Source organism: Pongo pygmaeus, chromosome 21 (assembly GCF_028885625.2).
Source record: "Pongo pygmaeus isolate AG05252 chromosome 21, NHGRI_mPonPyg2-v2.0_pri, whole genome shotgun sequence".
NCBI classification, from domain to species: domain Eukaryota; kingdom Metazoa; phylum Chordata; class Mammalia; order Primates; family Hominidae; genus Pongo; species Pongo pygmaeus.
Window position 1 is genome coordinate 2517861 of NC_072394.2, and position 72089 is coordinate 2589949.

At 37.1% G+C, this 72089-nt stretch overlaps 1 protein-coding gene and 1 long non-coding RNA gene across 2 annotated transcripts; one reads left to right on the forward strand and one right to left on the reverse strand.

The window, feature by feature from the left end:
• Positions 1-3731: 3731 nt before the first annotated feature.
• On the reverse strand, positions 3732-42028 carry TMX4 (thioredoxin related transmembrane protein 4). The gene is made up of 8 exons (XM_054468235.2): positions 41614-42028; positions 32516-32631; positions 23824-23869; positions 22051-22179; positions 18329-18374; positions 9585-9686; positions 6114-6177; positions 3732-4941 (listed from the first exon to the last, which is right to left on the reverse strand). The coding sequence occupies exons 1-8, from the start codon at positions 41787-41789 to the stop codon at positions 4571-4573; spliced, it is 1050 nt and encodes a 349-aa protein (XP_054324210.1). The 5' UTR covers positions 41790-42028; the 3' UTR covers positions 3732-4570.
• Positions 42029-42082: 54 nt separating this feature from the next.
• Positions 42083-49870, forward strand: LOC129022096 (uncharacterized). The gene is made up of 3 exons (XR_008496223.1): positions 42083-42281; positions 45166-45384; positions 49757-49870. It is a non-coding gene; the product is annotated as an uncharacterized LOC129022096 (long non-coding RNA).
• Positions 49871-72089: the final 22219 nt, after the last annotated feature.

Sequence of the window (72089 nt, forward strand, 5' to 3'; positions counted from 1 at the left end):
TTGCAAATAAGCATTGTTTTTAGTATAAAAATTGCATTTCCATGAAGAAGCTAATAACAAATACGATTAAACTACTTCAGAAACACGTCAAAGTTGTATGAGTCACACATATACAGTGTCACAGTCTACATAAAGCTTTACTGAGAATAAGCCATCTGAAGGGCATGTCCCGGGCTGAAGCGATCAAAGGGCTTTTCAACTGAAGTTCTTGCTTCCAGAAAGCTGTTCAAAAAGCTGCCCCATCAGGTTCAGCAGTCTTGATGACTCCAAATTTGGCTTTTTAAGACAAGCTAAAATCTCCTCCAGAGAATCAAAATGTAGGACTGAGGTAAAGAGATACTAAACAAGAAGGAACTTTTCTGTTGGCATAAGAGATCTGAATGAATTCTTTCGAAAATGTTGGTACATTTGACAGGATGGGTCAACCACATATTCATAATACTGACAGAAATAACACTGCAACACCAAGATGAGGGACACAGATAGCCTATTGATATGAGCAACAGAACCAGCCTCCCTCTTCTTTCTCTCACTTCATACTAAAGATTTTATGCTGAAATCTCAGGTTTACCCTATCTTTTCCACCTTTTTTTAAAATTTATTTTTCTCTGGACTGCTAATGTTTCCATCCTGTGAAACAACACACCAGCTCCACTACTGATGCATTTGGTAATAAAAAGTCACATGGTAAGTATTTGCCTTAAAAATGACTTTTATCATCTACCCCAAAGGTGTTTTTACAGGATGCAGGTTCTGTAGACTGACATATTCCCAAATCATATCAGAACATCACAGCTGTCAACAAGGAATTTTGGCCATAAAAAGTCAAATTTTGTTTTTTTCCACTATCAAAAGCCAACTCAGCTGAAGCTTATCTATTTTCTACTACAGTGGTTATTTTGAATGTATAGAGTTAAAGAGGCCTGTGGCTAACAGACAGGGATTCCATGCACAAGAGCTTTTAAATATGTGCCCATGCAGTGCAAGGCCCTGTGAACCCAACAGGCCCTGTCCCTCATCCCATCCAATGACTATACTGCAAAGGGAAAGAAAGATGTGGACTGCCTGTATGTTGCTTCAATATGAGATCTCTGAGCAAGCTGGGTTGGTTTAGCAGATCTAGCAAGAGATAAATAATAAGAGAAACCAACATAAAGGTAATCAGAAGTTTCAAACTTTCCTTCTAATTGATGAAAAGGTACCCTGCTCCAACTCCCCAAACATAAAGCACTGCACATTCCCATTCCAAAACCAGTTACCTGCATTGCATTCACCTAATTTTAATTTACATAAAATATCATTCTGTGACTAAATAACTGATATTGCAATAGAGGGAAGCATGATTTTAATTTTTTTTTTTAGATTTTAAAAATCAAAATCATGTTTCCATGCACTTGAGTTCTGGATCAAATATATTATCTACAGAAAAAATCCACAAACTCTTACTGAAATGTTCATATAAAGTTTAAATTATTTTAGGTTGGCTTTTCTCCTTTAGTTTTATATTTATTAAGTACTGAAAACAAACCTAAAATCTTCAAGTGGAAAGACATTAAATTAAATTCTGTTGGGAAAAAACCCATCTTTGCCATGATGTTAAAAAAGGGAAAATCAGGAAAAATGGTTCCCACAGATATTTAAAGTTTTAATGGGTCCTCTTCTCCAATATATTTTTCTCCTCATCCTTCAATTTTTTTAAACAAGTATTGCTGAGAAAGAAAGTACATTTTCTGCCAGGTGCGGTGGCTCACACCTGTAATCCCAGCACTTTGGGAGGCTGAGGCAGGCGGATCACCTGAGGTCAGGAGTTCAAGACCAGTCTGACCAACATGGCGAAACCCCGTCTCTACTAAAAATACAAAATTATCCAGGCATGGTGGCACATGCCTGTAATCCCAGCTACCTGGGAGGCTGAAGCAAGAGAATCCCTTGAACTAGGGAGGCAGAGGTTGCAGTAAGTCAAGATTGTGCCATTGCAGCCTGGGCAACAACAAGAGTGAAACTCCATCTGAAAAAAAAAAAAAAAGAAAGAAAATACATTTTTCTTATTATATAATTAGATATAGGTCAAATATCCCTTATCCAAAATGTGTGGGACCAGAAATGTTTCAAATCCAAAGTTTTTGGATTTGGGGATTTTTCTATATATATAATGAGGTATCTTGGGAGTAGACCCAAGTCTAAACACAAAATTCATGTTTTATATACACCTTATATAACATAGCTTGAAGGTAATTTTATCCAATATTTTTAATAATCTTGGGCATGGAACAAAGTTTTGATTGCGTTGTAACTGCCACCTGTCAAATGAGGTCAGGTGTAAAATTTTCCACTTCTGACGGAATGCTGGAACTCAAAGTTTAAGATTTTGGAGCATTTGGGGTTTTGGATTGTTGGAACAGGAATGTTCAACCTGTACTATTTGGGGTCTTGGATTGTTGGAACAGGAATGTTCAACCTGTACTATTTGGGGTCTGGTTGGAAATTGGCTTTACATTTTTAAAAGCCAGTGTAGACTGTATTTCTGCCTTACCTTCCCTCTAGTCAAATACTCCACTAAAAAAATGAATATTTCAGTTTGAGAGGGAGGCATTATATAGGAAAGCCAAACTATAAAACCATTCTTATTCCATAATACCTCTGAACCTGAGTTTACTGTTCTTTGAAAACTCTGTTTCAGCTGATTATAAGAGAAAGAAATCCAGTGACACGAGGGCAGGCAGGCCCCGCTCTGCTCTGATCCAGAAAAGCTTCCTGATGTCAGGGAGATGGAACTGCCACCATCAGAACCATGGCACTTTGGGTGCAGGTGTGTCAGCGACCAAGGGGGCAGGAAATGGGCAGTGACTAAGGGGGCAGGAAATAGGCAGGCACATGGCAAGGTTCTCCCAGCCCATCAGCCCAGTGATGGCCTCAATCTTAAAGCTCCACTACTGTTTGAAAAGCACAATTACTGGTGACTCTTAACAAACCTCAGCATACTGGGGAAGGAGACTGTCAAGTAACTGAATTGGAAAGATGAAAAAGAACCATCTCTAAAAGTTGATGCTGTCCTTTGTGCAAGTCTTGCAACATCTTCATTCAACCACAGGAGGGCAGAGAGCTTCAGAACCTCCCCCACCAGTGAGCTCCATGCTCACAATTAATACAAGGAAAGGGTTATCTAAACAGCCAGATAGAAATATACTGCATGCTCCTTTTTAAAGACGACAGAAAATTTTAGAATTTCATAAACCTGTATTCATTATTCTGTCTGGATCCAAGGGGCATAGAATCAACTTTAGGCATCTTTTGTATGCTTGGAATCTAATTTCATGAATTTATTCTAACACATAAATCAGGTAAGAGAGAAGTAAACGGAGAGATTTTTTTTTTTTTTAAAGAAATTAGCCTCCCTGGGTACTTACAGTAGATTGAGTATTGAGAGATTTACAAAGATATAATTCTTTGGAAGATTACAGAAGATGGAAACAAAATCAAATCTTTCACTTTCAGGTACTGGAGTTCATTAATTCTTTCACCAAAAGCACACCACCGAAGGAAAATCAGAAGTGGTTTTTTAGTTATTATTAAAGTAGTTCAAGACCCAGGGAACCCCTTGAGATGAAAACAAAACAAAACAGTATTCAACTTTTCTTCACAAGACTACCTTGTACTGGCAAGACTTAGAGGACTTCTGGCTTGAAAAATATTGCTAAGAAAACTTAAAAAAAAAATCAACAACAACTATATTTTGGACAAAACAATTTTTTTAATCTGTCTTGTAAAATCCTTACTTCCTTTTGAGTCTCTGATGGCTACAACATTTCATTTGAGATGTTTGGCAGTCACAGCTTCAGGGGTTATGGTTACTGATTATCTAAACCCCTTAGGTCAGAATAAACAAACACAGTTCATGTAAACCTGGCTGCTACTGGAGTCCTCTGACCAAGAGATAATAGTGAAGAGTGTGGAGAGCCTGAATGCCCATGGTGGAAATGCTGGAAAAATTAAAGGTAAGAAATAAAACATAACACAGGAGATTCAGAGGGCTGGGATGACTTCTGAGCTGCTCTCTATACCCAAGGCCCTTTCAATTTCTAGCTGTGAAAGATTTTTCATGCACTGTGGTGCCTGATGTTTCCTGCAATTTGACAAAAATAAATACTTTACACAAGAAAAGGAAGAAAGGCTTCTATGTTACACTTTGAGGATGCTCAGGAGCCAAGGCTCCTGCTTGGCTTTCATTTCACAGGGCCTGCAGCCTTGTCTCTGGAAGGTGCTGATTAGGACTGGGAATGGCCTCCTCTGGTCAAGACTCTCTGACCCCTAAGTAAATGAACTTGTTCCCATCCCAGTCTCCAAACAGATCCCAACACTACGTTTGTTTTTCTATATCCTGATTGTCACACCTGAAAGACTCTCCTTAGTATATGTGAGGCTTGCTGCCATGAGACCAAATGACTAGAGAGCATCTTTTAAGAGAGAAGCTTGCTCATTCAGGAAAAATTAAGGATTTGGTACAAACTGCAGGCCAAAGGGAAGCCGACATATTGTTTTGGTGTGTATTCTTGAAAACACATCATTAAATCTACGGTCCCTTGTCAGCATGCTGACTTTTACGCTGCCTCAAGGAGTCTTCCACCACCTCTGTGTCAGCTGGGCAGGGTTGCTCAGAGATGCCTTCTTCAGCCTCCTCAGGCTCTACTTCCTCCCGGGTCACACTGTCCTCTCCTGGGGGCCCCTGGTCATTGGCCTCACTTCTCTCCTCATCCACACCAGCAGCCAGGTTGTCCTCCTCCTCTTCTTCCTCTGCTTCATCCTCATCGCCAAGATCTTCTTTCTCTTCTTCATCATCTACAAGGCTGTCTTTGTTTTCTTCTTCATTTGAATCATCTTTTTCCTCCTCTGCATCCTGCAACTGTTCAGCTCTATGAGCCTCCTCTGATCTCCGATTCTGCTCTATAGAGGGAAGAAAGAGGAATATCCTCTGAATAAACAATGGTAATTCAGTAATCAATTGAGTGTGTTTAGCTGTGAAATAAAAATAGAGGGTAAGTGACAGTTTTTTCTATCTTGAAACTATGGTCACACAGGACAGATTCTCTGGTTGGCATCCTAGCCCAATTTAGGGCTTCTCCATCTGTCTCTGGAGATTTCATGGACCATAATGACTTCAGTAGGGCATGTGGGCAGCAAGGGCAAAGTTTCCTTTATGCTCTGTATTTTGTGTCTTGTAGAAAGCTCAGTGACCCTATTGGTCATGGTGATTGGTTCAGAAATGTGACAAGCTAAGCCACTCAAAGTACTCCACAGAGGTTCTGGGCCAGAGTCAGGAGAAAAAGCCTCTTTTTCTTCAGGGATTTTTAAACAGAGAAAATGCGCAAGGACTATCAACAGCTCTTATGAATAAGCTACACAGAAAGAGAAACCTAACATCACTCGGGCCGTGCTTGAAGCTAGAATGTCCCTGGGCTTTTCAGTTATGTGAGCTAATAAATTTTCATTTGTTCTCCTAAAATGCTTGATATTGGGTTTCTATTACTTTTAAGAATTCTAAGAATCATATTTTCAAATTATAAATGGAAGTCTCAAAGCCTCAAAAACTTCAAGAACTAAAAAGAAATATGAGCTTATTTAAACTCCCACATAAAATTCAACAATTAGAAAGTCTCATGAACATCTTTATGCAGTCTCAAAAATAGTCTGGAATAAAGACATGCAAATCTAGGGGCACCTGGTCCCAGAAGAAGTGTGGAGCAGTGCAAGGATTTGGGAAGACTGCTTTTAAAGGACTTAGAAGAGTTACTAGCACACAGCAGACGCAATATATATTGAGTTTTCCTTCTTCCCTTCTACTTCTAGTTAGAATAAAGTAAAATATGACACTGATTAATGAAGAGCACACACTTAAAAAGAAAAAGCAATTGCCAAAATGAAATATTTCCTAATTTACGAAAGGGAGAAAAATAATTTTGTTCAAATCTACCTAGAAAACATATTTTAAGAAATTTGGTAGTGATGATTTGGTCACCTAGTAAATCACAGAGAAAACCCACTATCTATATGAGCACAAAAAGGCACATCACAGAATTCCAAAAACACTCTAGAACACAGGAGCTTATCGTACTTACCAGAACGCTCAGATAAATGCCTTGGAAGTGGCACATAGAAACATTCTGATATTACCACCAAGACCTGGAAGGAAAAAAGTGATTTTACAGTGAATAGATAGGACATTTATTACCAAAGGACCTCAAAATTAGGCCTTGCTTCTATAATCAGATATTCTTAGACTAATAATTAGCAGCTAGTCAAAAGTCTTCACAAGAGACAAGGATATAATTAAGAATTTCCTACTTTTCAAATGTGACATAATACAGGAAAATATTAATTTGGAAAGTGGTCACAAAGCCAAAAGAACCCACTATAAATAGATGAACCAAGCAGGTATAAGAAGATAGACACTATGAACCAAGTCTTTTTAAATACACTATTCTGGACAACCAAACCACTCTGTATATAGGCTGCCCCTCATCAATGAGTAACCCCTGATTGAATGGAAGAACATTTCACAAATGTTACAGCCAGCTGTGGGTGGGGAAGGATGGAGGATGACTTTGAAGGAGGAGGCATTTAATGCCCTGGGCAGTCAGGAGAGAACAGCAGCACCACTTGGCTGCTCTAAGCTAAACTAAGTTGGATCTCCATGGGGGTCTTGGATCCAGAGATAGCCCTGAATGTCAAACTGAGGAGACCCAGGAGGTGGGGAAATGAGTTGCAGGAAGGCTTGGTGGGTTGGGGAACAATAAGCTCTAAGCCATTAAATCAATTTGAACAACAAAGAGAAAAAAACATTCCATCTGAAATGATTCAGGTTTGAAAACCTTACCTTTTAATGTGATAGTTATACGTTTACTGGCTATTCTAGGACATAATGTTTTTTTCTGACTTTTCTTTTTTATTTATAATTGACACACAGTAACTATATATACTGATGGGGTACAATGTGATGTTTCAATGCATGTATATACAGTATAATGATCAAATCAGCGTAATTACCATATCCATCACCTTAATTTATCCTACTCTTCTATTCTGGAAAATTGTACACTCAACAATTTTATCTCAGGTTTAGTCTTTCTAACTTACTCATTTAATTTTGACTCAGTTGGTGGGGTTACAAAAAAAAAAATTTAGATCCTAGCTTCCCAACAGACATGTCATCCTTCAAGGAGTCTGGGCCATTCAGAGCCAGCCTCAGGCAGCTTTGTCCCTCAGTATTCCTTTACCCTGGCATGCTACATAAATATTCTCTATGTGGCTAAGATATGAAAACAATTGAGAAACACTTTTCTATCATCCTAGAAGTTAACAAAAATGTCATTCTGGAATAGATGATTTAAATTGGGATAAGAATGCAGCTGTTTCAAATTGTATAACTCTCACAAAACAGAAGTTGAAAGTACATAAGAAATTAAAGGTTACTAAAGGCAAAAATTCTAGCAGTTGTGTGTTTACTTTAATATACTTAACAGTTATAGAAAAGGCATTCTGTGTGTGTGTGTGTGTGTGTGTATATATATACATATATATATTTTTTTGAGACAGGGTCTAGCTCTGTCCCCCAGGCTGGAGTACAGCAGCAAGATTATGGCTCACAGCAGCCTCGAACTCCTGGTCTCAAGTGATCCTCCCACCTCAGACTCCCGAGTAGCTGGGACTACAGGTGTGTGCCACCATGCCAGGCTAATTTTTGTATTTTTTGTAGAGACAGGGTTTTACCATGTTGCCAAGGCTGGTCTCAAACTCCTGGGCTCAAATGATCTACCTGCCTCAGCCTCCCAGAGTGCCAGGATTACAGGCCTGAGCCACTGTGCCCAGCCTAAAACAGGCACTTTGAACACAGATGTGTGTTTGTTATTTTTTGGAAACTTATTAACAATAAATGTATGAATCTTTTTAAATTTATGATTCATATGCTTTGAAATTATTATTTCATTAATAAAGTTAATAATATTTTGTTAAATAAAGTTATTTTCTTATTAAGGAAGGGTAGTCTATCTCACTTAATCACTTGAACAGGCTAGAATCACTCCTTCCTTTCTTCAGGCCAAGCCTCCAATAACCTTTCTGCACTGATTATCTGAATCTAGGTTTCCAAAGGAATCTAAGGCATAGGCAGGCAGCCCTGACTCAATTTCATGGACTTAAAGTCAACATCAAAAATAATATTCTAAAACTCTAAGCATTTTCACTAGTCTTCCAACAGGTTCACACACAACCTACATTCCCTATAACTCCATCACTGACTCACCTGGGACCTCATACTGTTCCCCTCTACAAGAACCTCACACTATGGTAGCCCCAAAATAACACTGCTAGAAAAATCTAGCACCAGACAACAGATGGGAGAAGCACAGACAATCACATTCTATTTATATCTGGTGTCAAATCCCTTTAGAGGAGAGCAATGGGGACATGTTAATTAGCAAAAAGATTAATGCAACAGAACAGAACATACCCAGGACCTAATGAAGGACATATACAGATATCTAAGTAAGTACCATTCCTATCCCTGAAGTTAACATCAGGAGCCAAGTTTCAAAGATAAGCCATGATATGTATTAAGCATGTTCATGGAAAAGTCAAATCGAGCCTCCTTGGCCTCTTGGGGTTATGACTTAACTATAAGTCAATTGTTAACATTTTTAAAAAGAACTTGCTAAAGAGCCAAAATTCATTATAAAATATAAGGATACACTTTAAGATAATCTTACCTTAAAGTCTGTTCTTTGACATAAAGTTTTAGTAATCATCAATTATTCCCATTATAGTGTTTAGGAACTATGTGTTTAGTATACAATATAAAGGTTTTTAAAAACTTTTTGGTTTAATTAGGGTTTAAACTGCAATCAAACTAATCAAGATTAGGTTAAGAGAAATAAAAAATAACAAAAAGTACAACATGCTGAACATTTATAGTTGCCTATGTAGTTAGATAAATAAATTTATTATTCAACTCTTGCCTGAAATACCTGGGGAGAAAATACACAGATATATACTGTATACTGATTTTCATACCCAAAGAATAATTGTGTTGTTTTAACTACATTATCCATCTCAGGAAAACCAGAGTGTATGCATAAGCAGCTAGTCAGGATTAGTTTAACTGGAGGATAAGAACAACAACAACAAAAATCTTGCATCTACCCAAGGAACAAATTCAAAACATTGGCCTTATCACTACAGTGTTTCTAATCAAGCAGGCAATGTGTGAAATCACAGCTGACTCAGTTGTCTTACAAACTATCAATTCTAGTAAGGTCTCTTTTTTTTTTTTTTTTTTTTTTTTTTACTGTCTATAGGCAGTACACATCTTCAAAATACTTAAGGGATAGGATTAGGGGATAAGAATTTAATAAATTTTCTATTATATCTCACATTACCATTGAAAGCAGTCTCAAACAAGCAAATGCTATTTAACTACTTAGATTGCACAAAATACTATTTTTTATGTGCTTTTTCTTTCTTGGCTGCCTTTTAGTTGTACATGAAATTCATTTTGCCTTAAAGATAGAAAAAGGTTTGGTATTATCTCTTACCAGACCCATAAAAAGGCCAAAAACCAAGGTGGCTACGACGAAAAAGACATAAGAACACCAAGCAGGAATTCCAAGAGTCACTGTGAAATAGTTGTGAAGATGCTGGAATCAGAAGAAAAAAAATAAAATATTAATTTTTAAGAGAACCAAAAATATTTCAATCTCCCTCTCTAGCTGTTGTTTCTACATACATAGGTTCCCACAAAGGTTTATGTATCTAAATGATTCTTAAAGAACAAGTCAATTTTATAATATTGGGAAACTGAGAGTAGTAATTAAGGTCATTACTAAAAAAAAAGTTATACTTGCTTAGAGTTCATAATCTGGATAGAATTCTGGTAGAATCGTTTTGATAGTCCTTTCTTCGATCATGATGGATGCTTTTGGCCCTCCTCCCCTAATAATTATATACATCTCAATGTTTACTTATAATAGGGCATTCATTAAAAAATTAAACTTTTTGGGCCTCTGACTTTTTAGTAAAACTAAATTACGACTTACAGAACGTCAACCATTTAAAATGTCTCCATACCTCTTTTTTCTAATTAGACTCTCATTGCTCTACACCTATTCATCCTTAGTAAATTTAAACATGAAATGTAACAGTAGACAGAAGAAACAGTTTTTCTGATTAATTTATTATGAGCAAATGAGATTCCAGCAGTCTTTGAATAGAGTGTATATCCCTTCATGCTTACTGTTCCCTAAGACTCTATTTGATGACAAACACTCTAAAAATGAGTGAAGGGACATAATCACAGCTAGAAAGTATTTACATGCTAAATCATAAAGAAATTAACAGATATGAACTTGCTATCTCAAAGTCAAAACCTACTTAGATGTAGAGTTGCAGGAGCCATGCTTCCTCACAATGACTTAGTCATTTGTTTAAGACCCTGACAGCTTCAAAAATGGCCATTAAAATTCAAGCAACTACTGGACACAGGATGATATAGCTCCAAATATCATCAGCAAGTGAGGTAATGACAATGACTTCCCTAGAACCAGTAAGGCTGATGAAAATGAGTCCAAGTTTCTATTTTAATTTCCTATTTCTCAAAATCTAAATCACTCCCATTGGTTTTTTAGTTTATGTCAATGCAATTAAATAACATATTTTATTCTGGCTTAATTTGGAATGATAAAGAAAAAAGCTTGTAAACTGATTTAGCAAAATCTAAAATATCTCTCTACAATTTCTTATTCAGCAGAAGAGATAGAGCTAAAGATGCAGCAAGTATTTTAAACACTGACACATGGAATCAAAGTGTTCAATCAGTATTTGTTGAATAAGGAAAAGATGCATCAAATGCCTGAGCTATTTATTCATACGAAAGGCAAACACACTCTCAAACTATAAAGCTGGCCATCTGTCCTCTGTTGATGGCACTGGTCATCAGTGTGTGTTTAGCCAGGACAACTGTTTATTAAGAGTAACTTGGCTGGACGCGGTGACTCATGCCTGTAATCCCAGCACTTTGGGAGGCCGAGGCGGGCGGATCACGAGGTCAGGAGTTCGAGACCAGCCTGACCAACATGGTGAAACCCTGTCTCTACTAAAAATACAAAAATCAGCTGGGCGTAGTGGCAATCGCCTGTAATCCTAGCTACTCAGGGGACTGAGGCAGGAGAATTGCTTGAACCCGGGAGGCGGAGGGAGTGGGCTGAGATTGCGCCACTGCACTCCAGACTGGGCGACCGAACAAGACTCCGTCTCAAGAAAGAAAAAAAAAAAAAAAAAAGTAACTTAGCATTTTACAACTCAGCAAGCAAAAGGCATATTTGAGATATCAAAACACCATTTCATTCAAACTCTTTTCAAAGGAAGTTTTAAAATTTACTGTATAGTTTCCTACTTAAGAAAATACTGTGTATTAAACTTATGCTTTTCTCGGAGGACTCAGTATCATCAAGATTAAACCCTGAAATGTGCCAAAGAATTAGAAGATGGTCAAAGTCAATCTCCCTCTGTGCCAACCCATGAATGTATTCTAGAACTTGCTTTATAAGTATCTGCTCATTTATCTTACTCGTATGGTTAGGAAAAATAATGTGCAGTTTTAAGTCCTTCTATACAGTATCTCATGCCCTTTCTGCAAAATAAATGATTAATGCAACTCTCAAGAAACTTTCTAAATTATTTTTTAATTTCATTAAATCATTTGCTTTTGAAGCACTGCATTCTGACTCAAACACTTAGTACTTTCAAAACATCCTCTTATTTTAATAAGCTGCACTTCAATTTTCTTGTATCAATTTCCTCTTTAAAGGAATTTGAGTTTCTTGGAGAAACTCTGCCATCTTCTGGTCTTTTAGGTCATTATTAGTAACTATTCATTAATCAGGTTGTACTTTCACAACTACAGATATAAATATTTATCTGTTTACTTTGTCTGAGTCTACAATGGCTTTAAAGCCCCTTATGAGTGTTAGGATTAGTGGTACCATGTCCTTGAAGTTTTGCTTTATATATGTTTCCAAAGGAATAGCTTATTAAATAAAATCCAATTCAGTTTTAGATCATTGTGTTTCTGTTTCTTTAACTACCAGGCAAAGTGACAGTTTTCACTTGTGGAAAATACTGATCCTTATTCAATATTACATGTGCTTACCACAAGGAAATATCCCATGCTGTTCACTGAAAATGCACAAAAATGTAACCTGATGGGCATGATACCTTATACTATTGTACTAGACGAATAAGAAAGTATCTTACTCAGGCTGGGCGCGGTGGCTCACGCCTGTAATCCCAGCACTTTGGAAGGCCGAGGCGGGTGAATCACGAGGTCAGGAGTTCGAGACCAGCCTGGCCAATATGGTGAAACCCTGTCTCTAACAAAAATACAAAAATTAGTGGGGCTTGGTGGCGGGCGCCTATAGTCCCAGCTGTTTGGGAGGCTGGGGCAGGAGAATTGCTTGAACCCGAGAGGCAGAGGTTGCAGTGAGCTGAGATTGCCCCACTGCACTCCAGCCTAGGTGACACAGCGAGACTCTGTCTCAAAAAAAAAAAAAAAAAAAAGTATCTTAGTCTGTTCACTGAAAATGCACTAAAATGTCATCTGATGGGTGTGATACCTTATACTATCATAGTACATGATTAAGTTAGAGCTAACTTTTGGCTACATACATATTTGAGTGAGAAGATGAAATTAAAACATCATTACAACAGAATAAATGAGAAGAGCATTCTAATCAGTGGTCAGATAGACTTAAGGAAGACAGCCAAGCCAAGGCCTCCATGCATCTGAGGTAGAGCCTTCCCTCCCCAGAAAGGCAAGCACTCCCTCTGGAAGTCTAAACTACTGCAGGTTGGATTAAATACTGCTTAGTCACACCCACTTGTCCAGCCCAGTGTTGCAGAGTCTCGTTCAAACCTAGACTGGCCCTGAAGGACAGAGAGCCTTTGGATTTAGAGTTCACCTGTGTCATAGGATATACTCTCTGAGGAGTTCTGGAACAAGCCCTTTATCTCTTTCAGACACAGATCAGAATCCCCAAAATATCTTCCCTGCAAGGAAACAGCTAGAAAAGACTCTTCAATGATGGCCAAGGGTTCACCTCTTCCATGCTTTAGTTCTCAGCACTTGTAACAAAACATAACCTTGCCGCCTCTTGTAGGATCTGTGAAAGGTACCTTACAGATGTGCACCACTGTCTCACTATAACATTCTACAAAACATTCTAAATATTTTTATATGAAAAAAACATTGAGAAGAGACATGCTATGTAAACCACAGAAGAATGTTTTCAAGTTTTAAAATACACTTTGTTCTTCTCTAGTCTAAATGTTCATGGCTTTTAATTCTCATCATCAGATATTTTAAATAAAGGCTTAAGTTTTCTGTCACGTCATTCTAATAAAAAGGGAAGGTAGCATCCATCACACAGATTGTCCTCCCAAGGATGTAGCACATCTTATTTTAGCTAAAATCTGCCATATGCCTACATCCTCTCAAAACAACAGTAACATTTAGGAAAGGGAAGTTACATCCTATATTATCAGTGAGCAGCAGAGATTCACCAAATCCAATACAAAATGCTTTAAAGACATTTAAATGCTAAACTTAGTTCGCAAAAGCATATACAGGTTGAGTATCCCTTATTCCAAATGCTTGGGACCAGACATGCTTCAGATTTCTGATTTTTTCAGATTTTTGCATTACACTTACCAGGTGAGCATCACAAATCCAAAAATCGGAAATTCAAAATGCTCCAGTGAGCACTTCCTTTAAGTGTCATGTTGGTACTCAAACAGTTTCAGAATATGGAGCATTATGGATTTTGGATTTTTGGATTTGGGGATGCTCAACCTATATGCTGAGCGACTGCCATGGAACCCTATTTTAAGCCTGCTATCAGCATTGGCTAAAAAAATTAACAAAAGTTAAAGTATTCCATGTTGGCTATAAAGAGAAGGGAAAAGTAAAATAATGAAGACAATAATGATTAATACATATAACTAACGAAAAGCAATTATCAAGCACATTAACTAGGTACCAGATTCTGCACTAGGCACTCAAAGGGTTCTAGGAACAAGTCTATGGCAGAAAAAAAAAAAAATAGGATTCAGGGGCCTACACACAAGGTGTGAAACAATGATGTGTTTCTGGAAGAGAAGGATAGTGCCACTCTGTAGCACTGTAGCCAACTGTGAAAAGGGGGAAGACAGAAGACTGGACAGTCTCTCTCCACACATGTGCCACGCACAAAACCCAAGGACTTGTAATCCTAACTATGCCACCAGACTTGGCAGTGATGCTTCCTGAAGTTCAATCTTCTACATGTTGCTTTTATGATATTCACCTCACCTTGTACCATCCATTAGAGTATTAACATTTTTCATTTAGTCACTTTAAGTTGCATACAATTTTAAAGAAATGGATATTGCTACTATAATATAAAATAAAAATCAATTTTGTCCTTTGAAGATGTCAACTCTCTGAGAAACTCCTCTAACTGTCCCATCTCCTAGGCCTCAGTGACTCCATCTGTGAGATGGGTAAAATGTTGAGACTATCTGTGAGGATAGATATTACCAGCTAATGAGGTAATTACTTCTGTGAGTTTATATAAAAATTAAAATATACAGGTGAGCGCCATCATGAGTGAATTGGAAACAACATTTAAATTTAGTGATGGAAAGAACACTGGAGAACATCTACTCTTGTCCATACTGCGGTATGAATGACATATTGAGGATCCCTGGGATTCAGGGTAACAGCAGGAAGCTGACAGGAACTGCCTCATAAGACTATTCAAGGGACTTTCTCACCTCAAGGGTTTACTCAAGCAAGAACATAGGGGAGGTTGGTATGAAGTTAAGAAGGCCAAATGCAAACCAAACCAACTCCTGAGTTGATAGGAATTTGGCCATGTAAGTGTCTCATCACCAGGGGATCCTAGAATCTTGAGGACCAGCTTTTATCTCCAGAATGTGCAACCTAGCAAGTTGGCTTCACTTCTAAGCCAGAAAGAAACTCAAGCCCCTTAAGGAATCACTAATTCAGTAGGCTCTGATCTTCTGGATATATCTCTGATCTTCTAGATATCTTCTAGATAATTACTAGTTCAATAGGCTCTGATCTAAATATATTGTTTTCATTTTTTCATTACAGAAAAAAATAGAAGTTATAGAAAAAACGTTTTTAAAAATCACCCATATCAGAGAAAACTACTGTTGATCTCTAAGCATTTTCCTATATACACACAAAAACACCATATAAACATCCATTATACTGTTTTGTTACCTTCCCTGCAGATATACTTTCATCTAACCAGCTACCTATCCAGGGAAGACTGTTGCTGAGGAAAGACTGATTTCTATCTGTACATGTATCCAGATATTTCAGTAAGATAAAGAGACTATGGATAGGCATAAACAATCTTGTCTCACTGGCATTAGCCATTCTACATCTTTCCTTCTTCCATCTTTATAATCTTCTTTCTCTGAGACTTTACACTTTTTTGGTTCCACCTTCCATCCCTAGTCTATTTCCGTCTCACCATGTACAGTTGTTTCTTCTGTTCATTATTAATATATTTGCATTGTAGTTTCATATGATCTAGACATGAGTTAAAAAACAAATAAGTTTGCCACAATTATACATTCAACATTGATTTGAGGAACTCTGACTAAAGGAAGAGTCAGCTAAATGAGCTAACTGAGCAGGTAGGGCAGTCAGCTGGAAGGATTGGCTGAGTAAGTGGCTCTATAAAGACAGGAAGGCAAGACCATAACTAAAGGTGGAAGTGGGAACCAGAGACCTGATGGGTAGCCAAGGACTGGGTCTCTTTAGGTCAGAGATTATATACCTTATAAATAAGAGGACAAGAGCCAAATTCTAGAAATACAGGTGGCAAGAGACCTACCTACAGATTTGATGAAAGGATGGGGACTTATTTCTAAGAATAAATCACAGAAGTTGGCAAGAGGCTTGGGGAGGCTACATGCTGATACGGAGGGCGGTATCAGATTTCACAAAATTGTTAAGGTAATGCGCGCGCACACACACACACGGTGATCAAAATAACACTGTATCATTTGCGTTCTTTTATGTGCAACTCTCTTCCATTCCCCTACATACACACACCCTACAATCAGGACAAATGTTTTAGTGATCCCAATAAATATAAATGGATTAAATTCATCAGTTAAAAGAATTATATCTTGCTATATACTTTTTATAAGATTTATTTAAAACATAATAAAAAGGTTGACAATAGGAAAATTATTCCATGCAAATGCTTATAAAAAAGAAAACACATGGTATTAATACTAGATAAAACTATTTTACAATTATACATTTGTATAATTGTACATTTTACATTCTACATTTTACAATTATAAAATGTAATTACTTGTGTGCCAAATTTTAGTTTATCTTATAAAATGATCATTTTTGGTTCCTTTTGGAAATATCTGGAAAGAAATTATAAATATACATTTATATAACATTCTACTTCTCGATCATTAAGAAAAACATATTCATTAGTTATTCAGACATGGATCACATTCTGTTCTCCAAACAGCTCTTTCTCTCCAGTTTAATGCATCCACACAGAATACATCTGTGTTGCCCATAGCTGGGCACTGTGTGTACAAAGATAAAACACCCACTCCTGGCCTTGACACACTCTAAATGTTACACATTGTAATCATCTGCATGACATAATGAAAAACGGTAACTCCTTATTTAAACTTGTTTGTCTAAGCTCCAAATTACAAGCTATATGAGGTCAGAGCCATTATGTATCTTCCCTGCTATCGTCTTTGAAAGTAAAACTTCTCTTTTACAGTCAATGAAGGCCATAATCAGCTTCCATCTAAGCTCTTCTTAACCTGCAGAACAAATTCTATTGCACTTATCATAGGTTTGGTGCAAAAATTTCACAGTCAATGCTGCCTGACAACCATCTATTACAATTTTTCTGTTGAATTAGACAGTATAATGCTACACGGCTCAAACAGCCAGCAGGCTACATGATTTTGTCAATCTTTAATATCGACATACTGCAAAAGGCAGAATCTCTTTTCAATTCCCAGTTTGCAATTCATAATTCTTAGCCCTTGATTAAAGCTCTCACCAATGTTAAGAAAGCAGCAGAAGGAAACCACATGAAACTCAAACTATCTGGAGAGGGGGAAATATTAGTTATTGTTTATTGTGATAGACAAATGCCAAAAAAAGTTAAATTTTAATCTGAAAGACTGAAACCAAGTCTTCAGTTAGCCTCTGTTGTAAACAATAAACAACCAAAAAACCTTGTGGTAGGTATTCTATCTCACAAGGCAGAATATAAATGGAACTGAGAAAGTGGAATACAAAAGGTCTTTCTTAAATGTCTTTCAACATATATGAATGTGTATGAGAAACAGAAAAAGAGTCTTCATAAACTCTTTGAATATTATGTTCCAAACATGACACCATAACCTACAATCATAGCATAGAAAAGACATATATACGGAGACTCGCTTCTAAGACTTTTTGAAATATTTTGAGCTATATTTAATTCCAGAGCAATTTTGTTCCATCTAGTTGGATTTAATCCTCCCCTACAGAGAAGAGAAATAAAAGGTTATGGGAAATACTCAACATTATATAATGGTTCAAAAATTCAACCTGAATAGCAGTTCTAACCCACTGAAATGACTCAGAGAAATTATACGATCACATATAGCATGGGTCTACTACTTAAAGGCCAGATTGTAAATATTACAGGCTTGTGAGCCACAATTCTCTGTGTCTGTCACAACTATTCAACTGTACCATTGTAGCATGAAAGCAGTCATAGACAATAGGTAATGAATAAATGTAGCTGTGTTCCGATAAAATTTTATTTACAAAAACAGGTAGCCCATCCACAGGCTAGAGTTTGTTAATCCCTGACATATAGAACTACTTTCAGTCTTAGACAATCTTTCCTTTGTAGGGAGATATGCCTACAAAGAAATACATAAGATAAAGTAAAATCACATAAGCCCTTTTGCTTGGATGAAAGACTCCATCACTGATTTAAGAAAATAAGACTTCGACACAGTAGTTACAGGTTCCTGTTCAGATTATGCCCTTCTACATGAAGACATTACCACTGGAAACCCCACATCAGAGTAGCTGCATGGCTTAAGAAAAAAACTGAAATTATAAATGTACTTATAAATGTTTGTTTTCCTATTGCTTAAAAGCTGTATTTTTATTCTTAACAACCTCTCTGCAAATATAAACATTTTATTTAAGATTACTTACCCATATCTTGCCAGAGATGCTAAAAAGACCAGCCATTCCAGACATCCTTAAAAAAAATAAAGAGAAGAAACAGTGATCATATATACTATAAAAAAAAAAAAAATGAAAATCACGTCAGGAGGACTGGTCTATTTCCCTCCACTTCTTGCTAAATATTGCCCCCTCTTCCAGATTCATATCTGTTCTTACAGAGCTTAGATTCAGTGGCTATCATTTGAATCACTCTGCTGCAAATCTATTCCAACTCCTTGGCCCTTTCTCCTTTCATGTGCCTACCCGGCAAAAATCTCAACCCTGAGCAGCTGAATGTCTCCAGGGAAAAAACATCACATAACCAGATGACAGTTCTTTCTGCTTCATAGTCCCAAACCTAAGTGGACACTTAATACTGTCCAGCACTTTCTAAGCTCTAACTAAGAAAATAGCTCATTTCCTTTTCCTTCTCTTCAAAACTTACACATCTTCCCATCCCCATGTACCCTCAGCTAACAAGCACTCCTCATATGTCACTGTGAAATCAGAAGCCACCATGTGCTCTCTCTCATCTTCCCACTACCAAATCTGAGCCTGGTGTCCACCTGCATCCACCTTCTCTTGTTATGACAGGAAAAGTCTAACTCTCCTATTACAGTCCAATTCCTCCACTTGTGCCTTGGATCCTACCCATTTTGTCTTATTAGGACTTGGTTCTTCTCTCATCCTCCCTTCCTGCACGAGCAACTTCTCTCTCTCTCCTAGAACAGTCTCACTGGCATATAAACATGCTCTACTCTCTTTTACCCTTTAAAAAGAGTATCCCTGGACCTCACATGACCCTCCACCTTCACAGATAAATTTCTCCAGATGACTCTACACATGCTGTTTCTTCTCTACTGTACCTTTAATCGATTAAAATCTGGCTTCTGCCCTCACCACTACAGGAACAGATTGTCAAGGCCATGATGACCTCACCATGCTTCATTCAATGTCCATGTCTCAGACTTGATCTCCCTTCGCCTCTTAGTAACATGGGATACAAGAGACTACGCCCTTCTTCTTGAACACTCTCATTTGGCTTCTGGAAAATGGCAGACCCTGGTTTTTCATGTTGCCTCTCTGGTACTCATTTTCAGTTTCCTTTGGCTGACTTCTCAACACAGGTTCTTAATTTGGGGGTGGCCCATGACTCATCCCCAAGTACTCTTCTCTTTTTCCTTCTTTCTAGGTGTTCCCCTCACCTCAACATTGTCTGTAGGTTTTTTGTGTTCCTGAATTCTTCATGGGGACCCATTTCCATGCATCTGATATGCTTTGAATCTGTATCCCCACCTAAATCGTATGTTCAATTTGTGAAATATGATAAGGTTTCTCTTCCAATAGCCTAATCAATCTTTTAATTCAGAGTTAACCACCCCCTCTCTTTTTTTCTTTTTTCCTTTCTGCCTTTGTTAAATGCCCAGGCATGCCACAGTACCAGGCGTTATCAGTACCAACTCACATTCCTTTCCTTATTTAAAAAAAAAAAAAAACTTTCTGACTCACTACAGACACCCTTTCCCCTTTCCTCTTTCTTCTACATGCCCACCTTATCTAAAAAAACTCAAATGTTTAGCCAACTAAAATTAGTTTAGATTACACTCCTGACCCCAGCCAATAAAAAAAGGATACAGGGGCAAGACTTGCATCAAAAATAAAGGCTGTCATACCCCTTTGTTCAAGTGTGCTCTCATGGCGACTGGCCAAAAAGGTACCCCTCTGTGCAAAAATAAAATTGCTTTGATAAATATCCTTTGTTCAAGTGTTCAATTTCCTTAAAATTGTAAGCATTATACCTAACAAATTGTAATCTCTAATGCTGGAGGTGGGGTCTGGTGGAAAGAGATTGGATCACGGGGGCGGATTCTCATGAATAGTTCAGCACTATCCACTTGGTGCTATTCTCTTGATAGTGAGTGAGCTCTCAGGAGATTTGGTTGTTTAACAGTGTGTGGCGCCTCCATCCTTCTCTCTTGCTCCTACTCTGGCCGTGTGATGTTATGTGCTTCCCCTTCACCTTCCACCATGATTATAAGTTTCCTGAAGCCTCCCCAGAAGCCAAGCAGATGCCAGCATCATCCTTCCTGTACAGCCTGTAGAACCATGAGCCAATTAAATATCTTTTCTTTATAAATTACCCAGTCTCAAGTATTCCTTTATAGCAATGCAAGAATGGACTAATACAGCATCCACCGTGACAGTTCTACAAAGTCTGCATCTCAAACCCAACAAGTTTTATACAGAATCCTTAATTTTCTCTTGCCCAAGGCAATAACAAGTACCAAGATCCATCATGTACTCAAACCAGAAACTTGTAAGTTTTTATTAATGAATCCTTCTTCTCCTTCACCTTGGCCAAGCCTACCTTCATAACATATTTTAAATCCAATCAGCCTCTCCATCCCCACATCCCCACTGCCGCCACCTGACACAAGCTACCACTCTAAGGCTCGACTCACTTCATCCATTCTTGCCCTCTCCAATCTCCTCTCCTAAGGGTCACCTTCTCCTTGTGTGTGCTGATAACTTCCAACTTCTTTCCTGTGGCCACAGGCCCTGCATGATCTGGCTTCAGCCTGCCCCTCTTACTCAGCTCATCCTACATTCCTTTTCACTATGCTTGACCCTGGTCACCATTCTGCTCCTTAAGTACACCAAGCTCCTTTCCAAACTGGGGCTTATGCATATGCCATACCCATTCCTGGGAATAATCTTCCCTCTGCTCTTTGCCTAAGCTAGTTCCTTCTATCATTCAGATCTCACCTAGAGGCGTCCCTTCAGAGAAATGTCTCCTACTCCCTCCATCTAGAAGAGCAGGTCCATAACCCCAGAGCTATCCCCTGTCTTTGTAAAATATGTTGTTGTGTTTTTTATCCACCCTTATCCCAACTATGATTCTCTGTACCTGAGGTGAATGCCTGTCTTGTTCAGTGTTGAATACCTAGCACCTAGAAAAGTACTGGCTAAATCTGTGCTCAAATGGTTGTAGAATGAAATGTGAGAGTTGTTTTTAGAGTAAGCTATGTGTTTCCTTAATATTAATATAGACGCCACTAGATGATTTACTCCTGAAATATTACTTGATTTGCTCCTTTTTCAGTAGGGAAATTTCTTACGTGTATATACTAATATAAAATTATCTATATATATGACAATCCATTCAAAATTAAAACCAACTGTGGAAAAAGTTGTTATGGTTTGGCCTAATCTACCTCACCAAGTATTACACAGTTTGCCATCAAGGCCAAAACTATACCCTGTGGTATTTTGCTAGGCAGCCAAAGACTCCACAGATTTTATTTTCCACATAATATATAATAGCAATTCCTTCATAAACTATAATTCAATGAAGAGTTATTCCTCTGTCTCATCAACAACTTAAAAGGAAGAAAGAATGGTAAATGATGTTCAATACCATATTTTGTAAAGAGAAAAATAGTCATTGTGGCTTAGTGTAAAAGCTGGAAAAGAGGTGTTCTGTAACCCACTCAAATCTGGCTACTTAATTCCCAGTATACTAAAAACCAGCTGAAACATATGTAGGTCACAAAATCAGAAATACTGCATGGGCTAAGCATGGCCATGAGTAATCTGGGTAATTGGAAGTAAATGTGAAGAAAAACATAGGCTTTTTTGAGACCCACAGGCTATTAACTTAAAACCTCCTGTTTTATTAATAACACCTTGTCATTAAAAAATTAAGTTACGTTAGAGAAGCCGGGGATTTCCAGCCAGTCAGAGGCTCAACTGATTGCCATTTCTTCTCTAAGATATAATTCTGCAGGTCTTCGAAGATTCCTGGGCCACGATAACGGCGGAATATCCCATCCTTTGCACTATAAATTATGAAAATAAGTAGAAAGCAAATGCATTAAAATAACAGATGTTACAGATAATAAAAATTAAAATAGCTATTGGTGATACATCTGAACACCACTTGAATTTTAAATTGACTCAATTGAAAAATATACATAGACATAAATCAGAAAGCATTAATAAGCTTTATTACAAGTGAGAAATCCAAACCTAAAAGTGTTAACATTCTATGTTATCACCGTACAAAGTGTGACTAAAAGCAGAGTTCTTCGCAGTGTTTAATATGCCAAGTTACTTTTTATTATTTTTGCTACCAATTACTTTAATTTTTCTCTTACAATAGCAAAACAGCCATTGTTATCAAGTTTAAAACATTGTATCCACATTTTCAAATTTATGTCATTCAAGACCCTCTCCTCAAACATTAACAAAAAACCTCATACCCACCTTCAACCTGGCCTCCCTCTCACCTACTTGCAGCAATCAGGGCCCCCAGGAAGAGTCTAGGCTTGCTGTTTTCTCCTCTTTATGTCTCATTCACTACTTGGTGCAACTGGGGGTTCTGCTCCCAGGACTCCCTTGAAACCACTCATATTGGGGGTCTCCAATGACCCCTAAGTGCCGTATCCATTTCTGTTTCCTTCACCTGTTACTGGCATTGTTCATTCACTGCTGAATACCACTTCTTTCTTCCTTTTGCTTGGCTTTTATGACAGGAGCTCTCTGGACTTCTTCCTACTGCTCTGAGCATTCCTTCTCCATTTCCTTCACTCACTGTCTTCCTTGCAGATGTCCTAATGTTGGCCAATCCCAGGTTCCATCCTTGACCTGCTTCCCTTCCCCACCACACATGTTCTCTCTAGATATATTTCAACTGTTATTTACCTCAATGCTGAGGAATTCTCAGTATGTATCTCCAGTCTAGATCTTTCTTCTGAACTCTGGATCCTGACATCAAACTGTACCTAGACTTCTCCATTTGGAACTGGGAAGGGCAAGTCACACTTATCTTTTGGATTTTTGTCTCTATCTTCCAAACCTCCTCTTATTTTAATGGCTCCTAATCTTGAAGGCAGGCAATAGCTTTTACTAGTTAGTTACACATGGCCTGTTGGTAGTCATCATAGACTCTTCCTTCCCATGGCTAATCAGTCACCAAGTCCCACTGATCCTACCTCCTAAGTATCTCTGAAATCCACTACTTTCTTTGTCTTTCCCCTGCCTGTACCTGAGTCTTTCTGGCCTCATCACTCAGCATGATCCAGCTATACCTGTGGTCCAGCCATAAAGAACTAGTTCAAAGTTCTCAAAAGGTAGCTCATTCTCTCTTGGGCTTTTTTATGCTATCTCCTTTAACTGGAAAGACTTTCTCTACCTTGTTGGCTTAATGCATTCCTACTTAGATATTAGGAATTACCCCACCTCTGATATCACCAGAGAAATCTCTGACTTCTCCTGCCCACCTACCCCTGACATTAGGACCTCTGTCTCTGCAGCACTCCAGGAAAGCTTCTCTTGTCACAGCTCTCACTCAGAGCACACCAGCCTTGTTTCCCTCACATGTTAAGCTGAATGAGTGGCAGTCATGGAAGACAACTTAGAATTCCTGGTACACATCTATTGATTTCTAATATTTGCAAGATTAGAAGATTATTTAAACTTACTGAAAAAATGCTGGGAGAGTGGTGACAAAGAAGCGGCCACTCAAACCTACAAGAAGCATAAACAGAACAAAAGTTACACTTAAGTCCTCCAAAAAAAGCATTCTTGAGCTTACTTTCATAATCACATTATTAAAATCATTGCAATTATTGACTCACATTTACCATTTTTTTTGACTTACAGAAATTTCATTTCTACCTATTTTTATTATCTAACACTTTCTAGTAACTGACATACAACTTGCATCACTTGGATTGTAAGGAGGCTGAAAGGATGGGATTTAGAGTCATGCAAACTAGGGTTTTGCAAAGTTAAATACCGACTTACCAATTACTAACTTTGTAACTTTAGATTATTTAACCTTTCTTAGTCTCAGTCACCTTTTTTCTATAAAATGGGTATATAAAAGCCTAACTTAATGGTTCTAAAGTTAGATTAGGGCAAGTATTATTAGGCTTAACATGGTGCTGGGTACATAGTGAAGGACTCAACAAACTATAGATATGATTACATCAGTTATCAGTTTAAAAAGAATAAGTAATATGAAATGCTTAAGATCATGTATAATGTTTGTACATTTATAAAATCTGTAAGTACTGTAAAGGGAATATATGTATGTGAAAAATATTTTTTCCAATTTGTTTTAGCAAACCTTTACTGAACACTAAGTACATATCAAATGCTACGCTACGTGCATGTAAAGACAAAGATAAATAAAACCCTTAGTACCTCAACAAATATTTACCAAGCACCTTCTTTGTTCCAGAGACTGTGGTTACCGCTCAAGACACATGGATGAATAAAAACATGTACAACCTTTATTCTCACAGAGATTATAGTCTAGTAGCAGAAGGAAATAACTTATTCAAATAATCACAATCACAACCACAAACGGAGAATGATAATATCAAAAAAAAGAGTAGGTCCGCAAAAAAATGCTGAATGAGACTAGGAGTAAAGAACAGATCCTTGCCCTTTAAAGGTTACAAATAAATAATATTTGCATGGGCACCAAGAATGAGTAAATAGAATGAAAGCTTAAGGATCCTCCTGGCCAACATGGAAAAATGACAGAGGCATCATTTTAACATTTTCCATCACAGCTGCCTTTCCCACTGTAGAACAATGTAGACAAAATCAAACATCTGTTCAAATTAAGTTGCTCAAATCATACATCCCTGTGGTAACTTGCAATTCAAAACACTGAAGCTCTACTTTTAATAACATGGGAAATTTACTTTCACCCATTTTATAAATTAAATCCAAATTCAACATAATTTAGTAACAAATGATGCGTCTTCTCAAAGAATTCTGTATTTTATTTCATTTCAGACCAAGTGGATTCCAAAACATCTCAATTGTATTTAAAAGGAAACTCAGTACTCTGGATTAGTAAAAGTCAATGTCACAAAAAGAAACATTTACTACAAAAATTTGTCATTGTACATTGGAAAAAAAAGTTTTGTCACCAGTAACATAAACGCAAGTGACCCAAAAATAGGTCAACTGAGGATTGTAACAAGCACTTCTAAGCGCATTTTCATCTCTCACATTGCTCAGGATTTCACCCTGGAGGGGAACAAGGGTATCCTACAGTATACTTCCAATTCTAAATTGCCAGGGGAAAAAGTACTGTTATTCCTAAATACTTAAAAATCTAGTATATGCCTTTGGTTTAAGATAATTATTATGAACAGCTTCATACATTACTTCTTACCTAGCTATAGTTCCTTACGACCAGCCAAAAATTTTATCTAAAGACAGTTATGGTATTAAGAATGTATATTTTATTTGTATGGTTTTTTAAAATGGAATGAAGAAATTAAATAGTATCTCATCACCTCTTAAAGTTTTTTACTTAGATTTTATTTTTATCAGAATAAAGAGACAAGATTTCTATTAAATGTTAGGTATCACAAAGTGATTTTCTAACTTGCTCTTTTGTATGTTCTTAGTCATCACTGGCTATGACAATAAATAAATAAGTAGAAAACTATTTCATAAAACACATTTAATTATGCAATATATAAAACATTTCCAGATTCAGGAGGCTTTAGTCTTAAGTCTTTTAGAAATTGCACCTTATTTCAGAAAACATAAATTATCTTTACAAATAAATGTACTCATGAAAATCAGTGAATACCAAGAAAAAGTATCAAAGTCACGGATGGTCTCTGAGGTTTTTCTGCATCTTTCTGGTTCTGGCTAAAAGGAATAACAGGAGAGTTGTTCTCAAAATTGCTAGATTAAAGGGTATAATAACTTTATGTCTCCTGATATGAATTGCTATGTTGTTTCAGTGACTACTGTACCAATTTACAAGGCCATCAATTAAGGTTTATTAAAATAAAGACCAATAAATCATATCACCTCAAGATTACTTTCATTTATGTTTGTTAATATTTCTTCAAATGACAATCTATATGGAATATTAACAACAAGGCTGCAGCATCCAACTCAGACACGAGTTCAGTTTGCTATCTGGAATAATATTCTGTCATGTAATGATATATTCAGTAAAATCAACAACAACAAGATCCAGAACAGTTGAAGTCCTCCTTGGATGATGACACACTACTAAATCCTTGTAGATCCAATACCATAAGAAATTCATCTCAAAAACAAAAAAAAGTAACTTCTGGGAGGCTAAAAGACATCCGAAAACTCTGGGTCTCAGCTCAGCACTCCAAAAATGTCTTCTAACCTTTAACACTGATTCTATGACGTGTCAAGGGAAATTTTCATTACCTGAAAATTAAAACATGACCACTTGGAACACAGAAGCACCATCTGAGGTTGTGGCTTCAGGGTTTAATAACATTAAGTTAAATGTGGATCTTGACAAAGAATTTGAACATCATAACAGCAGCATGTTTCAGGATAATAATTCACTGCAATAACTTCAGTAAGCTTAGAAGAAACAAGTATACTCCTAAGCTTTTCAGTAAAAAAGATAAAGTTAGGCCACAAAGCCTTCCAAAATTTCTACATGCCTTTTTTACTTTAAGGGTAACTTCCACTTTAAAATGAAGACTGTGATGCAACATAAAGTAGGCACAAATGGAGAATGCAGGATAGATTTTAACACTGTATCAGAAACCTTATCTTAAACACATGCAGCAAAAGAAAGAAAAATTAAAAGCTTAAAGAAAGAAAAAAATTATGGAAGAGAATTACATTTTGATAAGCCAAAACGCAACAGAAATTATTTAGGTTCAGTATTAAGAAAACAGAGATAGCTAATAGCTATCTATTAGCCATTGTTGTACTATTTATTAGCATGTTATCTTTGTCATGTTACTAAACCTATCCTAGCCTCAGTTTTCTGAGTAAGACAGAGATAAACAGTTTGTTCTTCACAGGGTTGTTATGAAGCTAAAATGCATGTAAGTGTATAGCACAATTACAGGCTGAAGTAAATGCTTACTAAATGTTGCTATTATCACCAAAGAGGATAGCAGAAGGAAAACACAATGAAAAAAAGGAGAACTAATGAAAAAAAGGAGAATTAACCTTACCTTTGAGATTGAAATAAGGTTGTCAACATAATAGAAAACAAGATAAAATTTACAATTATAAAATTTAAAATATAACACTAAAGCACAGTAAACTAAATTGGCTTCTGCATTAATCAGTAGTTTTAAAGACAATGCTTACACTTGGCTGTGGCAGGAGACTGGCTGACCTCTAATCTAGTGAAATAGCCATCACTCACGGGGGATCTATGAGCAGCTGCTGTTTTCCTGACCTTGACAACTAAGCTCATCTGCATGGAACAGAAGGTTCAAGTATATACTGATTAAATTTAATTTTCCAAAGTCAACTCAACTGAAACATCACCTGATCTATGCAGTATTAAACAGGCAATGTAATGTAACCTAATCTAAGGGCTGCCCTTTCCTCGGCGTCTACATCTCAGCCATAAAAATGCAACATGATAATAGTCTCTAGTCTTGATGATATGGGAGACGGGCAGGGAAGTGCTGGGAGGGGAAAGACCGGCCCCTGGAGAGGGCTCCACCCTCGGGGCTGTGCCCATGGACCTAGGCAAGGACAGGCATTTCAGTTTTTGTGCCCAAATGTTGCATTTCCCAGGACCACCCTGGCCCGCCACGCCCCCATCCTGTGCATATATAAACCCTGAGTCTCTAGCAGGCACACAAACAAGCAGCTGGGAGTCAAGAGGAAGACATCGGCAGAAGAACATACAGCCGCTGGACATCGAGAGGACATTGAGAGGAGCACGCCAGCAGAAGAACACAGCAGCAGAAACTGGCAAGTCGACCCGCAGAACAACGGAAAGTTTGGCCAGGGTAGCTGGAGGACAGCCCAGCCGCTGGGTGGCCCAACTCCAGGGGAAAACCACCACCTTCCCACTCCATCCCCGTTCTGGCCTCCCCATCCACCTCGCTGAGAGCTGCTTCCACTCAATAAAACCTTGCACTCATTCTCCAAGCCCACATGTGATCCGATTCTTCTGGTACACCAAGGCAAGAAGCCCTCTGTCCTTGTGATAAGGCAGGGGGGTCTAATTGAGCTGACGAACACAAGCCACCTATGGATGGCTAAACTGAAAGAGCACACGGTAACACACGCCCACTGGGGCTTCAGCTGTAAACATTCACCCCTTTATGCTGCCGTGGGATCGGAGCCCCACAGCCTGCCCGTCTGCATGTTCCCCCTAGAGGTTTGAGCAGCGGGCACTAAAGAAGCAAGCCACACCCCCATTGCACACCCTGTGAGGGGAGAAGGGAACTTTTCCCGTTTCATTGATAAATCTGAAATCTTACCTTGTTTAAAATACTTAAAAGAATATTTTAATAGATATACTGATGGAAGAGTGATAAGAATAACTAAAGAGTATGCATGACACTTCAAAATTATTGTTTCCCCTCTTTAAATTTTACTTACAGGGAAAGAATTGAAATTATTCCTTACTAGCACTTCTGTGGCAAGGCAAGAATATACTAATGAAGATCTGCAACCAAATAGAAATTTGTATACAGAAATACACAGTAAAGTGCTCAACTGTGGGGAAAAATAATATCATTTCAATGAGTTTTTACTGTTCATTCAAGACGTTAGTGTTTGTAAAAAGTAAATAAATAAACTGCTTCCAAGATAGAGGCAAGCTGCCTTGGAGGCTTGCCAGTGAGTTAGTATCACATTAAGACAATCTTTCTATACTTGGCTACCAGAGGCTCCTACTTCTCCCTCTCTCTCTTATCTCACTGATTTTCCTTCTCCTATGATGGAACTTCTTTTTTTTTTTTTTTTGAGACAAAGTTATATTCTTGTTGCCCAGCCTGGAGTGCAATGGCGCTACCTCGGCTCACTGCAACCTCTGCCTCCCGGGTTCAAGCGATTCTCCATTCTCCTGCCTCAGCCTCCCAAGTAGCTGGAATTATAGGCACCCGCCACCACACCAGCTAATTTTTTGTATTTTTAGTAGAGAAAAGGTTTCACCATATTGGCCAGGCTGGTCTTGAACTCCTGACCTAAGTTGATCCACTCGCCTTGGCCTCCCAGAGTGCTGGGATTACAGGCGTGAGCCACTGCACCAGGCTGCAACTTCTTTTTTTCTAAATGTTGCAGTGGCCTGTTCTCACTACTCTGGCACATACAGATCACAGATAATCTGAATTTTTCTTCTAGCTCCAATGCCAAGTATATTGATGGTCCTCAAACTTATATCTCTAGTTCATCTCTATTTGGATATCTATTTAACATCCCAAACTTAGCCCCTGTCCCAAACCTACGTCTCCTCAGTCTTCTCCATTTTCTCCTTTTCCACCCCATCTGGCAACCAATCCATCAAAAAATCCTAGTATCTCAAGAATCCCACCACTTAATACTGCTGTTACTAGTCCAAGCCACCATCTTCTCAACTCTGGACTACTGATTTACCTCCTAACCATTCTCCTTGCTTTCTTCTGATCCCCTGTAGTCAATTTTTTCACATAGCTGCCAAAGGAATTATTTTAAAACATAAATCATATCATATCTCTCTCCTGCTCCAATCTTCCAGTAGCTCCCTATCACATACTTTGCAGAAAATCTAAACTCCTTGTCATAGCCAGCAAGACCTCACAGGGTGTGGTCCCTAGCTACTTCTCCATCCCCATTTATCTCAAGTACTCCACTGGCGGTCCTATTGTTCTCCAAATAAGCCAAGTACACTCCTACCTGCACGTGGTGTTTGCTCTGCCTGGAATGCTTCTCCCACAAAGCTTTTTGAAATTTACTTCCTCAATTTATCAAGACCTCTGGCTAAACAGGTCTTGATAAATTGAAACCTATTCATCTCTGGTCCTTCCCTGGCCATCCTAATTTAAGAGGTAGCTCCAATAATTTTGTACATTTTTATCCTACTTTTTTTCATATCCCTTACCACTATCTGACATTATTTGCCAGTTTTCTTTTGTTACTATTTATCTCCTCCACTAGAATGTAGCTCCATGAGGAGCGAGACCTCTGTCCTCCTTATTCACCTTTGTATCACTGGTGTCTAGAACAGGGCCTGTTTATGGTAGAAACTCAAATACTTGTTGAATAAACACATTGCTTCTAATCGCTATTAAAAGATTAACTGAAAGCATTAAATTTGTAATTCAAAGTAAAATTATAAATTTAAAACAGTATAATATGAAATGAAATATTTTCTATGTCTCTCAAATAATCATGCATGTAGAAGTTTATCTCCTAATTTTTATTTATGAGTTGCACTTTTAAAATTTTTATCATTTAAAATAACTCTAGAGCCTCTGCCTATAAAAAATTGTTCAAACACATAAAATAATAATCTTTTATTAGACTTCGTTTTTTCAATATTCCTACAGAATACCAGAGTTTTTTCCTTCTTCTTTTAATATTTCAAGTATATATATCTCAGATATACATAAAACTGAGTCAACACTGAATGTATTAAAAATATTTCTTAAAATCAATTTCTCTCTTATTTCGTTATCAAGAAAACCTAATCAATTCATAATGTTAAAAATAGCTGCAAGTCTACATTTTTAGAAGGAAAGACTATATTTAATTAAACATAAGATTTGTGAACCCATCACAAGGCTGTTTAATTCTTTTAATTCAAATTATGCTATAAATTCTGAGCAGGTGTGCCAAATTACTGAAATGCAAATTGACCAGCTGCATTTTTAAGAAACCTATCATAAAACGTGCATGGTGCCCAGTAATTAATAAGTCTTACACCTGATTTTATTTTACTTAAACTCTACAGATGAAAACAAGTTTCTGGCAAAAATGTATCTGCAATGATTTAGCCTCCAAACAGAATTAACTTATTATAACAGCCAAAACCATGAACTAATAGCTTTAACTGTCCATCTCTAGATGGAGGACAATGCTTACAAAGATAGAGGCATGAGGATTCATGGCTTTTAACAGAAATCTCGCTCCACGGGTTTGCTGACACATCAATTTTAACATGTACCATCTATTCTGTTATCCAAGTAACTGGTACTTCATTACTTAAGTGTTTTTTGAACTCATAGTTTATTATAGAAAATTAATGTCTACACTTCTATGCCCATCTTCTTTTTGCCCTTGTAAAAGGATGAAAGGATGCAGTAGGTATAAATTGAATGTCAATGAAAAAGATGACTGTTAAAATTTGAAAATAGCCACATTTTAGAGATTTAGATTATAAAAGGCCAACTTTTCGTCTCAGTTTATATATAATATACAGTTGTTTTAAAACTACAAACACATTTATTGTATATATCTTTTCAGAATTTAAAAGTCTGTATCACTCCACTCTTTGGGGTAAAAATGATTCATTCTTGTGAAAAATTATATCATTCACAGCTAATCAGTGTAGACAAAATGACAGAATTAGAAATTCACTCTCTGGAACCACAATGAAATATAATATCTGATTCAGGCAAGAGCATCATGGATCTTAAAACCCCAAAAAATCATCCCAGAGGTTACTTGCTAATCACAATGTGAGATCCTTTCTTCATAATTGAGATACTTAGTGTCACCACCATATCCAAGTGCTCAAAATTAGCATTACTAATGATGATAGCATATCCCTTCTAATGAGATGTAATATGAAGTCACAGCATCATCTTAGAAGTACTCTTGCCATAAATGTCTAAGCTAAATCATGCACCTAAACTCTCAGTTTGCAGAAAATACTCGTATAAGTTAATATTCTTATAAGTTACATGTCACCATAAGGAAACACCTAGGAAAATCCTAGCTTTTTCTTTTCAGAATATCAATGTCATTTTAAAAGATGGGGGATAATTGTCGATTGCAAGAGACTAAAAAGACATAACAACCAAATGTAATTTATGAACCATGATTGGATCCTCAGTCAAAAAACTGTAAAAAAAAAAAAAAAAAAGACACATGGGAAATAATTAAGACACCTTTAACGTGCTAAAGAATTGAAGGGTAAATTATCATGATGTCGATAACTTACTTTCAAATGATTCAGCAAAATAAAAATAGAAAAAATAGAAATATATATGCAAATATGTATGTGCAAACACATACATGTAAAGACAGATCTAAGTATGCAAAAAATGTAATCTGCTAATTAAAGGTGACCAGTTCATGGGTAATCAATATCCCAGACTCTCAACTTTTCTATATGCTTGAAAAAAATTCAAAATAAAAAGTCGGTAAACTTTTGCATTTTATGTTCAACATTTACAGTACCTGGTTCTTGAATGACATCTACCTTCCCCACACTGATCTGAAGTATTTCACCATTCTTTGCAAAAGCCTCCCATTCTGAATCAGTCTGCTGGCAGGATGGACACCATGGGGCGTAACTATAAGAGAAGAATAAGAATTATATTGATAAACATACAGAAGAAATCTGCAAAACAAAATAGAGAAATCGAGTATTTAAATTAAAAAATAAATTATTAAAAAAGGGAAATTATAAAAGGAGGCTTTTCCAAAGTCGTTTGATATAGAAAAACAGAAGCACATTGTCCCCACTAGGATTTAATGTATGAATGTCAATTCTATAGGAAAAAATTTGGCCAAAGTTTTAGAATATTTCCAATAATTATTATTATCCATAAACATTTTATTTCAATGCTATTCATACAATTATTTTTCTCTCCAGATAACTTTTGATTTTTGAGGGTAAGCGCTCTTTTTAGTGCCCCACTAAAGGAGAACAATTTTCACAGGGTGACCCTAAACTAGCCAAACCAGTTTCAAATCCATCGAAGATACAGATCTGATGGGCAGAGACCAAATCTGTTGTTTGAGCATCCTCAAGAATGTTTCCAAGATCTGTGGTAATTCTGAACATTCTGAAAAGGAAAGTAGAAGCTATAGGCTAAACCAGCTCTACCCAACACTTTCTTAAATTTAGCAGAATTTAAAAATACCTTGGCTTTCAAGTCAGAACCCTACTTTTTACAGTTATTTTTCATTCAATAAATACTAAGAAAGCACTATGGTAGAAGCTGAGGCTACAGTTGTGAAGGAGATTTGGTGCCTCCTCTCTTTGTGGATGGTACAATCCAGAAATGAGCAGAGATAAGCATGGGGGCAAACACTATACTATTCTTATTTTTGTGTCTGTTTAAAATTTTTCATAATAAAGTCTTGAATAAATAGAGAAATATACCAACTTGTGGGTAAGCAGGCCGAGCATTTTTAAAATGTCAATTCCCTCCAATTTATTTTTCATTTGTTCCATTCCTGAATTGTTTTTACAAAATGTGGCACCTATTATTTCTGTATTAAGGGAGGAAAGGGGCCAGGGGAGAGAAAGAGAAGTAGAAAAGAATGCCTTCCAATAGAATATAACACTCACACACACAAAATGCCTTAGGAAGGGAAACAAAGTAAGGGGAAAAGTACAAAATTGATCAAATCCTGTAACAAGATTTAGGCTCAAAGGTGCCTGTCAGGTCATCATTTACAAATCCCTTCAAAACTTTGAACTGTGCAAAAGCATGCTGGTAAGTATCATTAAAAAAAAAATCAATGCAATGACACATATAAACCAACTTTGCTGAATAACAAAACAAAAAGCAAAAACTGAAATTGGGCAAGATTTTGATCTTTCACATTATAAAAGATGAGTCAGGGGTTAAAAAGCCAAGACTGGGGGAAGGAATGCATTTATTTCACAAAAAGTACTGAAAATTAGGCAGAACCCAGAAGAGAATGGGCTACCCAAAGCCAAAGCATTCATCACTTTCTCCAGACAGGGCCCAGAAGCAGCAAGACTTAGCAAAGCCCCAGAAGCAGCAAGACTTAGCAAGCACAGTTCTTCACCATCTCTAGAAAAGACTACTATATAGCTAATTCCAAGATCATTCTAAAACGTCATTAATCTTCCCATTACAGCTCACTGTCCAAATCCTGAGATCCAGAAGACAGGAACAACAAAATAATCTGCTGACATCTTTGAATGTAGATTTTTTTTAAACCTTCGTGTCTCTGTATTTCCAAGGCAAAGTACATTCTTGATATACAGTAGGTGTTCAATAAATGTTTGCTGAATAAACAAGTGTATCAACTTTAATGAAAATCATATTCTTCATCTGAGAAAATAAGTTATTTTCTATGTAGTTTCTAAATATCCAAGTAACAGATGAGACTCAGGCAGTTGGCAAACTTTAGGAAAAAAAGGAATTCTGAATTAAGTACATTTCAACAAGTATTCCATGATAGTGGATAAGAGCTCTGCCAGAACAATCAGAAAGATCAACCAGGAATTAATCATGATATTCTGGGCAGGTTAATAATCTCTCCATGCCTCAGTTTCCTCAACTGTAAAATGGGATAATAACAGTAGCTACCTTAGAAGGTTACTGAGAGATTAGATGAAATACGAAGCAGGCACATATTTATTTACTAGGAGCAACCATTAATACAAATTTCATTTGTAATATTGTTTCGGGTTCAAGACACTTTTACGATGCATTAGCTCATCTGACCTTATAGCCTCACTGCCAAACAGACAAAGCAGGTATAGAGATGTGCTTAAGACCACTCAGAGCAAGAACACAGATGGAGGTATTTCTTTGATAAAAATCATCAAGGAATATAAAACTCAACATCAACATTCAGAGGGAGAAAGAAGTTATAAGAAAGTAACAAGAATAAGGAAGTTATCTTGAAGTATAATGTAATATAATGAACTTCAGATCCTCTTTATTTCCCTAGGACGCTCTTTGCATATAAATCACAGGCACATGTGCTACATCAGTAATTATTAAATCATGCACGTTTCATAATTTAAAAAATACAGGCTTTAATCTCTAGATAGGCTATTACTAAGTTGTTTTTTGGTGAAACTGACCTTCGGATATACAATTATAATGCATCCTCGGATATGCCATCGAGGTAATTTTAGATATGCCATTTCTACATAGCTGCTATCCACTGGTCTGTGACATTGTTAATGCCATTATTTCACAGATTTAATCACAGCTGATTTGTGTTGGAATGCACCCAGATGTTCTTTCAGTGGTAGAGATAAGCCAGCTCTGAGTCTTTAGCATGGGAACTGGTCCATTGTTGCTGCAGTTTTTAAAGTTTTTAATATTCTTTTGTATCTAAAGAACAGTAATTTGCACAAGAATTTAGAAACTAAGTAAAATACCTCCAGGGACAAAAATGAATGCAAGGATCAGTCATGTGACCTTCATGCTCCTGTCTCGCTCTGTGTACACACAGATAACATATATATATAATTTATGTATATATGCATAAATTCAACACATCAGAAAGAACTGAACATGATCTTCATTAAATTTACTTCAAACTAGTTCACACTGGCAATCTTCTCCTAAGAACTATAAAAGATATGACCTGCCACAACTTTGTCTCTTACACATAATCCTTAAGAGCCTCCAAGAGCAATTAGCTCCATTATAGTCATATAAACTGTAAATTGTTATCTTTTCTACTGAACTTTTGTTGACTTGTTTGCAGGTCACAGTGGTATGTAAAATTAGTAAACTTCATAAACATATTTGAAATATATTCCAGATAGCCAAAAAGCTCTGGTAAATTACACCAACTTACATGTCAGTGCAATGTTTTTAACCATTTCTGGGAAACAAAATTCAACAGCATGTTTTTGTTGTCCATGTTGTCCATGTTTTGTTGATGGAACGAGGTTGAAGGACCTTGAATCTTTTATTCCAAGAACTTACTGAATTTGGTATAAGATTTCATTAGGTGCGCTAAATATTTCAGAGAAGGACTTATATTTATTTCCTAGAAAGGAAATTTTATTAACGATAAATTTTTATTTACCAATAATGAACAACTCTTCTGTCTTGACTCTAATTTCACCAGTGTTTCTCAGTACACTCTCTTTTCTCCTGACTTTTTCTTATCTTTGCAGAAATGAGACAGTCAATAACAGATCCAGTCAATTTTCACTTAGTAGAACTTACTTTGATCAAAATGCTCAGAATACTCAGTGACAATGAAGAGGAAAGAGGTATACTAGGTTCATCTTTCGACGACTTAATAAAGGAAACTAAATCAAAGTGTCAACAAAAGATGCCTTAACTACATCAAGTGTTATTCTTCCTTTTGGCAAATGTGGAATGACCCATGAATTGAAAGCCTTATGCTCAAATTTATTTCTTTGGACAGTAATTTCTAGAATGTGTTATCACAAAAGGTAGAGGAAACATAAAAACTGGCAGCTCTATGAAAATCATGACACCTGCTAGAGAAAGTGGAATTCATGACTTTCGCTAGAATTAACACTGCACGAAAGCAGTGACTGCCGCATGACTTGCACCACAGAACAGAGCCTGGAAGGTCCTAGGCCATCACAATAAATATTCCATCAGTGAACAAATGGGAGATGATAGTAATTATCCTTAAGACTTCACAAAATATATAAAGATGTCTCCTTCAGTGATGTGCTTGAAGAAGTGCCTGATAAAAGAGCAATTAATCTATTATTCACTCATTTACCTAGTCACAAAGTATTTTTTGAACACAAACTACTTGTTAGTTATTAAAGCTTTGGAGATAAACAGGGAAGGAAAAAAATAACCTTGTTCCTTTACTTAAAAGCTTATAATAGAGGTAGTCAAAGAAAGACCTAGTACAAAAGGATATAAATAAATTTGTAATTACTGGTTGTGATAGGACCATGCAAGACACAACCAAAGCATCGTGAGAAAGAATTTTCCTGGGGGATTGCGATGTTGGGAAGGCAGGGCACCTGTTTAAGTGGTGAACAGTGTCAGGAATGAGTATACAGTAAAAATGTTTTTTACTTGCAGAAACTAGAGAGATGGTAAAAGCTTGGATGGGCCTTTGAATCCAGCAAGAACAAGGCCTGCCCTCATGTGAGTCAGGGTGCTGGCTAGCTGAGGGCCTAAGCAAGAGTCCACCAGGCCCTGTGCCTTCCTCCAGGCTGCCCAGAAGAACTGGGAACTGCAGATCAGAAACTGCAAAGCTCAGGCCTGCATTATAGTTATGGCCTTGCTCACCACTTACTAAGGATCTGGCATTAGCCAGCTTCTTTTTTTTTTTTTTTTTTTAATCTCCACTAGTCAGTAAGAATGGGAATAATACTGCACTAGATTGCTGGAATGATCAAATAAAACAGTTATTTGGAACATGTGATGTAAGCAATGTAACTGTGAACTGTGATTGTGATGATGAGGAAGTGAGGAGGTGGATGGAGGTGATAAGGATGACAAGTTTTAATGAGGCTTTAAACCCTTTGTGGAAACTATCTAAAATCAAATATTCACATGTTTTTAAATACCCATAACAGTACCTAGAGCAGTGGTTTTCAATTAGAAGCATTTGGAAGTATGCACAGGGAATGGGAGTTATAATTTTTTGATGTCGCATGACTGAGACTACTACTAGAATATAATGGGCAAGGATGCCGAAGGTTCTGCAACATGTGGGCCATTCCTGCACACCAAAGAACAGTCCACCCAAAATGCCAATAGTGCCCTGTTGGGAAGCACTGATGAATGTCCAACACAGAGGAAGCATTCAGTAAACATTTACTAAATAAATGAACATAACTTATACTACATATTTCCTTCAGAGCATAGTAGGCCAATCTCTTGGAAGTCTCATTCTTCTTCACCTTCTCAGCTCCCCAACACTGAACCTGACACACAAGCATTTAGTGAGTATCTCTCAAACATTCCATCAAGACATCAAGACAATCTATTAAACTGCAAGAAATTCTGTTTGACATGGGCAAGTTAAGGTAATGATGTTCAACACATTCTCTCCAGGTATAAAGGAAGGCTGGAAAGATAATACTAAAACCTAGATGTCCTATGGAAATAAACAAAGCTTTGCTCCATTACCAGGTGTTTAATTTAAATTTTGAAACATGATCATTCCAAGAACAAAAATAAGAAAAGGCAATAATTTATAAAGATTTATATGCTTTACAGAGGTAAATTAACCCAAAGACATACTTTTCTTCTGAGTATCAGCTTGAACGTCAAAATTAAGCCGCTTGGCTATCTATTTCTTCTGGGGGAAAAAGCCACCAGAATGTATCATATTACATACTTCCATGTTTCAAAAGAACAAAAGTCATTTTCTCCAGGACTGACATAATGAGAGCCAAGCAAATGTTGAAAGTAGCAAAAGGTTGCAAAGGAACTGAATGAAGAGTAGTATAAAACAATGGCAATAGAGAAAAGCATGCATCAGATAGTATTTTAAAGACTAGATCATTTTTCCTAATTCAGAAAAAGGGCAAATGAGTATACAATAAGCCCATAGCCGGGTGCCTGTATTCCCAGCTACTTGGGAGGCTGAGGCTGGAGAATCGCTTGAGCCCGGGAGGCAGAGGGTACACTGAGCTGAAATCGCGCCACTGCACTCCAGCCTGGGCGACAAAGTGAGACTCCGTCTAAAAAATAATAATAATAACAATAAGCCCATAGCATAAAAGAAAATGTATGTAGCAGTGGGAGAACTTTTCAGATTTCTAAAAACATCAGAATAGAAACAGTGAATTACTGCAAATATACTTTTAACTGATACATTTTTAAAACACTGGAAATTCAATTGCAAGAATCCAAAAAATTGACTGTTTGAAAGACTAAGAAAAAATAACCAAATTTAATTTCATAATAGAAGCTTTTCATGTCTCAGGGCTGCCAAATACTGCTAGATTCTTAAGAATAAATTATCTATACCAATATAACCAGAAACTGCATTAGAGGGGGATCTGTATGACATGGAGTATAAAAGAAAAAATTCCCAGATGAAAGACAGCATATAAGCAAATGAACAAATAAAGAACTGTCATTCAAAGTAATGAATACATTTTGATACTAGCAGAAAGCTTCTCAATCTGTGTCTTTAAAGAAGTTAACTACAACAAAAGCTTCTCAATCTGTTTCTTTAAAGAAGTTAACTACAACATCTTTGAACTACTAACAATTTCCATTTATGTATGACCAGTTCATCTTAACTAAGTGTTAAGATGAAGCTAATTTCAACGCATTTTGTTTTTCTCTGTTATATACATAAAAAAAAAATCTGGTAACGTATAGGCTATTTAAATGAATTCTTAGAAATTCATAACAGGCCTCTAGTGGTACCGAGGATATAATGAATTTTATATTTTTTCAAGTACTGAAGTTTTTTTCACAGCAAGGAGGAAGAGTATCACCTGATAATACAGAAAAAAATAGATCACAAATAGATAAGAACCAAAATATTTCTTCAGGATGAGCACTTGGGTTTTAGCATGTATAAAGAAGTTGGATGGAATGGTTTGGATCAACTTTCCTTTACAGCCTTGCTTCCTAGCCACCTATTCTGAAGTACACTCGATAAAAAGAGAATGTCTCCTAAAATGACCTTGTGTCTACACGGCTTACCTCCAGATTACAAGACTCATCTGGCATCACAGGCCAAGCATATTCCATACAACTGGACACATGACAAACTCAGAGCAACTGATTACTATGTTTAGGTTTATACATTCATAAAAAAGTAAAATTTGAACCATCAGCATGGCCAAGCACAGATGTTGTTGGCTCTCACTCATTTAAAAACTTATTGAGGCTTTAGTGTTCTCAATTCTATTACAAAAAAAAAAAAAAAAAGCAATTCCAAAAGGAACCATAGAGGAGTTGATGTCATTAAAAATGAGGAGGCCTGTTTTAACTTTCCTTACATACATATGCAAACTCAGTTTTACCCTGAAAGATGACATCTAGGAAAAAGTCCATTTTGTAAGCACCTACTGAAAAGAGAACTTTCTGTAGTATTGGCTGACAAAATGCAGTTTATCTCAAACTCTTAAAATTATTACAAACATGGAAGTCTTAACACAGCTCCACTTATTTTAAAAGTTTCTCAAATAGAATATGACCCCCTCACCTTCTTCCAAAAATAGTTAAGTGGAATATTTTAATAATTCATGTCTACAGTTCCCTTTAATAATTTCATTGATTTATTATGATACCAACGGTATTTCATTTGGAGGTCTAAAATATCCCCTTCTTTGTGACTAAGAGGTAAATGCACATTTAAAGGGGTGATATGCCTTATGTTCTTCGAGCAATGTAATCTGCTGTGTGACATAAATTTTGGCTCTGATCTCACACTGAGGTTTTCACTCCATAGGCACCTGCTTGCAATTTAAATTGAAAGAATCAAACCTTGGTCTTGGATAAAGGAAAGATCCAATTTTCTGTCTGTGTCCTCAACGTAAAACAAATATTCAATAGTAGTATACAGACTGCCAGAAACCACAGGCTAAAGAGATGTGGCAATTTCCTGAAAGATTTTATGTTTGGGGGGTGGGGGCGGGAGGGGGGCAGGTAGGGTGGAGAGGAGTTGCGGGGGAAGAGAGAGAGAGAAAGAGAGTCTCAGCAATCATTTCCCGGGACATTCTTCATTTTCCCTGCAAGCCCACCATGATGGTCTCTCAAGCCCACTCAGACATCTGCCCACCGTCCACTGCAAGCCTCTTTCAAATGGTCACTTCCTATTGTAAGTTTAAACTATAATCAACAAATCCTTTTCTTTCTCCTAACTCAAAACTGTAGTTTCCCATCTCCTTAAAGAAAAGGCACTATCCACCATTTGCCTTCTATTGTTAAAAGGGGCAATGCGTATCTTCTTTTCTTTATGGCACAATTATTAATATTACTCAGAAAGTCCTACCTTTAAAAGTTATAATAAATATCAACATTTATTTGAAATCTTATTGTAAAATTTAAAAGGCATCCATATTTATGTTTTATTTTCACAATGACATCTCAAGGTCTTCAAACGGAAGACTACGATACAAATGGCCTGCCTTCACCGTGCTGCAATTTCTTCAACAGGTAACTTAGCCTGTGCTACGTATTCACACTGCACATGGATGTCACTGAATGTCCTTTCTCTTCCAATACATATCTGTATCTAAAAGCACACGGTTTGCTTGCAGATGTTCTCCCTTCCCTTCTCCTCCCTTTGGGAAGCTGCCCACTCCACCCCGAAAACACTGTCCCCCAAAGTAAGGGGACGCGCTGCACCCTCTGCTGTCAACGCGAGGGCTGGGCGCGCATGCGCGGCGCGAGCGGCCCGGCCCCTGAGCCGCAGGTCGTTGGTAAGACGGGTCCGCGGACCCCAGGTCGAGCCCAGCGGCAGTGCAGGATCGCAAGCGGCCCGGCACCGGCGCCGCAGGTTGTTGGCAAGGCGGGTCCGGGGCTTTAGGTTGAGCCCAAGCGGCAATGCGGGATCGCGAGCGGGCCGCGCGGGCTTGGGAGGGTGACGCCCGCGAGGACACTGCGGCGTGCGGGGCGGGCGGGCACACTCACAATTTCAGCATCCACTCGCCCTCCATCACCAGCGTCCAGTTGGAGGCGGTCATGGGCTGGACCCGGCTCGGCTCCGGCGGCAGCGCGGCCTCCTCGGGGCCTGCCGTCGCCGCCACAGCCGCGATCCAGGCGGCCAGGAGCGCCGTTAGCTGCGGGCCGCAGCGCCCACCCGCCATGTTGGGCGCCGAGCGAGGCTCCTCGGCGGGGAGTGTGGGGAAGGGCAGCGGCCGGCCCGCAGCCTCGCTCGCCCGCCCGGGTTTTTCAAGGAAGCGGGAGATGCAAGGGCCACCCCGCCTACGCCTGGCGGCGCAGACAGGCGGTGCTCGCAATGCCGCGGCGGACGCCACCTCTTATCGTCGCTTGCCCGTCGAGGCCACGCCCCCTCCCGCCTCCACTTGCCGTTGCCCGGGGTGTCGGTTACCTCAGCAACCGCCGCCCTTTCTTCCTGACCGCCAAGCTGACAATAAACAGATGACCCAATGTTGCCTAAGTTAGAACATGCACCACTGCTGCCCAGGCTCCAATAAGGGCAGGGTTGGCGCGTGTGGGCTTCTCTAAAGGGAAACATGGCCAGTAATTTTAAAATCCATCCCCTCTTCAATGATAGCAAATATAAAAGCAACGGGCTGCAAAGTACACGTATGTTTAATGAAAAATGGAGGGACGTGGTGAGTATCTCTTGCTGAAGACAGAGGAAAATTTAAGTACTCTGCATGTGTATATTGAAGCATCACTAATTTAGGATATTGATGAAACTAGGCTATGCAATTGCATTTTTTTTACAAAAAATGTTAATTTCATAGAAACTCTTAAAAGCATGGGTACTAACCGATAAAATGAGTCAGTTAAGACTATTGCCACCTGCAGTAAAATGGACCTCACATTTCTCTTGACTACAGTTTTGTCAGATCTAAAATGAGGGTAGGCTTAAGTGATTTCCAAATTTCTTTCCAGGTCACATTAGATGAATCTGTACCTTGGGACCACCACACCGTTAGTATATAAGACTGGATTACAATTAAAGGATGAGGAAGCTTTCTCAAAGGGTGCTTTGTATGTGTTTACTAGTTGTGCAAACCATGAACCTCAGTGATGTGGTTAATAGATCATGAAAAGGATGTGGTTTTTGCCCTCGGCTTAAAACAAAGACAGCAATAAGACTAAAAGTACTTCAGGGCACATGAGAGCGAATTTCAATCAATACTTATAGGAGAGGGAAATTAATTTTGCCTGAAGAGAAGATCTGGCCTGGATTATGCATTAATTAGTATTAGCTAAAACCTATGTGGACCCAGCCCTTATCATTAAAATAAAACACTCAAGGGTTTACAAACTATTGAAATTTAAGAAAATGTCTTTGCAATGAATGCTACTAAGACTCACTGTTACTGAGTACATACATATCAATCCCATAAACTTGACGGGAAACATTTTACTGTGCTTGTAGAAAGAAGTGACTCATAAACAGGAATTCTATCATTCTGTCATTTTCAGTGCAACTTTTTTGTGTAGACTATGTAATTGGTTTTAAAACGTTCTTAAAAATAGCATCTGATATTAAGGAATTACTATTAATTTTGCTGAAGGTGATAAAGATGTGATAACTATATTTTTAAAAGGCTTTATTGGTTATAGATAGTGAGATATTTATGGATGAATTTGCCTGAAGAGAAGATCTGGCCTGGATTATGCATTAATTAGTATTAGCTAAAAACTATGTGGACCCAGCCCTTATCATTAAAATAAAACACTCAAGGGTTTACAAACTATTGAAATTTAAGAAAATGTCTTTGCAATGAATGCTACTAAGACTCACTGTTATTAACTACATACATATCAATCCCATAAACTCAATGGAAAACGTTTTACTGTGCTTGTAAAAGAAGTGACTCATAAACAGGAATTCTGTCATTCTATCACTTTCATGATAGAATGATGTGTAGAATTTGTTTTACAATACTCCAGAAATAAAATGTAGGGAATGGAAAGAAGATAGGTGAAAGAAAAGTGGTGCAACATAAGTCAGTGTTGAAGCTAAGTTCATTTTGCTACTTTACCTACTCATGCATATGTTGGAAAATTTACAAAATGAAAAGCTAAAAGGAGAGAGAGCATCTGCAGCATAAAAGACAGCCATTACCAAAGCATTTCCTATCTTTAACAAAAACTGAAGTCTTAGCCTTCAGACTAAGGATGGTAGGAAGAAAGTAGCAAGGATGTATGGGACTGATCTTGCCGTAAGGAGTCGCAGACCAGGGTAAGGGACCTGTTGCTGTCAGATCATGATTGGCATCTCAGCCCTGACACTTCCTAGCCATGTGATTTGGGGCTAAAACTAGTCAACACCAAAGTTCTGTTAAAATGCAGGTAGTAATAGAACCTGCTCCAAAAGGTGGCTGTGAAGATTTTATGAGATAAGAATAATGCCTAGCACATATTCTAACTCAAAAAGCTTATATATTAGGTTGGTGCAAACATAATTGTGTTTTTTGCCACAATATTGCCAACACTAATATTATTATTTGGAGGCAACAATACGCTGTAATGTCTATTTTTCCTATACTAAAGTTAACTTCGCTTAGCATGATACACAATGCCTCTCACAGCCCAGCTTCAGTTTTGCCCACTTTATATTCCACTATTCCCACACTTCCCTGTGTCCTAGTAACACACAGCTACTCCCCATTCCCAAAGCACATTGTGTATTTCAGTGTCTCCTTGCTCCTTCATTCTGATTAGAACACTCTTCTCCAGCTGTCCAGTGAATCATTCAGTCTCTGTCATGTAGCCCACACTGTACCTCTGATAGCTCATGCAGAATGAGCTGCTGTCTCTTCTCAGATCCAATTGCTCTTCTGTATAACTGATATGGTTTGGCTCTGTGTCCCCATCCAAATCTCATCTTGTAGCTCCCCTAATTTCCACGTGTTGTGGGAGGGACCCCATGGGAGATAATTGAATCGTAGGGGCAGGTCTTTCCCATGCTGTTCTCATGATAGTGAATAAGTCTCATGAGATCTGATGCTTTTAAAAATGGTAATTTCCCTGCACAAGCTGTCTCTCTTTTGGCCTGCTGCCATCCATGTAAGACATGACTTACTCCTCCTTGCCTTCCACCATGATTGTGGGGCTTCCCCAGCCATGAGGAACTGTGAGTCGAATAAACGCTTTTTCCTGTATAAATTACCCAGTCTCGGGTATGTCTTTATCAGCAGCGTGAAAATGGACTAATACAATAACTTCACCACATACCTTTCATAATATAATGCATTTATATGTAGCTATCACCCTCTACCCTCACTCTTCCAACCACTACTAAAAACTCTTCAAGGTCAAGGGCTTTACCTTATATATCTTTGTGTCCTCTGTATTGCAGAATACCCATCCCATAGGTGTACTTGGGATAGACAGCTTCTGACACTCCTCCCAAGATCTCTCCCTTCTGGTATTCAGGCCCTTGTGTGATCCTTTCCTCTTGAGTGTGGGTTGGGCCTGGTGACTCACTTCTAACAGAAGATGGGAAAACTGATGAATTATCACTTCTGTGATAAGGTTACAAAAACCTGAGACTTCCATTTTGCTGGAACCTTCTTTTCCTCTTGCACACTCACTCTGCGACTCTGTGTGGAGAGCTCCATGTGACAAGGAACCAAGGGAGGTCTCCAGCCTAAGCAACTGAGACCTCAGCCCAACAGCCCTCAAAGAACTGGATCTTCAAACAACCACATGAGTGACCTGGAAGCAAATCTGTCACCAGTGCTCTTGAGATGGGTGAGCCTTATAAATGACCCAGAACCAGGGGGCAAAGCTTAGCTTAGCTGGGACCTCCACCCACGGAAACTGTGAGGTAATCAATGTTGTTACATAATATCAAGCCACTAAGATTTGGGGCAATTTGTTATGCTGTAATGCTATGCTAGGTCAGTATGTGATACATGTTTATGTTTAAAACGTGGATTTACAGTTTTAAGAAGATTGGTACCTGGTACTAGGAGAAAGGGCTTTTTCCCCCAGAGTGATGGTGGCACTGCAGGGCAGCTATGGTTACACGAAAATATGTGGTTCCTAGTAGGCAAAGGAATTCCTAGGACTCTGATGAGGTAACATCATTAGCAGGAGAGAGGGGAAGAAGAGTGTGGTAGATCCTATCTAGTCCCCCTCTCTCTCCCTGCCCCACAGAGGAGGATGCTCCTACACCCCTCGAAAGTTAGTCATATTGATATGAATTGGCCAATGGGCTACAAATGGAAGGGGTGGGTATGTATCATTTCCAGGCTGAAGTATTTAATCACTGGCACAAAATGTCCCAGTGTTCTGTTCTCTTGCTGTGGAAATTTTAGAGAAAAGATCATGATCTAAGAGTCTATAAGACCAGAGCAGCCTGAATTGCTGAGCTGCCTGGTGGAGAATAGCAGCATTGGGTGGTTCCCAGGATTCTTAAAAGGACTTCACAAAGGTAAGAAATACGTTTTCACTATGACAGACTATTCAGGTTAACTATTTCTGCCTAATCAACCATCCCAAAACTCACCTCTCCTGGTTTTGGGGGTTAAAGATCTCAGCTGGGCTATATTTGCTTGTACTCTTTTATATGGTGGCAGACCCCTGGAGGCCGAGGCCAGAATTAGTTGAAGTCCCTTGCACCCACATCTGGCACTTAGTGTAGGCTGGCTGGAACAGCTGGGGAGTGCACAGGCATTGCTCTTATCCACGCAGTCTCTCCATGTGGCTGGCTTCGGCTTCCTTCAGCATGGCAGTTTGAGGGCTGTCATACTTAATTTCTCTAGAGCAAGAGTTCCCAGAAGGTGGAAACTGCATTGCTCTAGAAGTCTAAGAGTGTCGTTTCTACCTCATTCTATTAGTCAAGGCACTGAAGACACACCAGACTGAAGGGGAGAGGAATTAGACTATCCTTTAATAAGAAGCAGCAAAATAAATTGCAGCCATACTATCAAAAAGCCACTCTGAAAATTTGGAATTGTCACTGAAGCATAGTCTAGCCTATTTTGACTAACTCACTGTCTTCCTTTGAATACTTATTTATGAACAGCTGAGAGTTCTTTATTTTGGAGGGGAGGTGATGATATTTTCAGAGAACAGAGTAAGAACTGCCTCTCCGTTTTTACCTTCTGTGAGTAGGTCCTGTAAGATGCATCTTATGCAAAAGGTATTGGAGGAAATGATTTTCAAGCCTGTGGGCAGGTAGATGGATCGATGCCTTGGTATTTAAGTGTTCATTAAATGTTACAGAATTTTTAAGCTTATTGAAAAAAAGATTCAAAAGTATATGCTGAGAATTATGTAAACACACCTATTTTACCCTTGAATAATGGAGTAGGAAAACGATTTACCAAGAGGGATAAAACTTATATTCTAATGGTAGAAAATTTTAATACATAGCTATAGACAATGCCTTTGATAAAAGTAGGTCAGGACTTGATATTAAGAGGATAATCAATGAAAGATAAGGAGATGGTATTCAGATTACAAACTCTGTAATAATAGGGTATAGTTATACGGTGGTTTTCCTAATGAAGATGGTAAAACCAGTATGGAAATATTAAATAAGTTAAGCAATGCTGTAAAATTAGTCCATAAAGTAATAATAGTACAAAAATTTAATTACACAAACAGATTTGCTAAATGCCTTACAGGAACAAGAGGTAGAATGGAGAATTTAAATAGGACACAGTAATATTTCCTAGAACAGATGGTGGAAGAAACCATGAATGATGAAAATACACTGAACTGCACCCAGGCTTGTGCCTAGAGACAAATCCAGAAGACTTGATAAGCCTCTAAGAAACAACCCCAGGACAATGTCATGGTGCAAGAAAATCATCTGATTGTTTTCAGAACTAATGAATGAGCTGAGGAAAAGAGCAGTTACATATAAGAGAAACATACAAATCAATTATTTTCCTGTACACTGCTTAGAATTAATTTTAAAATGTAATGTAGACAAAGATCTCATTCAATAGCAAAAAAAAAAAAACTCTTATGTTTCAAAAAACTAATAGAAATATAAAAGACATGGAAAAAACTACAGGACCTTATATGACAATTATCATAAATTAATCTATAAATCTATAAATCTAATGCAATACCATTGCAAATCTCACCAAGTTCTCTTCTATAGAATTCTAAAAATCTACCTTAAAAATAATGCTTAAAACCAGCCAACAGGATTTTGAAAACGAATAATGATGTAGGTCTTGGCCCTCTTAGGTATTAAAATCTGCTATAAAGTTACAATTAAAGAGGGAGGTATTGGCATGAGAAGAAGCAAATAAATAAATGGTTCAGAATGAAGACTCAAAAAACAAAACCATACGCTTACGGGTATTTATATATGTTAAAGGTGATATATTAGTCAGGATAAGATAGACTTAGGCAGCAGTAAAAAAACAACCCCTAAAATCTCAGAGGCTTAACTCAAAAAGCTAAGTTCTCTTTTGTGCAAAATTGACCTTGGGACGAAGAGGTTCTATAGGGAAACTATAACTTGGGGAGGGTCTACACAATACACATTGCTTAAATCTTGTATCTCTGCTGTCTCAACATGAAACCTTTTCCATGATCACAGAAATGTAAAAGACGGCAAGAAGCTTTTTCTTTCTTATCCACAAGTAACACCTACCAATCCAGCTCATAGGCCATTGGCCAGAACTAATCATAGGACCTCACCTAAAAGAAAGAAAAGGTGGTCTACCATGGGAACTAAATATTGATGAACATAATGATGTTTGCAGATGACATTTCAAACCAGTGGGAGAAATTGGACTAATATACAATAGTGTTAGAACAATTTCCTCTTCATTAAGAAAAAAAAGTATATCTCTACCTCAATCTATATCCAAAATAAGTTCTAGATCCACTAATGAAAGAGCACAAAATTTAAAATGCTCTTGGAAAAGTGTTTGGAAAATAATTATATAATCATCTAGTGGGCAAAGCCTTCCTACGTAACATATGAAACACAGAAGCTATAAAAGGGCTTTAGGAAATTTGCCACACAATTAAAAAAACATCAAGCAAAGTCAAACCAGGTGAAATGATCTGAACTATAGATAGCACTCAAAGGTTTAGTATCATTGAAATTCAAAAAGTTCTACAAATAATTAAGAAAAAGATATTCAAACCAGCTGGAAAATATAGAATATTACTTATAGAAGAACAAAAAACAAATGACTATGTATATGAAAAGCAGCTCCTACATACTGCTGATCAGAAATATACATTTTATACCAATACAGTTTGTTGGATGATTCCTTTTGGGGTTAAAGCAGTTGTGATTAGGACTAGCTACGCTGTTATTGTAAAATCTTCAGTGGACTCAAATCACAGCAGCTTACCTTTTGTAACTATTTCCCCACTTCATTTTTTTATTATACTTTGTGATTACATGATATTGGGAGCCTGGCATGTGTGTGTCAATTTTAAGGTAAGAGTAAATGGAAATGAAATATTGGTATAATATTCTATACCGATTGTGTGCCTCAAATTGTACATTAAGGAAACAAGAAAAACAACTTCAGTATATGAAAAATTTGCCTCAATAATGTTTGCTGCTCTCTAATAATCACCAGTCCCTAGATATTGGAGCATATCAGCTGGTGCCTTCATTTCATTCAGCAAATTTCATCAAGCACATAATGTGCACAGGTCTTGTGCTTTCCTGTGAGATGAGGAAAGGTATGAATCTAGGATCTTAATAAGGCAAAGCATTAACTAATAAAACATTAAATAAGCAAGTTAAAGAATGTAGGGAAAATTGTAACACAAGAGATGCTATGCAGGATATATGAGAAGTTACTAAAGGAATTTCTTCATATACTAAGTGTCTAGTGATTTACAGTATGTCAGAAGAGAAAAGCAAATATACTGTGGAAGATATTAAACTCTAGAACTACTCTGATATGTAAGTAGTGTTAAACCAAAGTAAATATAGCCTGAGAATAACTTAGGAGTATGTGCCTGTAACAATGACTGAGTCTTGGCCAATCTCAGTGGCCATTCTTGAACCACTCACAGATGCTAAGTATTCAAACTGTGTTGAAATAAGGCAAACGCCAACCTGTAACCAGTCAAGCTGTTTCTGTACCTCACTACTGATTTTTGTACATCATTTCCCTTTTTTTAGCTACAAGTCTTCTTCCACCACATGGCTATGCTGGAGTCTGTGAATCTGCTGTGATTCTGGGGGCTTCCTGATCTGCGAATTGTTCATTGCTTAATTAAACTCCTTTAAATTTAATTCAGCTGAAGGTTTTTCTTCATCAGATAGTGTCAGAAGTGGGATCCAATGTAGAGCTACTAGCACTGAGTGAACATGCAAGGCACCTGCAGGACCCACCAGTGTCCATTTAACTCCTGGAGCAGCTAGGGATTGTGGGTAAGCCCTCTCATGGATTTCAGAGCTCTGCAGATTTGTATTTTGAGCTCTCCAAGTTTCTTTGGAAGACGCAAAAGAAACTGAACTGGATCCAGGATGGTATTTGATCTGGGAATTAACTGGCTTGGCTCCAGTTAGAAGCCTTTTACATCTGACTGGGTCAGAATTGAGCTGGTAGTGAACAGTAATATGCACGGGTTATAAAATTTGGCTTTTGAAAATTCACAGGGATTTTTGTGTTCTCCCCCTTTGTTTCATTTTTCTTGCCCACTTAGGTAGGAAAAAAAATCACTGACTAAGTTAATCAAGAGAACCTGAGAGTAAAGCCAACATTTTAAGTAAAAATGGTATCCTTAATTTCTGGAAAACTGAGTTCCTTCTGAATTATACATTAGGCCCAGGAGGCAGCAAAGTCTTACAGAAATGGCAAAATCTTACTAAAGATAACTTACAGTGGAACGTTCCAAATGAACAACAACACACTGAAGTGCATTAAAAAAAAAAAAAGTTTTATTTTGTGTTGTGGCTCAGACCCCCAGGGCTATCATACCGTGAGCTGTGTCACTAGGGCGGCTCAGGGAAAGGGAACCCAGAAGCCTGGCATGCCAGGAAAAGGGTAAAAATTTCTTACCAATCAGATTTCTGACTTCTTTCTCTCTGCAAACCAGTTGAACGAATGGTAAAAATCACTATTTCCTCTGTAAAGTTTTGATTAATGTGAAAAATAATTCTGAGGCTAGTCTTAAGCTGTAGTGAATCTGGTGTATTTTGTGCTTTGAATTCATTTTTCTGTATTGAGGGATACCTTTGGATAAAACATGGGCATAGGACCCTATAAGCTCACTGCTCAAGATGGCCCAGCAAGCTGGTCAGTAACAAACTTTGCTGCAGGTTCCTGAGGCAAACAAAAAACTGGATGGGGCCTCCGTCTTGTTTTATGTCCTGGGGAGCTTGACTTTGTAACCAAGTGGTGGTACTTTCTGTTGGTCTCCACCTTCCAGGGAATGGGAATTTTAGGGTTCACATCATAGTTAGCTCTAAAAATTATCTTGAGTAGTTAAAAGCCTTTATGAACTCAAAATTAACAGCTCTAGACTCCTTCTAGGAAAGGGAATGGAGACTGCCCCATGCTGTAGCTCAGTAGCTGAGGTATTTCCCTTTCACTTTTGGTGGTCTGGGTTTGATTCCCTGGTTAGAAAATGAGTCCTTTTGGGTTTGGTATCTGCTGACCTTGTTGATTCTCTTCTTCTCCACAGACTGTCTTAAATTTTCCTTTCTCTTAGCACCTGGGAGGTTACCTTTGGTAAAGTTCAAAAGCCAGAAGTATTGGCTGTTTGGCCTGGCTAAAGTCAGGTAATAAGAAATTTTAAAAAGAACTTTATTCAAGAGTGCTGTGGCTAAAAGTCAGCTTAATTAAAAGCGTTTATTCAAGCTCTATCAGTTTGGACTGCTTGGGAAAAACAAGAGGCACCAGAGACCCTTTCCTGGCCCTGTTCTTCCAATAAAGTCAATAACCAATTAACGAACTTAAAAACTGGCAAAGGAAAATTCTTACAACTACTGTAGTAATCTTCTGTTTGTCTTTCTGTGTAGTTACATATGTGTTGTTTGTGTAAGATTTATATAAAAGAGCTCTAATTAATTGGCTTAAAAATAAGTGCTTAAATCAAATATTTTGAAAGAAAAATAAAAACCGTAATGCCTTTAAGTTCACGTAACTTTAGTAATCTTTGGGAAATAAAAACAGCTTTAAAGATTATTGACAAAATAAAAACATTTGGTCTAACTTATGCAGGTCAGATATGAGGTTTGCTAAATGCTTTAAGATCATAAACTGTTTTGACATTTTAAAATTGTTCAATTTATTTTAGAGACATTACATTCTAAATAAGGCCTGGGGATATGTGGAATTAGCCATGCCCCTAGCTATGCAAAGAAGTTTATAAAGAAAAGAGATTTTATATAAGAAAGGATCTTGTATGATAAGTTCTTATCCTAAAGTAAAATGATTGGTTGTTTAAAAGAGGGATATTTAGGTCAAGTCAGGAAGTTCAAGCATGTTGTAGATGGTCTGTGTACGTCGGGATAGGGTTTGTAAAAGAAAATTTATGCAACAAGACTGAAAGTTGCTAAACATTACCATTATAACATACAATTGAGACGGCTGGAAAAATAGATTTACATGCAAGGTGTGTAAGGAGAATAAAATGTGTTTTTGGTAAGAGATTATAAGAAGGTATGGGAATGTAAATTTTTGCCTAGTTTAGAGGATTACAGGATTGTTTTAAATTAAATAAGGTTAAAGGATTAAACAAGTTGTGGACTAAATTTAAAGAGGTGTTGTTTGTTTTTTCCAATTTAGGTGCATAGCACTGATAACTAATGGGTTTTCATAGGTAATCTGACTTAGACCAGGAGTTCATTCAAACTGTATAGCTAAAAAATTTTTGCATTAGCTTATTTAGCATGATAATCTGGCAAATTATTTTCTTGGTGTTTAATTAATTTTTGTTCTTAGATTAGCAGTTTTATAAACCAATAAGTCTTTTTATTAAAGTTTCAGGAATTCTTACTCATGATATGATTTTAAAGTTATTAGAAACCTGTATTTGAGAGTGCTTTCTAGTTTCCTTTCCATCTTTTAATGAACCTCTTAAAAGACACCATATTGGCCAGGCATGGTGGCTCACACCTGTAATCCCAGCACTTTGGGAGGCCGAGGTGGCCAGATCACTTGAGGTCAGGAGTTCAAGACTAGCCTGGCCAACATAGTAAAACCCCATTTCTACTAAAAATACAAAAAATACGCCAGGTATGCTGGCGTGCACCTGTAATCCCTGCTACTCAGGAGGCTGAGGCAGGAGAATTGGCTTGAACCTGGGAAGCAGAGGTTGCAGTGAGCCGAGATCGTGCCACTGTACTCCAGCCTGGGGGACAGAGTGAGACTCCATCTTAAAAAAACAAAAACAAAAACAAAACAAAAAAAAAGACACCATATTCTAGGATTTTGTGTGCTTATGAAGTTTTCAGAAACTGCATCATCATTAAGCAATTAATTGTGGAAATGACTTTAAATAGTGATAGTTAAAAACACAGTTGGCAAGGGAATTTAGTTATCTCTGTGGTCTGTAATAACTTTAGTTATGATTCATATCATATACTCAGACATATTAAAATTTTAGAAATCTTGTACAATTTTGGAACATATATTAATATTATTTACTAAAATATAACCTAAAGATTAACTATTATTTTTATTTTTACAATGCTTCCTATGTAACTTAACATGTTAAATAATTCTGTTCACCTCTCTTTTGGATGCTTCAGGAGCTCTCTGTAGCATTCCAAAAATAGAGGTCAGAAAAGATTATTTTGAAGCTGAAATTTGATTTTGGGAAGCCTATTAAAGATGCTAAAAGTTTAAAAGACTTGATATTATGAACTAAAATTCCAGGTCACCAAAAGTCATCCATTTAGCCAAAACGATGACTCAAAAATTTTTTTAAAGGCAAAAACCTTTGCTCATTGATAGAAGATAGCCTTCCAAACAATCTGTCTTTTGTCTTTCCCTTTTTTTTTGGTATTATATTTAAAAGGTTAAAAAAATTTCATTATCATTATTATTATTCTTGGAGATGGAGTCTCACTCTGTAACCCAAGCTGGAGTGCAGTGGCACAATCTCAGCCCACCGGAACCTCCGCCTCCCAGGCTCAAGTGATTCTCATGCCTCAACCTCCCAAGTATCTGGGACTACAGACGTGTGCCACCACGCCTAGCTAATTTTTTTTTTTTTTTTTTTTTTGTATTTTAGTAGTTACAGGGTTTCACCATTTGGCTACCTGATGGGCCATTTAAACATCTATAAAGGGATTTCATTCAATTGTCATTTTTAATGCATGTTTTCTGGTTCTACAAAAGCTTTCCCATGCAAGAGGGCTGATGTTATAACGATAGATTATTATGCTACAATGTATTTTTACCAGGTAAAGAAAGCTTTTTATGGTTTGCTGAGGACAACCGCTTTACAATCTAGAGCCCAAAGTTTGGATCTTCTGAAAACATCAGAGAAAGACTGTCCTTGCCACACTACAGCAAAACTTCAGGACGCTGAACTTTGGGTTCAGAATGTCACAACTAGGAAGAGTCCCCTCTATACTCTTGGAACTATATACCCATTGGAACCCTTAAGGTAAAGCTAACCAGGACAGTTTCTCTCTGGAAGAAGATGGCATCCTTAATGTGAACAGCTTTTTCCAAAATCATGGATCAAGACTTCTCTACTCTCATGAAACCCTTATCTTTGAATATATTTTTTTGCTTATGCCTCTATGAACAATAGAAGTGAAAAGGGGGTCTATTATGTGCACTTATAGGGTATACTTTTATTGGTGAAGGATTTTGCAGCCAGCCTTTTCCATGAATAACCTTATACTTTGGTAGATAAAAAATGAAGACCCAATGTAGGTGAGAAACTTTAGTGGTACATATGTTGCCTCATAATCAGTCAAAACCCCTGTTAACCCACATCATGGGTTAAAGAGAACATTGTCATCAGGAGGCTTTCAGTCTTCTAGCAAGCCATCATTTGTTAGGTCCTTTTTCCATGATTTGGAATAAAAGAGGCAATAATTAGAAATGTATCCCTCATTATATGCTCTATAGCAGATTCTACTGTAAAGCCTATGGTTACACAACAAAGTTTACATTCTCTTGTGAAAGTTATGCTAAATAATAGAATTAGCTAAATAGAAAAGTACCTGTGCAACTGCTGGCACTTGTGGCCTATGGAGAAACACATCAAATGTAGATTATAAAACTTCAGTTCTAGGGGATTAATGAAAAGACCACATAATCATGTGAGTAGACTCTTCATCTAACTTATTATTTAATCTATTTAATTTTAGGTGCTTTGGTTTATAGGGACCCTGGATAAGGAGCATACTCCAAACTGTTGGTATTATCCCCCTGATAGTCATAATAATAGTCTCCGTAGTATGCTGTATTCTTTCAAAGGTTTTAAATGTTTGCATGCAGCCATCTCTAGAACATCAAATGGTCTCTCTTCAACTGGAAAGACAAAAGCTGAAAGAGGATGCCGTAACCTATGAATGACATGCTGAGACCAGAAACCTAAAAGGATGTAACTGAGAGTGGCGCTAAGGCCCTACGTTTTGGTCACACTCTCACCTAAGTGACAACCTGGCCAAAAAGGGGGAATTTTTTTAAAACAAAATTATGGGAGGTCATTGTTTTGGACTGAGCTCATGCACTAGGCCCCAGTAGACCAAACTAAACTAAAATGGAGTCGCTTATGCTAAATGTGACATAATCAAACTAAGAATTTAAGGAAATGGATCCTAGAACAGACTAGTTTAGTTTTTCTCCTGTAGACAGAACGTTCCAACATAAAGAGGTATCCTCTACTCAGTCCTTGTTCCCTCCTTGGAAAACCCACTGTTCTGCTGTTTCCCAGTGGGTTTCAAGACCGTATAAGTACATTTACCATGGTGTTAGTGACGTCAATAACTAAGGTTTTGGTCATTCTCTCAAAATTGAGAAAATGACCAAAATGGGGGAATTGTTAAAGCAAACTAAATATGGCCTGAGAAGGACTCCATACTTCTACATTTGAGTCTTTGTGGATGAAATGTAACCTAGCTTAATAGTTAGACAAGACTGAAAACCTAACTTAGGAGTATGTGCCTGTAACTATAACTGAGTCTTGGCCAATCCCAGAAGCCATACTTCAACCACTCATAGATTGCTAATTGTTCAAACTGTGTTCAAATAAGGCAGACGCCAACCTACAACAATCCAGCTGTTTCTGTACCTCACTGCTGATTTCTCTATGTCAATTCCCTTTTTTTGTGTATAAATCTTCTTCCACCACATGGCTACGCTGGAGTCTCTACGAATCTTCTGTGATTCTGGGGGCTGCCTGATTTACGATGAAGTCCCTGCTCAATTAAACTCCTTTTTTTTTTTTCAGTAGGAAAATAACATGCGAAAATGACAGGCAGAGAAAATGGCCTAATGACAGAAAATTTAAGAACCTCAAAGTTTAACTCTCAACCTAAAAAATAAACAAAAAACTAAACCATATTTGTGATGAAAATATATCTGTTCTTGTCTTTTGGCATTTGGAGATTGAGAAATCAGGAACTATTTATGTACCTAATGCATTTAGTCAAAATTTGTTTTTACTGAAGGGAAGAAACTGGAAAGGAACAAAGACACTCATTGCATTTACTGCTTTGCTGCAAGGCAGTAAAACATGTTAACTAAACCATCAGTTCTTGTGTGTCTACCAAGAATTCACTTTACTTTACAGATCTCATTTTAGAAAATATTTATTGATATTTGAAGCAGATATCATTTAATGTACTTATATCATGTATTTTTAAACTTTGTTTTGTTTATATTTCAGTGAAGGTAGTAAACAACTGTTCACCATTTAATAAAGGTAATTTTATATTTCTAACTTGGTATCTTTGTCCTGTTTCAAGCTGCTCTCCCTTTGTCTTCATGTAAAACTTTGAAATCCAAAATTAGATACAAATAAGCACTAAAATTTTAGATAATACAGGCCAAGAATTTAATATTTTGCATTTTAATAAAATACATTGGGGTAATTGCTAGGCAGTGATTTCTATGTTCTTGATAGAAGCTGGGAAAGCAGTTAAGATAGATTTTGTAAGAGAAAACAGAATTAAATGTAACTAAAAGTCCATATTTCACATAAATCATTAGTAAATTTTACTACTAAAGCATAAATATACTTTAAACTTTTAAATATAGTAGGATAGAGTCTATATAACACCATTTAGCCTAAGCAACAGTGGCATGTTGTTAAATGCTTAACAACCCATGTTCCTGAGGCTGGGGAGCCCTGATTTGTTAAGTTTGCTGACTTCTGTGGTCTAGGTATTCCTACCATGACTGATTTCAGACTACCAACTTGATATCCACCAGCTAGTAAAATTTTTAAAGCTTATCAATTGGTTCTTGCAAGCTAGTACAAGTTAATTCCAGAACCAGACTGTAAACACTGATAATAGTATACTACCACTTAACAAAATATTTACCCTTTTCATATTCTAAATGTTAACGGGATAAACTAAAAACTCTGAAATGCATTTATAAAATATATGAATATAGGGGTGTATGTATTGCATATTTATAAATTTTAAATATAGTACACTAGACTCATTTAAAAATACTACACTCAACCCAATCCTATGCTTTTAGGCCCTCATTAAATTTATTTCCTTAAATTTTTTTAAAAATATAAGCAAAGAACACACGTTATTAAGTGAATTCTTATGCTACATATAAATGTTACTGGTGTCACTGCTTGCGTATATTGCTGCACACACACACACACACACACACACACACACACCCCTTGAGTTTTTAAATAACTCAATTTAGTACAGGTGGTTGGGCTGTGGCAATGATCCTCTTTCCAACATAACTAAATGATGCTTTTCCCTATGTTCCATGGCAGATTTATGGCACTGCCTAAAGCCTAATGAATCACAACATTAATTTTTTCTCAAAATGCACTTACATAAAAGACAACATGTACTTTAAAACGTGTAATATAAAACATGCACTGTGTTGTCAAGTTTTCAGCTTCTACCTTTTTTTAACCAATAAAAATGAATGTAAATCTAACTAACTTAAAAATAGTGTTTTCCTAGACCAAAGAACCAAGAACATTATGCTAGTTTTAAGATGTTTAATTTGAAAATAGAAGTACTTTCTCTATTGATCTTATTTGATGCTATGCACAGGGAAAATTTTCATCAAATCTTTGAAGGTGATTAAAAATTCTTCTCCCATTAACTAGTGGCCTGTAAAACTATCACTGAATAAAGGAGCTGGGCAATGAAAGCAATGTCAAAGCTAGGATTTACATAAGCAGCAGCAAATGCTCCTGTGACAAAGTACAGAAATGTCCTACCATTTCTCACTTATGCTAAAATGTGGTAGGTTCAAGTAAAAATCATGCTGGCTATTGTGAATGAGTAACAGCCATTCTTGGATTACATTAGTAGAGATTTTCATCGGAGAACACCAGTGGTTCTCAAGGAAGGGTGGGAGGTGACCTTGTTCCCCAGGGGACATTTGGCAATGTCTGCAGATATTTTGGTTGTCAGAACTTGAAGTGGATGAAATGTTACTGGCATCTAATGCGTAGAGACCAAAGATGCTGTGAAATACCCTATAATGCACAGGACAGCATCCTACAATAAAAAGCCAAAATTCAATAGAAACCTTGTACTATACCGAAATATTTGCACACATGTAAAAAATCACACAGGTGAAGAAACGGAGCATGACTAGCACCACTGAGGCCCCTCACATGGCCCTCCCTAGTCACAACACCCTCCATTCCCTCTGGAGGTGATCTCTGTCTCAACTTATGTGACAATTGTTTCCCTACCCACATTTATAGTTTTTCTGTCTATGCATGTATCACTAAATATTAGAGAAGAGTATTGTCAGTCTCGTATTTTATATGAATATAATTTTTAGATGAATATTATACTTTCATCAGATTTTCTTTAGCATCTTGCTTCTCTCATTCAACATTAGGTCTGTGAGGCTTATGCATTTGATTGAATGTAGCTGTAGTCTCTTCTTTTAAATTGCTGTGTACTATTGCATTATATGAACAAAACATGACTTACGTGTCCAATTTAATGCAGATAGATGGTTAGATTATTTCTAGGTTGAGTCTACCAAAGACAATGCCACTATGACCATCACTGTACATGAACCTTGGGACAGATGTGGACCAGTTGTTCTACATTATATACATAGGATAGAAATACTAAATTCTGGGGTGTGTGTATTTTCAGCTTTACTAGATAGTATTAAATTATTTTCCAAAATTGTTGTACCAATTTATACTCTTATGAGCAGTCTATGAGAATCCCTGTTAAATGACATCTCCTCCAATATTTGCTATTGTCAGATCTTATATCTGCCAATCCAGTAGGTCTATATCTTATTGGGATTTTAATCTAGTTGTCTGATCACTAACAAGATTGATAATCTTTACAAACAGTTATTGGCCAATTTCTTGTCTTTAATAAAGGGCTAGGTATTTTTTATTCTCATTTTTTTCTACCAGGTTGTCTTTCTTTTATTGTTTTGTAGCATTTCTTTGTATATCTTGGAAATTAATCCTTTTCAGTTACATGTAGATTTCCTTTCAATAATTTTATGATGTCATTTTGATTAATACAATTTCTTAAAGTTTTTAATGTATTTACCTACACTTTTCTTTTTGTTAGTATCTTTTGTGTCCTATTTAATATTTTTTTTTTCCTTAATGTAAGGCTACAAAGCTACTTTTCCTATATTATCCCTAAAAGTTTTCCAATTGTGCCTTTATTTTTTCAGGCCTTTTCACTCTTTAACTTTTTAATACTGTGAAGTAGGAGTTTAATTTAATCTTTTCTCAATGGGTCCCCAATTGTACCAGAAACACTTAGTGAACTGTATTAACTTTCCCTAGTAATCTACCACTCTGTCATAGTCTATTGGTACATATGTAATTCAATTTCTGAGTTGTCTGTTTTGTTTCATTGAACTACTTGTCTTTCCTGTACTAACACTATACTGTTTTAATTAGTATATTTCATGGCACATTTTGCTATCTGATAGATAAAATTGTACCCCTTTATCTGTCTTTTTTATTAGTTCCTTGGGTGTTCTTGTTTTTCTATTTTTTCATATACATTTTAGAATTATTTCATTTTAGCTAATCCTAAAATCAAACAAACAAAAATTGCTTATTAGTTTTACTGGGGTTACATTGGTTATATAAATTAAGGTAGAGTACTCCTTTTAATATACCTTAACGTCTTTCATTAAAGTTTTATATTTTCTCTATATAGATTATACAATTATTTGTCATATTAACTACTAATTATTCAACTTTTAATTCTATTTTAAATGGTCTTTGTATCATTTTTTTCAAACTGTATTTCTGGTACATAAAAATCCAAATGTTTTTGTATATGTATGTAAGTTTTATAAACACCAGACTTGCTAAACTCTTACTACTTTTTAAAAAATTGTCTGAAGCTTTGTGGCCAGAAGAGTTCTAAGATGATCCCTAAGATTTCTGCTCTCTGGTGGGCGCTCCCTTTGCATGTGGGCAGGGCATATGAGTATGATGGGATATCACTCCATGAATAGGTTTAGCTGTGTGGCAAAGATAAAAGGATTTTGCAGACGTGATTAAGGTCTCCAATTAGCTGACTTTGAGCTAATCAACACGGGCTTATTCTGGACAGGCCTGGCCTAATCAGTTAAGAGCTCTTAAGGAGTGAATGGGCTCTTCCTGAAAAAAGAGCTTCTGCTAACCCTGAAAAAGCAAGCAACCACCCTGTGAACTGCTATGGAGAGAGATGGCCTCTAACAGCTGACGACCTCAGTCCTACAACCACAAGAAACTGATTTCTGCCAACAACATGAATGAGCTTGGAAAAGGCCCCTGAGCTCCAGATGAGAACACCCAGGTCAACTCAGGTCATGAGCAGAGAACCCTGTTATATTCTCCTTGGCTTGTGGCCCATAAACAATGAGATTATAAATGTGTGGTTTTTAAGCCATTAGGTTTGTGGTAACTTGTTACACAAGCCTCTTTTAGATTCTTGACATACACAAATATATTCTAAACAAATAATGAGTCTTCCTTTCCCATCTTTATACCATTTACTTCTTATTCTTCCCTTAGCGCTTTAAGACCTCTAGTATAAAGTTGACTAGAAAAGGTGGTAGTGGCATTATTGTGTAGTTCTTTATATCAAAGGGAAGATTTTCAGTGTTTTGATGTTAAGTATGAGATTTACTATAGGTTTTTCATAGATGCTCTTTAATCAGTTTAAGCAATTCTTGTCTATCCCTAGAATTATTGTCAGGAATAAATGTTGACTTTGATCGAACACTGTTTCTGCACCTTTTAAAAATATCATATTTTTTCCTTCAAATGGTTACTGTGTTGAATTATATTAGCAGACATTCTAATGTTAAAGTAACCTTTCATTCCAGAGAAAAGGAGGTGAGAATAGCAGTTTAGTTATGATGCTGTATCCCTTTTATAAATTCTTGGATTCAGTTTGCCAATATTTGGTCTAAGATTTTTGCATTATGTTAATGACTGGAAATGAGTCTTAATTTTCCTTTATTTTTCTGGCTTCTTTGTGTTTTGATATCAAGAATATGCAAGTCTCATGCAATAAATTCTATGGAAGAGTTGGTTAAGATTGCATTTTTTTTCCTTACATGTCTTATAGAAATGAGTAGTAAAATATCTGAAAATGGAGGACTACTGAAGAATTGGACATGGTTTCTTCAGGTTGTAAAGAAAAATATGTTAAGTATGCTAACACTTAGAAACACTCGAATATAGCAAGCTAAAGTTGCTTAATCAATTAACCACTTTTGCAGAAACATATCTGCAGAAATGGGATGAGACTATAAATTAGTGTTTCCTGAACATATTTCACTATCAAACACTTCTTCGATTTTAGTTTGTAAAATAAAGTGTATTTTGTTTATTTAAAACTTTCTTCTTTCATTCAAAGATCCAAGACAAAGAATGTGTTTAGTCTAGTGTTTTATAAACATGAAATCCTGAATATGAAAAAATGCATGCTGAATTTAAATATTTAATGAGCATACATCAGTTTGTTAATAAATGTTCCTTATGTATTAAAGCTCAGATTTTGCATTTATGATGCATAAAGAATTATAAATCATGTGGTTTCATCCCGTTGCAAGAAGAATACAATGCCACACTCAAAAGTAATCTCAAAATACTTGCATTTCTCAAGTCCTTTGAAAGGGACACTTAAGCCACATAGTGCTTCTTAAAATAAATAAACAAGTAAATAAAATAAAATTCTATTTCTTTTCCTACCCAACACCTTCTACATCAGAGCCGTTCTTAAGTCTTTCTCTAATGCATGCACACATACACACACACCCCCCTAAAAAACATAACACTTTTCTTAGACCTTGGTCTCTTATTCCTCTCTTCCTTCAACAAGAGCCACTGAAGTTACACAGTCACTCAAGGATGGGAGATAAGAGACTGAAGAAGACAAAACAAACTTCACTTCAGCAGCCAAGTTGAAAGCTGGGAACACTGATAAACATGAGCCTCGTGGGCTTCCTATTATACATGGATAGATCACACCATTTATAAAGGCAAATTATGGCACGCTAACGAGCAATTATGTGTATGATTTGGCAAATTTTACTTGTATTTCTGAAGATTTTCTAGGTTATTTTTTCCTCTTGATTAATTTTTCTTTGATAATACACCTATCAATTTTCTATGGACTAGTAGGTTTCCAAGAAACATGATTTCCACAAAATGTACTGTTTTTTAAAGCATCATTTAGTATTTGGACATCTTTTTAAATTACTTCCTTCAAATCACTATCTTTTAGGTGACTTAGAAATGTCCTTGTTGAAGATGTACTGAATAATAAAGTTTGTAGGTGCAGCCTATAGCCCAGTGTCAACCATATAAAAGATATTTGAATATTGTTTGTGGCTTTAATTCATCACAGGCCTGTATGACTTTTAGTCATGTGAGTTTATATGGATAACTTGAGCTTCACATATGTCATAGACATCTTATAAGTTCATATTTGCAAACGATCAGCTGAGGTTTTATTAAGAAGAGCACAGTAAAATAAGTTCAGTTAATTTATTGACAGAAATTAAAGCCATAGCTCACCTTCTATTGCTAATGAAAACTATTTTGTAGTCTCCAAAAGACAAGATTTAGAATATATATCAAACACTTCCACTTGCTAATGTGGGATTCTATTTCAAACACTGTGAATTTGTGAACAAGTTAAGAGAGAGGGTGTAGGGTTATCATGGATGTTCTGAAGTGGGTTGTTCACTCTTTCATAATTTATCGAGCTACATGCTTGTGGTTTGTGTACATTCCAATATTTGGATTTTCCTTTAAAGTACTTGAAATTCATGTTGTTGAAGTTTATTAACATGATATAATGTTTATCATTTAGGAAATTATAATAAATATGTTATAAAATAGCCCATTTAGTGTGATATCATGTTGGAAAAATATATGTTTAATCAGAAAGAAAAAATAGTTGAAGTGTATACACCAACAGTTTGCTAGTGGTTAATGAAATTAAAAGGTTTCCTAGTGGTTAACAAAAAGCATTGTAGTGTGTGCTGTAGCTAATACAGTTTGTAGACATTTCTTTTTTTTTTTTTTTTTTTGAGACAGAATCTCTGTAGTCCAGGCTACAGAGTGGTGCTGTGGTGCGATCTCGGCTCACTGCAACCTCTCCCTCCTGAGTTCAAACGATTCTCCTGCCTCAGCCTCCTAAGTAACTGGGACTACAGGCATATGCCACTATGCCAGGAGAATTTTTTGCAATTTTAGTAGAGACGGTTTCACCATGTCGGCCAGGCTGTTCTCAAACTCCTGGCCTCAGGTGATCCACCCACCTCAGCCTCCCAAAATACTGGGATTACAGGTGTAAGCCGTCACACCCAGCTCATTTTGTAGACATTTCGACATCAGGACACAAAGAGCTTCCTCATTTTTTAATGGCTTCTATGTATTTATGACTAATTGAATCAATTTTCCATTGATGGCATTTAGGTAGTTTCTAAGCTTTTACTCCTGTAAATAATGTTGCAAGGAAAATCTTGTACATACACTGTATTGCATATTTGTAAGTACATCTGTAGAATAGTTTTCTAGAGGTAGAATTGCTGACTTCAAGGAAATATGCATCTTAATTTTGACAGCCAGGTGCTCCATAGCAATGGTGCTCCATGGAGTTTGTCTCAATTTATGCCCCTGTAAGCAATGTATGAAAGTACCTGTTTCCATGCATCTTTGCTAATGAAGTTTGTAGTCACCTCACTTGTCTCTGAAACTTAAAGCAAAATATGTAAAAAGCACAAGGACAAATATTTTGGTAGTATTATAAGTGATTGACTCTCCTTTTGTCTTTTTAGCTTTTGTAAGATTTTCAAATTAACAGGAAAAAAAATCAAATTATAGAACAGTATTTATACTATACCACCATTGGTGTAAAAAGGGTTAAGAAAATAATAAAAGTGTGTATGTATGTATGTATATGCTTAATCATCCTTTAGGAGTCCAGGTAACATACAGACTGTCATGAATCAGAGATACATTTCCCTACAGCATGCTTTGTTTCAGAATGGCAAAGGCCTATGCAATTAAAACACTCAGATGCAGCAGAGAGGCCTGGGGAGTCATGGTGGCTCCACAGGTGCTGTCACCTAGAAAGCCTTTCTTTTGGTGAAATTACAGAACTGTGAAGCATTTCCATTATAGACCTGGATACTACCCAGGCCCAGCCTACTTGAACTCCTGGGAGCTCCCCCTCCTCAGTGATTCAGGGTTCTATTTACTATGGGCTATCCTAAGCCAGGACTGCCTTCTAATAGCCCTTCAGAGGTAATGTCTCTTCCTCCTATAAATATCAGTTAAGTCTGTTTATCTTGAGGTCCAGATGACTTGGAAGTTAGACCAGATTCCATGCCTTTCTCCTGGGGACCTGTTCCCTAAAAAAAAAAAAAATTCAAAAGTGAGTGGATTTCAAGTAGCCAACTTAATCCTTCCTTTTGGAAGGATACACAACTGTATTTTAGGGATGAGGAGAGCTGAGATCAGCATAAGATGGAGATTTTAAACTGAATTTTTTTTTGGGCCATGTAAGTGTATTACTTATTTTTAAATGATTACATAACTATAATTAACAAAAGTAATAAAGTAGAAGCCTGCAATTTATAACCAATACCACAAGATATTTCTGGATTCCAATTGTATCTATAGTCATGGAAAATGCTTCTATGCATGGCTAATCTAATTTTGGTAATGGAGTATTTGGCATAGCGAAGATTGGGACCAAGGAGGAGAATGTGACAAGATTAAAATCCTTGGGAACATTATAGATTCTTGTGTTTGGTTTTGGATCTCTGCCTAATCAAAGCCTTTTTTTTTTCCCTCCTGAAATATATTAGTGGATTTTATGTGCTTTTTGAATGTATTAATGACATTACCATTTTTAAGTTTGCCCATTGTATATGTAACTGTGCTTTCTGACATAATGGAAAGGCTTCAGGACATCACTATATTAATCCTGTCTTTGTTACTTTATGGCCTTAAGAAAGACATAACTTTTTGTCTCGGGTGCAGATATAGTATGGGATGATGAGGAAAGCCAGACAGACCTAGGATTTAGGCTGGACTTGGCCTGCCCTTGCTATTTATGTGACTCAACTTCTCTGCGTTTCACTAACCTGAGCCCCATCTGTAAAATGGGAATATCCGTGCCAACTGTTTTAGTCTACATTCCCTAGAAAACAAAGCCTATGGCCAGGATGAAAGCATCAATATTTAATTTGGGGGGTAGGAGGGCAAAAATCTGGAGCAGCAAGTAAGGGAAAGAAGAAACATGAGGCAAAAGGATGTGGAGAGGCATGGTAATCAGCAGCTGTATCCACTTGGCACAGGATTTCCTGGATGGCTAAAAAGATAATCCATGCATCCAAGGAGGAAAAGGGAATACAACTGGCTGAGCGTCACACATCTCTTTCCCACTGGCCAGAGTTTGCCTCCATGGACTTTACCTCCCTGCACCGTCTAGTTACATCCTTTGGCCCCGTCAGCTGCATCTTGGAATGCCACATGCCAAGTCCTGTGGTGTGACATTTCACTGAAGTCCTTGAGTGGCTGGAGGAGTCAGAACTCCAGATGGGTCTGCCTGGCTGCTTTGTGGTGGCCAAAAGGGAAGTTCCAGCATTCATGGGACAAGTAACCGTCAGTCCCAGGAGGTGGGCATGAGCCAGAGCAGAGTTGGCATTGTGTGGAAGTGGCTGAGACAGAGAGTAGCTGAGGTTCTGGAAGGTGGCTGGTGCCCAGAGAATTGTGGATATGTATAATAACATTTGCATCCAATATACCCAGCTTGCTTTGTGTGTGTGTATAATGGCTAAATAAAATACACTATTTCATACCTCATATGTAGAGGTGCTCAACAATGCTAGTTCCCTCAAATGCTGTTTGGTGAGAGGCCCGTCTATAAAAGCAGCCACCAAATGCCGAAGGAGCGAAAAAACCAAAGAATGAGGCAAACAAATCTAGTTTATTGGTAAAAGATATTTTATTGGGGGAACTAACAGACTGAAGCAGTGGTCTTGGGTGGCCACAGGACAGATATATCTCTGCACCTTTACTCCCAGACTGAGGGCTCATATACCATACAGAAATGTATAAATGCTCTGTACAAGGCAATTAAAGGCAACCCTCCAGAACAGGCAAGAATACTGTGTGCATCATAGCCTATAATTTGTGCAATAACATCAAGGATGACATGTTCTTAACTAGGGACAGTAAATAAAGTAGGAATCAGGAGGCATTCACAGGACTGGGAGTAATCAGAAGTCAACATGGTGGATTAGCATCCAAGATGCAGTCACCTTTGTCTTCATAAATGGATATAACAGCTACTGTAATTTTTTATTAGGGATGCAATTAAAACTAAGAATATATTAGGTATGTTTTCTTTGAACATTCCAGAAAACTCCTCTAGTAATCACTTAGTTTTAATAATTAGTAATGTTTTCTACACCTCCATCTTTATTTCAGCACTATTCACAAGAGCCAAGATATGGAATCAATCTAAGTGTCCATCAACAGATTAAGAAACTGTGGTGTATGTATACACAATGGAATATTGTTCAGCCATAAAGAAGAATGAAATCCTGTCATTCAAAGCAATATGGATAAGGCTGGAGGACATATGCTAAGTGAAGTAAGTCAGGCATATGCTAAGAAAAATAAATACCGTATGTCCTCACTCGTATGTGGGAGCTTAAACAAGCTGAGCTCATAGAAGCAGAGAATAGAATTGTCATTATTAGAAGCTGGGAAAGGTAAAGGGTAGAGGAAGGGGAGAGATAATGGATACAAAATTACAGCTAGATAGGAGGAATGAGTTTTAGTGTTCTACAGCACTGTAGGGTGATATAGTTAACAATATAGTGTATGTTTTCGAATAGCTGGAAGAGGATTTTGAATATTCTCAACATAAAGAAATGATAAACATTTGAGGCAATGGATATGTTAATTACCTTGATTTGATTATTACATATTGTGTATAGGTATCAAAATATACTATACACTATATTGACACAATTATTATTCAGTTTTTAAAAAGGAATAATAATTAGCCATATTATTATTCTTGCTTTGTTAATGTCTCCCTTCACATTGCTTTTGCTACAAATTTTAAAGCAAATTCTTGGTATAATAGTTTTTTAACAACAAAAAATTCAGAGCTTATTACTAACAAATAAGGACTTTTTAAACAAATAAAATCACCTTGGTATTATCATATCTAGTAAAATGAACAAAATTTATTCAAGATTTGGGGGATTTTTTGTTTTGTTTTGCTTTATTCTCCACAGATAATGTGTCTTCCTATCAATGCAGAAATAGATGATCACAAGGGAGGAGAAATGTCCCAGGAGGGCAGACCCCAGTACAAAAGGGTCTCTACTGCCTTCTCTTTCCCTCCTTTTTCTACCTCCTCTACCTGTAGTTCCATCTCAGCCTGTTGAGCCACGGACCATCTCTTCAACCACAATTGACTCTTTTGCCTCCACTAAATGCTGCTTACGTGGCTCCTGTCCATTCAGCTCCCATGACCGCCACCTCTGCCCCTTTTTGCTTCACTTTTTCACTGGTATAACTTCCACATTTTGGCAGCCAATTCGACTACACAGTCACTTAGCTTCAGGAGATCAAGTAATCTCATTACCTACAAGAGACTTAAGCCTAGTCAGGTCCATCTATTACATAATAGAAGACACTCAGTTTTGGGAAAATTAAACAAATTATTCAGCTCTTTCAATTGGATATATAAGATTATATTTTTTTCTCTTATGTAGATTTTTTGCTTGAATCCAGCACTTTAGCCCCTCAATATCATGTTAAAGCTTGGCTTTGTGCTTGTGTAGATATTCTTCCTAGCTTAGCTTCATCAAAAATTTTTCTAAGCCTGCTTTTTATATTTTCAACCAGGATTTGTTAAGAATATTCAGAGGCCTAAAGGAGTTAGTCCACCTGAGACCTTTTTTGAGGATACCATCTGGTCATTAGTTCTGATGGTTCAATCCGAATTGCTTAATGCTATCTGATATTCAAATCACCCCGCTTTCTTAAACATGTCTTCTAACTGTTGATATGATCAGGTTATAAGGTTGACACATTGTTTTTGGTTGATGTGTCTATAAATTTTAGCAATAACAGATCCTCTTTCCATACCCCACAGTTCTATATCATTTATGTTTTGAAGAAATGTGCCAATTTGTCCTGTAGAAGTTTCTCAGTTTTAATTAATATCATGTTGTCAAATCCTCTTCCATCTTTCACTCCTGGCAACTATGACCTGTTATTGGTTGGTGTAGTTTTGTTTAACAGAATGTCATATAAATGGAATTATAATATGTAGCCTTTTAAGTTTGGCATGTTTCATGTAACATAACGCATTTGAGATTCATCCATGTTGCTGTGCGTATCAGTAGTTTGCTGAATATACTCCATTGCTTGTGTATCTATTCTCTAGTTAAGGAACATTTAGTTTATTTCTAGTTTTTGGCAATTGTGAATAAAGCTACTACATACATTTGAGTAGAGGGTTTGGTGTGAATTTACGTTTTCATTTGATTTGAATGGGATTTCTCTGTCAAATAATAAAGGCATGTTTAACTTTATAGAAAACTGCCAGTAGGAAGTACCGTTTTGTATTCCCATGAGCAATGGATGAAAATTTGAGTTGTTCCACATCCTCTTCGGCAATTGGAATTGTCGGGGTTTTATTTTGTTTTAGTATTTTAGTTATTGTAATAGGAATGTATATAAAGGACTATTATTCTAGCATAAAATGAAAGAATCGATACATGGTACAACATGGATGAAAAAGCATTATGCTAAGCGAAATAAGCCAGAAGACGCAAAAGGACAAACATTGTAGGATTTCACCTTTATGAAATAGCTACAGCAGGCAAATTCATAAAGACAGAAAGTAGATTAGAGGTTACTGGAGGCGTCTGTCCTCTGTGCATCTGCAGTTTCATTCTCAGCCTCAGCACTCTCCCAACAGGCCACAGCCACAATACCAGTGTCATAGAATCGGTCACTCCCAGGGATAAAAGGGTGGAGTTTGCCCCACTTAGGGAGAGATGAGTAATGTTTTTCATCATTTTAAAAAAGTTTCTGAAAAACTGATAGAACATTAAGGTGACCATAAAAACTCTAAACGTTCAGTTCTGTGATGTGAGCAAGAAAACACGCTACACATTTACAGGTAATATATAAAGTATTTAGGAAGTCTTTTATTTTGTTGCTGCTGCTGCTGCTGTTTTTAAAGTACAAATGTGGAGTTCAGCTTAAGGTGTGTGAAAACAGAGCAGCCTTTTCTTTATTGGTAAGTAAAATAATAAATAGAAGGTAACCAAACAAGAGAAAACATGTTTAAGAAATGTACACGCATAGATATATACAAAAGTTTTACTTTTAAATAAATTTAGACTTACCGGTATACAGTTTCTATTTGGGGTGATACACAAGTTTAGCAACTAGATATCAGTGATAGTTGCACCACATTTTCAATATAATTAATGGTGCTAAATTGTATACTTAAAAGCTATTCAAATGGCAAATTTTGTGTTATATATATTTTACCACAATTTAAAAATAGTTATAAAAATCTAAAAACAAAAATAGATTTTTCAGGTCAATTTTGATCAATTTTAGGAAGACAGTAAAAGGAAAGAATTGTTGGCCAGGCCTGGTGGCTCATACCTGTAATCCCAGCACTTTGGGAGGGCAAGCAGGGCAGATCACTTGAAGTCAGGAGTTTGAGACCAGCCTGACCAACATGGTGAAAACCCATCTCTACTAAAAGTACAAAAATTAGCCAAGTGTAGTGGCGGGCACCTTTAATCCTAGCTACTCAGGAGGCTGAGGCAAGAGAATCACTTGAACCTGGGAGGTAGAGGCTGCAGTGAGCCAAGATCATGCCATTGCACTCCAGCCTGGGTAACAGAGGGATACTCTGTCTCAAAAATAAAAAAAAAAGAATTGTTGAGCATTCTAAGGTTTCATGCACTGTTGGACTGCACTATCAAGATAGAACTCATAGGAAAAAGAGAAAAAGGAGTATAGCAAGAAGTGGGAGACATTCATTGGGTTTTGATGACATTGAATTTGAGATTGTTACAGGCTATTGGTAATATGATTATGGAAATCTGTTTGAAAATCATTAGCATTTAGTGTTAGCTGAAAAAACTGGAATGATAATTAAAAATCGAGATGATTTTAGGAAAAGTTAACCTCCTCTCCCAGTCTAATAAATTTGGTTACATTATACAAAAAAAAAAAAAAAAATCAGATGGAAAACAGCTCCCTTCTTACAGTAGTCATAATTCTTTTCTTGACTTTTCTCAAAATGGAAAAATTAGGGTCAACATTGTTGTGCCACTTCATAGCAACAATCTAATTTGGTTTTCTTTTGTTTATTGCCAAAAACTTAATTAGATACATAATCCAGGGTCATTATTTGTCTATTAACTCCAGGGGACAATAGGCTTTTGAAGGCTGGTTTAGAGAATCAACTTACGTGCCCTTGTGCCTTCTGTGTGAGTGGGGATTGTTGCTAAGACCCCTAGATACATATCAACAGAAAAGATTAATGGGCTTTACCCTGGAATGACCTCACTGTGATAGCATCCCAAGCCAAGGTTCAAGTGAGGTAACACATGACCTTGGCATAGTTTAAAGCTCTATGTAAATGTTATTTATTATTATTATTGTTATAATAAACTTAGGCTGGGTCAGTGGAACAGCTTGTATCTTTAGCAAAACCATCTTAAAAGGAAGCTTAGTAGTGTGAAGACTTCATGTGTGTGATACTAGCAGGTTTCCCTAAGGACTAAATGTTTCTGACATAGTTCCTTAACTAGTACCTAAACAAACTGTGCCATTAGTGTATTGAGGGATCTTCAGCCTCAGCAATAATAACATTTTGGACCAGATAGTTCTTTGTGTGGTAGGTTGTTCTGTGCATTGTAAGATGTTTACTAGCATCCTTGGCCTCTACCCAGTAGATGCCAGTTCCATCTCCCCAGTCCTGACAATCAAAAACATCTGCAAGTATTGAGAAATTTTTCCTGGGGGCCCAAATTGCCCCCTGCTGAAACACCTCTGTAGATATTTACATCTTGTCTCATTTATAACAAGAGATAAATAGTATTCAAGAGCAATGCTCCAATTGTTATGTAATTGGATTATTGACCTCCAGAGATGCTGAATGAGAGATGCTTAACTACTGGAGAGCAAGAAGTTGTTCAAAGTGCAGCAGTTGATACCAGAACACCTATCAGCACAGGGTGCAATTGGAGCCATCCAATGGAGCTATTATGTAGGGTGATTAGGTAAAGATTTTCTCACCACTGGAGGCGTCTGTCCCCTCTGCATCTGCAGTTTCATTCTCAGCCTCAGCACTCTCCCAACAGGCCACAGCCACAATACCAGTGTCACAGAATCGGTCACTCCCAGGGATAAAAGGGTAGAGTTTGCCCCACTTAGGGAGAGATGAGTAATGTTTTTCATCATTTTAAAAAAGTTTCTGAAAACCTGATAGAACATTAAGGTGACCATAAAAACTCTAAACGTTCAGTTCTCTGATGTGAGCAAGAAAACATGCTACACATTTACAGGTAATATATAAGGTATTTAGGAAGTCTTTTATTTTGTTGCTGCTGCTGCTGCTGCTGTTTTTAAAGTACAAATGTGGAGTTCAGCTTAAGGCGTGTGAAAACTGAGCAGCCTTTTCTTCATTGGTAAGTAAAATATTAAATAGAAGGTAACTAAACAAAAGAAAACATGTTTAATAAATATACACACATAGATATATACATAAGTTTTATTTTTAAATAAGTTTAGACTTACAGAAATGTAAAAAT

Coding starts and splice junctions, on each gene's coding strand:
- TMX4 (XM_054468235.2), bottom strand. CDS start 41,789: ATGGCGGGTGGGCGCTGCGGCCCGCAGCTAACGGCGCTCCTGGCCGCC. Junction 32,632..41,613: donor GGCGAGTGGATGCTGAAATT/GTGAGTGTGCCC, acceptor CTTCTCTTATAG/TTACGCCCCATGGTGTCCAT. Junction 22,180..23,823: donor ACTCTCCCAGCATTTTTTCA/GTAAGTTTAAAT, acceptor CATAATTTATAG/TGCAAAGGATGGGATATTCC.